General features: G+C 40.0%; 1 protein-coding gene and 1 pseudogene across 6 annotated transcripts; one reads left to right on the top strand and one right to left on the bottom strand.

Annotated features, from left to right (window-relative positions):
- The first annotated feature begins 9,865 nt into the window (after positions 1 to 9,865).
- Positions 9,866 to 38,714, top strand: LOC107793735 (uncharacterized). 6 transcript variants are annotated; one of them, XR_012701196.1, is made up of 10 exons: positions 9,866 to 10,370; positions 10,465 to 10,560; positions 11,417 to 11,531; positions 12,277 to 12,582; positions 13,595 to 13,685; positions 15,355 to 15,697; positions 16,021 to 16,169; positions 16,325 to 16,889; positions 31,624 to 31,745; positions 38,411 to 38,714. XR_012701196.1 is itself a non-coding variant. In XM_075234300.1 (9 exons), exons 1-8 carry the CDS (start codon positions 10,086 to 10,088, stop codon positions 16,854 to 16,856), a joined length of 1,917 nt encoding a protein of 638 aa, XP_075090401.1. In that variant the 5' UTR covers positions 9,866 to 10,085; the 3' UTR covers positions 16,857 to 16,889; positions 16,979 to 17,233. The 6 variants fall into 6 exon arrangements, 4 of the variants coding, with proteins under 4 accessions (XP_075090401.1, XP_075090403.1, XP_075090400.1 ...); XR_012701197.1 differs by having other exon boundaries at positions 11,417 to 11,527; positions 12,273 to 12,582; XM_075234300.1 differs by lacking the exons at positions 31,624 to 31,745; positions 38,411 to 38,714 and adding an exon at positions 16,979 to 17,233.
- Positions 38,715 to 41,483: 2,769 nt separating this feature from the next.
- On the bottom strand, positions 41,484 to 43,066 carry LOC107776396 (GATA transcription factor 19-like; annotated as a pseudogene).
- Positions 43,067 to 72,089: the final 29,023 nt, after the last annotated feature.

The raw sequence follows: 72,089 nt of genomic DNA on the forward strand, positions 1-72,089 counted from the left end.
AACACTCCGAAACCAAAAACAAGACCTCTCAGCAAGTCACATAAGCAGAAGCAGATACGGGGAAAACAGTAAATAGGGGAACGGGGCTAATACACTCAAAAAGATCGGCCGGGTCATTACATCATCCCCCTCTTACAACAATCGTTCATCCTCGGACAAGCATAGATACATACCTGAAGTGGTTCAAAGATGAGGATAATGGTTGCGCATATCATGCTCGGTCTCCTAAGTCGCCTCATCGACTGGCTGACCCCTCAACCGAACCTTCACAGAAAGAATATTCTTCGACCTCATCTTTCGAACCTGCCTTTCTAAGATCACCACCATCTCCTCAATATAAGATAAATCCTTGTCCAACTAGACTGAGCTGAAATCCAACACGTGAGACCGATCGCCGTGATACTTCCGGAGCATAGAAACATGGCATACTGGATGAACTCCTGCTAGACTGGGAGGCAAGGCAAGCTCATAAGAAACCTCCTCAACACGTCGCAATACCTCAAATGGATCGATAAACCTCGGGCTCAGCTTGCCCTTCTTTCCGAACCTCACAACACCCTTCATGGGTGACACCCGGAGCAAGACCCGCTCTCCAACCATGAATGCAACATCGCAAACCTTTTGATCTGCATAACTCTTCTGTCTCGACTGGGTTGTGCGTAGTCTATCCTGAATCACCGTAACCTTCTCCAGAGCATCCTGAACCAAGTCTGTACCCAACAATCTAGCCTCGCCCCGCTCGAACTAACCCACTGGAGACCTACACCGCCTACCATACAGAGCTTCATACGGTGTCATCTGGATGCTCGACTGGTAACTGTTGTTGTAAGCAAACTCCGCTAGAGGCAAGAAGTGATCCCACGAACCCCCAAACTCCATCACACGCACTGAGCATATCCTCTAATATCTGAATAGTGTGCTCGGACTGTCCGTCCGTCTGAGGGTGAAATGTTGTGATCAATTCCACTCGAGTGCCCAACTCATGTTGTACGACCCTCTAGAACTATGATGTAAACTGCATACCCCGATAAAAAATGATAGATACCGGTACGTCATGAAGCATGACAATCTCGCGGATATACACTCGAGCCAACTGCTCGGAAGAATATGTAGTCATCACAGGAATGAAATGAGCTAACTTGGTCAGCCGGTCCACAATCACCCAAACTGCATCAAACTTCTACTAAGTTCGTGGAAGCCCAACAACGAAATCCATAGTGCTCCGCTCCCATTTCCACTATGGAATCTCTAACTTCTGAAGTAACCCACCTGGTCGTTGATGCTCATACTTCACCTGCTCGCAATTTAAGCATCGAGCTATATACTCCACTATGTCTTTATTCATTCTCCTCTACCAGTAATGTTGTTTCAAGTCCTGATACATCTTCGCGGCACCCGGATGAATAGAATACCATAAATTGTGAGACTCATAGAGAATCAACTAACGCAAGCCATCTACATTGGGCACACATAACCTGCCATGCATCCTCAATGCACCATCATCCCCAATAGTGACCTTTCTAGCATCATCGTGCTGGACCGTGTCCTTAAGGATGAGTAGATGAGGGTCATCATACTGACACTCTTTGATACGATCATAAAGAGAAGACCGAGAGACCATATAATCCAATACTCGACTCGGTTCAGAAACATCCAATCTAACAAACTGGCTAGCTAAGGCCTGAACATCCAATGCCAATGGCCTCTCTACTGCTGGAAGATATGCTAAGCACCCCAAACTCTCCGTCCGGTGATCAAGGCATCGACCATCACATTGGCCTTACCGGGATGGTACAAAATGATGATATCATAGTCCTTAAGAAGCTCCAACCACCTCCGTTGATGCAAGTTAAGATCCTTATGTTTGAACATATGCTGCAAACTCCGATGATCATTGTAAATCTCACAATGGACCCCGTACAAATAGTGCTGCCAAATCTTTAAGGTGTGAACAATAGCTGCTAACTCAAGATCATGGACACGATAGTTATTCTCATTGGTCTTCAGCTGGCGCGAAGCATAAGCAATCACTATACCCTCCTACATCAGAACACATCCAATACTTATCTGCTTGGCATCACAATACACTGTGTAAGAACCAGAAGTTGATGGGTGAACTAGAACTGGGGTCGTGGTCAAAGCAGTTTTGAGCTTCTAAAAGATCTCCTCACACTCATCCGACCACCTGAATGGAGCACATTTTGGGATCAATTTGGTCAAGCGTGATGCAATAGATGAAAAACCCTCCACAAAATGTCGGTAATAGCCCGCCAAACCAAGAAAGCTCCTAATCTCCGTGGCTGAGGACGGTCTGGGCTAGCTCTGCACTGCCTCTATCGTTTTTGGATCCACTTGAATACCCTCGCTGGACACCACGTGCCCCAAGAACGCCACTAAACCGAGTCAAAACTCACACTTGGAGAACTTTGCATAAAGTTTCTCCTCCATCAATCTCTGTAACACAATCCTCAGATACTGGGCATGCTCTTCCTGGCTACGAGAGTACACCAGGATATCATCAATGAATACAATAACGAATGAGTCCAAATAAGGCTGAAACACACTGTTCATCAAATGCATGAACGTTGCTGGAGCGTTAGTCATCCCAAAAGACATCACAAGGAACTCATAATGGCCATGTCGGGGCCTGAAAGCTGTCTTAAGAATATCTGATTCTCGAATCTTCAACTGGTGATACCTTGACCTCAAATCAATCTTGGAGAACACCATCGCTCCCTGAATCTGGTAAAAGAAATCATCAATACGCGGCAAAGGATATTTGTTCTTGATTATGACCTTATTTAACTGTCTGTAATCAATGCACATTCTCATAGTACCATCCTTCTTCTTCACAAAATAGAATTGGTGCACCCCAAGGTGACACGCTAGGTCGAATAAACCTCTTATCAAGTAGTTCTTGAAGCTGCTCCTTCATATCCTTCAACTCAGCCGGTGCCATACAGTATGATGGAATAGAAATGGGCTGAGTGCCCAACACCAAATCAATACCGAAATTAATGTCCCTGTCAGGCGACATGTCTGACATGTCTGCAGGAAACACATCCGGGAAATCACACACCATAGGAACAAAATCAATAGCAGGGACCTCTGCACTAACATCCCTCACAAAAGCCAAATAGTATAGACAACCCTTCTCAACCATCTGCTGAACCTTCAAGTATGAAATCACTATGTTGGGAACATAGTCTATAGAACCGCTCCACTCAACCCTCGGCAACCCTGGCATCCCGAATATCGGCTTAGCATGACAGTCTAGAACATCATGACATGGAGATAACTAATCCATACCAAAAATCACGTCAAAATCGACCATACTAAGCAACAAGAGATCCACTCTAGTATCCAGACTCCCAATAGTCACCACACATGACTGATATACACGGTCCACAATAATAGTATCGCCCACAGGAGTAGATACATGAACAGAAGAAACTAGAGACTCACGGTGCATATCTAGAAAATGAGCGAAATACGATGATACATATGAATAAGTGGAACCATGGTCAAATAATACAGAGGTATCTCTGTGGAAAATTGAGACAATATCTGTAATCACAACATCTGAAGCAATGGCATCTGGTCTGACAGGAAGAGCATGGAAACAGGCTTTTCCACCCCCTGATCGGCCTCCCCTTCTCGGGTGACCCCTAGCTGACTGATCCCCACCTCGAGCTGACTGGACGGGTGGTGGAGTTGCTGGTACTAGTGACATTGACCGAGTACTTTGTTATGGAGCCTCACTCAACAACCTAGGGCAATCTCTCTTGATGTGACCAAAATCTCCGCACTCTAAACAAACCCGTGGCCAAAGGAACTACTCGTGGAAACCTGAGGTGACGAGGCATGGTGAGAACTCTACGCTGGTAGGGCACTGAATGACGACTGGCCCTGCTGATGACTATGTGACCCGTGGCCAGATGATGCACCATGGTGGACTGGGCAAGCCGTCTGAGCATGTCTGAAAGGACGACCCCTACCGTGGTGGAACTGCGCCTAGAAGGAACACCGCTAAATCCACCATGTCCACAAGGCCTCTTGGCATCCCTCTCAACCCGCTCCTGGCTATGAACCATCTCAAACTGACAAGCAATGTCGACAACCTCTTCAAAAGTAGCATTAGACACTCTCTCTCTAGTCATAAGCAATCGCAGCTAAAAAGTGAGGCCATCTATGAACCTCCTGATCCTCTCCCTGTCTGTGGAAACCAACTAGATAGCATGATGGGCTACCTCTAAAAATCTCATCTCATACTGCGTCACGGACATATAACCCTAACAAAGCTGCTTGAACTGCTTGTGCAGCTCCTCTCTGCGGGACTGTGGCACGAACTTCTCCAGGAATAGACTGGAGAACTACTGCCATGTAAGGGATATTGCGCCGACCGGCCTACACCTATCGTAAGCCTCCCACCAACTAAAGGCAGCCCCAGATAACTGAAAAGTAGTGAATGAGACCTCACTCGTCTCTAGAATACCTGTTGTACGGAGTATCCTCTGACACCTGTCCAAGAAGCCCTGTGTATCCTCTCCATCAGCACCACTGAAAGATAGAGGCTGGAGTCTCCCAAACCTCTCCAATCGATGTTGCTCATCATCAGGCATGACAAGTACCACATAGTCCTAAGCAGCTACAACCGACTGGGCTGGTGGTGCCCCTTGTGTCTGGAATCCCTGTACCACCTGCTCTGGTGTGCGGGCGGCGGGAGTCTAAGCACCTCCCCCGGCCTGAGAAGTGGTTGTTGCGCCGGAACAGAGACCGCATAAGCAAGACTGGTACACGTGGTCAGGATCTGAGCTAAGGCCTCCTAAAGGCCTGGAATCACCATGGGCACAGGTGGTGCCTGAGCTGGTCCCACCGGCTCAACCATAACTGGAGCCTGCTCCTGAATTGGGGCAACTGGTAGATCTGCAGGTGCTGCCCTAGCTGCGGTGCGAGCTGCACCTCTGCCCCTACCACGACCTCTGCCTCTCGCGGCCCTGACTGGTGGTACTGGTAGTTGTCCATCCTGCCCCGTAGTACGCGTCCTCACCATCTGTGAGAGAATGAAACAACATATGTTTAGTTACTAGAATCAGCAGATTTGCACGACACGAATTCAAAAATGTGGAGTTTCCTAAGGGTTCTGCAGCCTCTTGAAGATAAGTACAGACGTCACCGTACCGATGCGCAAGACTCTACTAAATCTGCTCATGAATCGTGAGACCAATGTAACCTAGGCTCTGATACCAACTTGTCACGACCCAAAACCTAACCAGTCGTGATGGCGCCTATTGCGATACTAGGCAAACCGAACTTTCCAAAAACACTTTCAAAATTTAACAGAAATGAATTAAGACATTTAAAATAGCCGGAGTTTTGCATAAAACGGGGGTAAAACCCCCCTAAAAAAAAGAAAACATAAGTGCGGAAAATTAGCCAGACATCGGGGTGTCACTGAATCATGAGTATCTAGATATCTAGTCTAATACAAACAGTGTCTAAGTATCAATACTGAAAAGAAAGAAAACATAGAAGGAGATACAAGGTCTGCGGACGTCGACAACTACCTCGTAGTCTTCGGTACTCGATCGCGCACGAACTCAACGACCTCCGTGAACAAATACACCTGGATCTGCACATGAAGTGCAGGGTGTAGCATGAGTACAACCAACTCAGAAAGTAACAGAAATAAATAAAGAACTGAGAAGTTAGTGACGAGCTATACAAATACAATTCATTTTCAATAATTCCAACAAAGAATAGACAGGTTTTCAAATTCGGCAGTTCAAATCAAATCAGTTCTTATACAGTTAAAGTGCAGGTAAATCTGGATATAGAATCTTTCAGAAATTTTACGACAATGACATATATAAACTAAGTGCATCAACAAATGAAAAGGCAAGTACAGCCTCTCAGGGCAACAATCACTCAACTCGTCACAACAACTCAATCACTCGGCTCTCAGCCCTCAGTACTCACACTCAATAGGTACATGTGCTCACTGGGGGTGTGCAGACTGCGGAGGGGCTCCTACAGCCCAAGCGCTATAATCCGCACGGATAACTCACGTGCTGCACGGACAACTCAGGTGCTATCGTATCATATCAAGATCTGCACGGACATCTCACGTGCTACAGTATCATATCAGAAATCCGCACAGACAACTCACGTTCTAAGTATAAACATTATGATTTGCACGGACAACTCACGTGCTACGGTATCTATACCTCACAACCAGGCCCTCGGCCTCACTTAGTTATGTACCTCTCTAGTCTCACGGCCCTCAGAAATCATAAAGATCAGCCCAAACAAAATGACATAGTGTATCAACAGAAATCAAGAAGAGATTGAGATATGATGCGCAAGTAAAATTATGACTGAGTACAAGACAACAATTAGCAAATAATTCACAGGTACGTGACCTCTACGGGTCCCAATCGTACTATCACATAGCCTAAGCATGATTTCTAATATGATTTGCAGTCAAATATCTATAACACAGGGAGAACATATAATTAACAATAGTCTATTCGACTTTACAGTCTCACGGGACGGACCAAGTCACAATCTCACACGGTGCATGCCCACACGCTAGTCACCTAGCATGTGCGCTACCTCCAAAATAGTCACATCATACCAAAATCCGGGCCTTCATACCCTCAGGACCAGATTTAAAACTGTTACTTACCTCAAACTGTGAAAAATCCTACTTCGCAATGCCTTTGTCCCTCGAATCAATCTCCAAATGTCCCGAATCTAGCCACAAATAGTACGATATAATTAATATAAGTTCATACTGGCCCCGGGCCCACGTCTCAAAATCCGATAAAAGTCACAAAATCCGAAAGCCCATTCACTCACGAATCCAACCATACTAAATTTATCAAAGTTCGATATCATTTGCTTCTCCAAAAACCCAAAATTCACTCTCCAATTCCCAAGCCCCAATCTCCCAAATCTCATATCAAAAACTCACCAACTAGGTGTAAAACCAGTGGGTAAACACCATTATTGAAGATGAATAGGCACAAGGAACTTACCTCAGCAAATACTTCAAAATCCTCCTAAATTCGAGTTTCAAAATGTGAAAATGGTAAAAAATCTCGAAGTCTTCTATTTAGAAGTGCTACCCAGCAAAACCGCACCTGCGGACCTCCTGTCGCATCTGCGACGCCGCACCTGCAGAAATTCCATCGCAGGTGCGGATCCCACTTAAGCTCCCAGATTCCGCATCTGCGGTCACATATTCACACCTGCGGGCCCTACTCACTTTTGAGATCCTTCCCACTCACGCCTTTTTCCGCATCTGCGCCTCCCCTTCCGCACCTGCGATTTCGCAGATGCGCTCCTAACCTCGCACCTCGCTTCCAGTCCAACCCAGCCTTGCCCTCATTTGCGTCCTCCTCTTCGCTTTTGCGGGGCTGCACCTGCGGGCTCCCACCGCTGGTGCGAAACACCAGAACACCACAAAAAACCAGCAATGCCTAAGTCTAAATTTCCTTCTGATGGGCATCCGAAACACCCCCGAGGCCCCCAGGACCTCAACCAAACATACCAACAAGTCATATAACCCATGCAAACTTAGTCGAACCTTCGATTCACTCAAAACAACATCAAAATACCAATTACACCTGAATTCAAGCCTAAAGAACTTCTAAATTTTCAAATTCCACAAACGACGCCGAAACCTATCAAACCACGTCCGATTGACCTCAAATTTTGAACAAAAGTCATATTCAACATTACGGACCTACTCCAACTTCCGAAATCGGAATCCGACCCTGATATCAAAAAGTCAAACCCCCGAATCAAACTTCCCAAAAATTCGACTTTCGCCATTTCAAGCCTAAATTAGCTACAGACCTCAAATTCACAGTCCGAACACGCACCTAAGTCCAAAATTACCCAACGGAGCTAACGAAACCGATAGAACTCCATTTCGGAGTCGTATTTACACACTTCAGACTACGGTCAAAATCCTGAGACTTAGAACCCGTTTGGACATAAAATTTGATGGAAGTTTTTTTCAATAAAATTTCACTTTTTTTCGAAATCAGCGTTTGTCATAAAATTTTCAATTTTCACTTGAAAATGCATTTTGAATTTTTTTGAAAATTTGAAAAACTGCTAAAAGCTGGTTTTCAACATTTTCACTCAAATCACTCACAAAAATTCAAAAACAACCCAAACTGAAATTTATGTCCAAACACAACTCTAAATTTCAAATACCATTTTCACTTGAAGAACGTTTTCACCATTTTTTTGAATTTTATAATTCTTATGTCCAAACGCCTACTTAAGCTTCTGTTTTTGGGACTAAGTGTCCCAAAATACTCCGAAACAAAAAACAAGACCTCCCGGCAAGTCACATAAGCAAAAACAGACACGGTGAAAACTGTAAATAGAGGATTAAGGCTAATACACTCAAAATGACCAGCCGAGTCGTTACATTGTATTATGTTTTCTTGTTCAGTGTAATTGATATTTATGTTTGCAAATTTCTAAATAATAAAATAAGTATTGTAAGACAATTAAAATTTTAAACTTTAAAGTGTTAAATTTGAAATTTGAATTTAAAATTTTAAAAATTGAAATTAAGTAGCTACATAAAATTATGTAATAAGACCAATATGTAAGGATCAAAGTTTAAAGTCTTTCATTTCATATTTTTATTGCATAATAATATTTCAAATACTTGCAAGTTCTATTTTTTTTTGTTTTTTTTTTTGAACTTTTAAATTAAAAGTTTTGAGCAATTAAAAGTTTAGTGTTTAATACTGTCAAATGCCAATAAGAGCAAATTGTTTATTAAACTAACACATTAAGCTTAAATAAGTCTAATAAATTTAAAATAACACAAATTGTCTCAAATCAACTTAAATACGAATTCCTGAAGGACGCTCAAGACAACCCTTGATATGCTTCCTTAAACCATATGTGCCCTCCCACATTCGATGGACATTTAAAGACTCGACCACAATTCTTGTACTTTACTTTCCGACCTTCTTCATTTTCTTCTACCACCTCAAAGTATTCCAAACACATGTGAGCGCACTCTAGAAGCACATGGCATGATTGAACTTGAACCTAACAAGAATGATAATCACACTTCACTTGATAATTATAATTTTATAGTGACTACCGTAAATAATTGATAAAATGTGAAATAATAATTAATTGAGAATTTAAGAGCAATAAGCAATTTAATAATCAAGAGGAAATTGTGAGAGAATTAGAGTAGAAGAAGAGAGCAAATCATGAGAAAAAACGAGGAAGAGGGGGGCTATTTATAGTTTTAAAATGCTAAAAATATAATTTATTAATTATTAGGGGTGAGGGACTATTTTAGTAAGGGGTAGGCCGAAATGGTTAAAAGTGCAAAAATGACCGTTGCCCAACGGTCATTTTTTATTTTGACCGGTGGCAACGATTAGGATTTAAAAAAAAATTACAACTTAAACCGGGCTCGATCAGGCTGGAATACAGTTAAAACCCTTGAACGGGTTACCGTGCTAGCCGGGTTCCGGTACATCGGTAGTCAAAAAAGGCCCGACCCCATCCGATACAACCCCCTACCCTAGCCAATCCGTCCCATCCCTTACCGGACGAGGTTGAACCGGGGCAAACCGTGTTATTAACACCTTTAGTTCAGACTCAACTTTGTAACCAACAATATGAGAATGATTCTGAAATGATTAAATTTAAAATTTATAAACTCGTTATACCTCAAATAGGGATCCCAAAATGGACTATATGTGTACTCGGCCCAACTGAAAGTCTGAAACTATTAGGTTGGGCTACATTCTATTTTGTTGGGCCAGGCTTTTCCTAGTATAACTCCGTTACAGACTGTTTCTACTCAAACATTAACCAATTGGACCAAACCCCTCCCCAAGAAATGTTCGACAAAAGGCGGCAATAAAATTACAACAACATCCCCAACAACATCGACGTGCTCAAATCTAACTGGTCAGCTAATCAATCCTCTTAAACCCTAGTTTCGAACACACGCCATAGTTGCAGGGTTTAAGCTCTCGTACCAGACATTACAGAACTCCGTCTCACTCCATTCCAATGTTGTAATAATGGTTGCTTCGAAGTTAACTTCAATGGCAGCAATGGTAGCTGCAGCTGCCGCAGCAGCTTCATGTTCCACTTTCCCCAACCGCGCGTACGCCGACGCTCCCTTTCGCTTCTCCCCCTTTTCTTCATCTCCATCTCCTCCACCACAGGCTCCTCATTCGGACTCTAAATCCGGGTCGGATTCAAATGATCCTCCTGAAGATTCAAGAGGCGGGTTCAATCCGGAATCATTAGAGAGAGGTGCAAAAGCTCTTAGAGAAATCAATAGCTCTCCCTATCACAAACATGTAATATTTTTTCTTAATTATCTCAAGTGTTTTTTTTTTGGTATGGTGAAAGAATTAATCTAATTTTGGGTTTATTTTTGGTTTTGGTTAAAAGGTGTTTGATGTGATGAGAAAGCAGGAAAAAAATCGGCTTGCGGATATTGCTGCAGAGAAAGTTCATTATGAGGCAATCCAGTCTCAGGCTGATATTGTGAGTCTTTAAACCATATCAATTTAATATTAGAAAAAAATGGATTGGAATGGTTTTCGGGGAGAAATGATGTAATTCTCATAGGATTTTATGGATAGCCAAAAAGAAGGATTCAAGAGAATATGAGGGAACATATTAGTGATCTTGTTTTTTTTTTTTTAGAACTTTGATAGAAGAAAAAAGACAATCCTTAACTGAAGCAATCTTTTTGCTACTTGGATGTGTTTGGTTTTAAAGTATTTAGGAAAACATTTTCAGAATGAGAAGCTAGTTTTTTTAAAACCACAAGGGGGAGGATGCGTTGCCCGTCATGGACACCGCATGGCTTACTTGGTTTTGGCCTCTTGGGCAAGGGGAGGTTGCCTTGCCCGCAGTCTTTTTGAATTAAAAACTGAACAATTTCTACGACGCCAAATTATTTGTTATTCAGGAAAAAGTAAACGAAGGGGAACTTAGTTTTGCAAAATCAAATTATTCTGGTTTCTGAAAACAATATAATCTAATCATTTCTTTTAGTAAAAATCACCTAACCCAACCATTTATTTTGAGTAACAAACCTTGTCAAAATTCATGCCCAAAGGCAAACATGTACCAGTCTAACCATAACCACATAGAGAATATTTTCTAACCATAACCACATTTCTACATCAATTCCTCCAAAAAATTCACCAAACCAAGTGCACCTAAGTGTGTATTGCGTCTTAAGACTATGATTGCTTTGATTCTCGTATAGTGCTTCAACCACATCATAATTCTTTTACTCTGCTAACACTTAAGCTGTCAATTTGTTTTGACATTTTGCTTAATTATTATTAGTTTTTTCTTACACTATACCAAATGCACTATCTAAATGCAGGATAAACAGCGAAAATGGGGAGAAGACCAGCGGAATCTATACCATCAACAATCACAGGCCAAAGCACAAATGCTAAGATACGAAGATGAATTGGCTAGAAAAAGAATGCAGGCATGTAGAGTTATTTGCTTGCTTAGTTTGAAATGATCCAGCTAAGGCATGGCATCTTGAGTGGCAAAGTACTTGAGGGAAAATATAGTTCATTATAAGATGTAACATAGAACTCAAGTTCTATACCTATGATTACATTCTCAATTTGTATACCTATGCATACAGTTCTGATATTTGTACTTAAGCTAAAAAGAAGACTCTATCAATGATAAAGAGCTAGAGAAGAGAGCAAGTTGGCCTAAGATAAACAGGGTTTCATCAATGTACATCCGAGGACTAGAGCTTTTCAAAGTCGATGGTCAGTTAAGCAGTAATCATTTTGAAAAAAGGAGGAATCCTTGCATCATCTCCGATCCCACTAGTTGATTCCTGAACTAATCCAACTTAAAAGTGTTCAAAAGGTTATTCTTTAATTAATACTCAATAGCACCACTGTTGAACCAACTCATTCTCTTTGTGGAAACTCAACAACTCTTGCTACAATTTAACTGCATTGTTTGACAGCTTAAACGTTGGGTGGACACGGGGTGAGAGAAGAAGAATTGAGTAGTCCATTTATATATGTGACCATTCTCTTCTAAAAAGTGAGATAGGACCTGTTTACTTTTCCAGGAAATTATGCACATTTAAAATCTGCATATATGTTAATTTTTTTTTTTATGAAATAAAAAGTGTACATTGTTCTTGAGTACTAAAATGATCTTACACATGACCTAGTTGACAGTTCTTTATATCATGATTTCAGACAGATCATGAAGCTCAAAGAAGACACAATACTGAACTGGTTAAAATGCAAGAGGAGTCATCAATAAGAAAAGAACAAGCAAGACGAGCAACAGAAGAGCAAATTCAAGCACAACAAAGACAAACTGAGAAAGAGAGAGCTGAAATAGAACGAGAAACAATAAGAGTGAAGGCCATGGCTGAGGCAGAAGGTAGGGCACATGAAGCTAAACTAACTGAAGATCATAAAAGGAGGATGCTGATCGAGAAAATAAATGGTGAAAGAGAGAAGTGGCTTGCAGCCATTAATACAACTTTCAGTCATGTTGAAGGTATTGTTAATGTTTCGCTCATGCTCAAAAATCTCACTGACATGGTGCATGGAAATAAAAATAGTAACTCCAGTGCTTCTTTTGGTAGAAACTCTTACCGCCTTGTACTTATCCCAAACACCCCCACCCCCCCACCCCCCCAAAAAATAAAAATAAAAAAATAAATAAAAGAAGGGGCAGAAAACTCTTATTAGTTCTCCAGTACTTGCTTTGTCATGGATCTTATTTGTTCTCTCTTGATTTTTGTAGTTGTAATCATCATATTAGCAAAGTTGTTCCTTATGCTAGACCAGGAAAAGAGTACGTAAAAAGAACAAAAAAGTGTGATTGCTTTTCAGAAAGGCAGTGGATGATGAACCACATAGAATGGGTTATTAAAAGCAGGGGCGGACCCACGTGGAGTCCCACTTCGTCAAAAAATAACACTCTATATATACGTATATCTTCTCTTTCTCCGAAGATATTCCGTTATAAAATTTATTTTGAACCCACATGGTTCAAGCAAAGTGTCCAGCCCAATGTTGAAGCGGGTTCAAATTTTTAGAAGGGTCTTTGAGTTCGAAACCTATCAGCAACATAATGCGCACATACTGTTCTTTTCCTATTTAGATACAACGACACAAATCCTTTTTTTCTCTACTTTTAGACTAGAAAAGCTTTTTTTATATACTAGTTTTAGTGAGTTTGACGAGATTAGAAGAGCATACCTCCGAAAAAGTCCTTACCAATCCCGAGACCATAAAAATTTTCCCAAAGAAAATAGTTTTAATAATGTATTTTAATTTTTAATATTAATAACAATTTATTTTGTTGAGTTCTTAGTACATTTCTTCTTCACATGTTGAACCCGCTTGATGAAAATCCTGGGTCCGCCACTGATTAAAAGTATACTGCTATTTTGAGAAAGGGAAAAATTATTCTGCTATTTCTACAGTATTATTGCATTTTTTAATAATACTCTTTACATATTAGAGCAAGAGTTGATCGAATTGTTTCTAAATGCAATTTGCAGAGGGTTTCCGGATTCTATTGACTGATAGGAGTAAATTGGTAATGACTGTTGGCGGAGTCACTGCATTGGCTGCTGGAGTTTATACCACCAGGTTCTTTGTTCTACTCCTTAATTGCCTCAGCCCTTCATGAAAGTCAAACTTATGGCAGTGATTGGGATACACAAAGTGTGCCATTATTTCATTCTTATCCAAGATCTATACTTGTCATTTGGTAACAAATGATGTTTGACAGCCGCAAGTTCTATAATAGCTGTAGTACCATGATGCAAAATTGTGATGGAACGATGCGATATGTGACCTTTTACATTATGTTTGTCTTTGTCTCTTGATATATATTTTCCTTGGGCAGCTCTGACCATATTTCTTAAAGACGTTTAGTAGTGGGAAGGGTTACTGTAAGCTTTAAACAAGTGAAGCTTGTCCATACTAGATTATTTTTGATAAGTATGCCCATACTACAATAAAAAACAAACTATGCCTCAATCCTAAGTTCTTGGCAGGACACTTTTTTTCTTCTAATTGATCATTCATGCTGCTTGTATTTTCTTTTTGTCTTTGTTTTATTTTAGAAGAAGGATAGTGGTGGATAAAAAGAGCTTATATGTGGGATTTCTAAAATGAAAGAAATTTCTAGGTCTTTTCTATTCAAGTGATGGATTTAGAGAATAAGACATTAACTTACATGTGTCCAAGCCTAGGTGATTTCTTCTCATCTGTCTACGCCTTGGTGGATAGAGTTATTGGGTACCTATTGTTGGTGAGAGGTGGCATGTATCCCTGGAATTAGTTGAGATACGCGCAAGCTGGCCCGAACACCACGGTTATAAAAAAAAAGACATTAACTTACATGTGTTTGAACTCATTCAATTAGATGTGAAGAAAAAGTTTCATTTATTAAAATTAATTAGAGAAAATAAGGAAACAAATGGAAAGCTTTGTTCTCTATATGGAAAAAAGAGGAAGAAGGCATCATTCATTATTTGCCGTGTGATCAACTTAGCTGGAGTTTGTTAATAATTATATATAACTAGTTAATTAACTATGTTACATTCACATATTTCCCTTATTTTATCACCGTAGTTTGTTACTATAATTCCTGGAACATTTAGCTGTTCAACATGTCCATTTCTATCCCGCTTGATAGACAGTTCCAACATTTGTTGCCCATTAGCAAGAGGGAAAAGGCTTGTTTTTCACATTGATCACTAATCTTGGCGTCATTCTGCCCTGGAATTCTGGTTGTTTTCTTGTTCGCGTTCTGTTTACTCAATCATATAAGCAAGTAAATGAAATTTAACTTGAGAACATTATATTAATGCAGCACTGTTCTCTTTTAGGGTTTCATAGGGGGAAGTTTAAACTGTTGAGATCTGGTTGTTGCTTTGAATTGGTATTTATGTGAGAATTTTGTAGACAAGTTACATATTTTCTAACTTTAGCAAGTATTTGTTTCTTGATTATTTGAAATATGGTCATTATTTAAACATTGAAAGCACCTTACAACACAGTTAGTCTTGCTTATGGACTAAAATTAGAAGTTAGGAAATACTTGCACAGGTAATCGCTGTTGGAATAACAATGTTGCCAACAATCACATAATCATCATTTTGCTAGTCTTGAGAGGATCTGACTGTGGGTCTTTTCTGCTGATCAGTTCGTGTTTTGTGTCCTATTTTAATTATATCTCCTTGCAACATCGGTATTTTGTATTTAGAGTAGTAATTTTAGGCATTTGTTCTTATCTTTATAATTCATACAGGGAAGGTGCCAGAGTTACCTGGGGATATATTAACAGAATTCTTGGACAACCATCATTAATTCGGGAATCATCTATGTCAAGATTTCCTTGGTCAGGGATGATTTCTCGAGTAGCTGACAAAGGACTCAAGTTTGGTACAGCTGCTGGATTGGCAGCACCTGGACAAAATAAATCTGCTTTTGGAAACATTGTGTTGCATCCTTCTCTTCAGAGGAGAATAGAACACCTCGCTAGGGCCACAGCAAACACCAAGTCTCACCAGGCACCATTTCGCAATATGCTCTTTTATGGTCCTCCTGGCACTGGGAAAACAATGGTTGCTAGGGAGATCGCAAGAAAATCGGTACACTTCTCTCGCATTTTTCCTTGTTTTATTTGTGCCATTAAGAATGCTGCTTTTTTTGTGCTGTTAATACTGAATTCTTGGGCAACCATCATTAATTGCTCCCTCCTTATATTTCTGAATCTAAATACGCTTTCATCTATTGAGCAGTATAAATAACTGATTATGGCAGTAAATGGACTAACACCTACATCTATGAGTTATAGCCAGAAATTAAATGCTTTCCCCTCTCCCCACAAAAATTTAAGAAAATGAAGAAAACTCCAGCTCCTGCTGCTTGCATTTTTGAAGGGATAAATGAAAATTGTGTGTGAATTTTACAGGGTTTGGACTATGCCATGATGACTGGAGGGGATGTTGCACCCCTTGGTGCACAGGCTGTCACCAAAATTCACGAGATATTCGATTGGGCCAAAAAATCAAATAAAGGCCTACTGCTTTTCATTGACGAGGCTGATGCATTTTTGTGCGAGTAAGTTAAATTTACGTTCAGCTGCTTCCTATTAGAATGCTACTTATTAACTGGTTAATGATAATGATGTGTTGCAGTTTTTGAGTTATTTTTCTAGATGTAGCACCAACTACAAGAAATACAAATTAAAGGACAATGCACTTCTTTGATCGCAGGCGGAATAGTACATACATGAGTGAAGCTCAGCGAAGTGCTTTAAATGCTTTACTCTTTCGAACAGGGGACCAGTCCCGAGACGTAGTTCTTGTCCTTGCGACCAACAGGCCAGGAGATCTAGACAGTGCTGTCACTGACCGTATAGACGAAGTTATCGAATTCCCTCTCCCTCAAGAAGAAGAGCGTTTCAAATTGCTGAAGCTCTATTTGAACAAGTACCTTGCTGGTGAAGGAGACAGTGACAGCAATTCTAAGTGGGGGCACCTCTTCAAGAAGAACCAACAAAAGAGGATAACCATACAAGATTTGTCTGATGATGTGATTAGAGAGGCTGCTAAGAAGATAGAAGGATTCTCTGGCCGTGAGATTGCAAAACTTATGGCAAGTGTTCAAGCAACTGTATATGGGAGCCCAGATTGTGTTCTTGATTCTCAACTGTTCAAGGAAATCGTAGATTACAAGGTCGCTGAGCATCACCAACGAATAAAACTAGCTGCTGAAGGTATGGAGCCAACTTACCAGGGGAATTAACTGACACCACAAAGATACTAGTGTCTTTCACTGGTACGAATTGTTGAAAATTTGTTTATTATCTCTTTGGTAGTATTGCATGCAAAATTCATTTTTTCCAAACTTAAGATATTGTAGTTTAGGTGTACTATTCATGCTTGGGGAATGAGCGCCGGATGGTGGACGTGTTTCAGGGTTTAATGGGACGTTACAATTTGATGGGTACATAGCTCACTTGGGCTGTAATTGTATTGATTCTGTGGATCGCAGGAAAATAAATCCATTGAATAGATAAATAGTAGGCAAAACATGAAGTCTCTTTGAAATAGGTCTCTGTTATCAAATATCAACTAACCTATCTTTTGATTACCTTCTATTTTAAAGAATTAATTATAGAAGAGGTTTATTCAGTTAGATGCTTTAGCTTTTTATGGAAAACTCTTATCCAAATGTTCAGGTCTTCATAGACTGTTGGACTAATACTTGGAACAGCTGGTATCATTGTAACACCAATTTAGTTAAGGAAGAGATATGATAGGGGAGCTTGTTCCTTCTATAGTATTTGTGGCAAGGTAAGATATTAGCCATAATGCCCTTTCATGCTCTTTGTGTTTCCGGTTACCGATCTATCTATCTATACTATATTAAAAGTGATAAATTCTTAAGTTAAAAGTTAAAATACTAAATAATCCTTTTAAATAATTAATTTAATTTTTCCCTTAGAGATTAATTAAATGGTGTCGACTAGAATATAAGTAATATAACCCACCTGTTTCCACCTGTTGCTAAATAAAGTGACGCTTCAAAGGCCACTTTAAAAGCCATCGTTTGGACAATTGTCTTCTTGTCCAAGGTTCTTATTTCTAATAATAAGAAAAGACGGCAAATGAAATATTTTGACACAAAATTAAGTTCTTGATGGCTTTCATTGTCCTTAGGATCAAAATAGTGAGGCTGATGCCCTCGCTAACCTAGGGTCATCGGTCGAGGACGACGAGTTCAACTTGGGGGTAATTGTACAACTTATGAGATCGGTAGTGGAAGAAGAACATGCCGAGATTAACTCAACGAGCGTAACTTGGGACTGGAGAAATAAATATATAGAATATCTGAAGACCAGAAAACTGACGTCGAATCAAAAGGAATCGAGGGCTTTCCGTACAACGGCATCCCGGTTTAGCCTGTCCGAAGACGGAACCCACTCGCGATTTGTCTAGGACCAGGGGACACCGAGTACGTTTTAAGGGAAATCCACGAAGGCACTTGTGCAAATCATTCAGGCACTGAATCGTTGGTTCGAAAAGTGATCAGATCCGGCTACTACTGAATTGATATCGAAAAGTACGCGAAGGAGTTCGTACAAAAAAGTGATAAATGTCAAAGACATGCTCCGATGATTCATCAGTTCGGGGAGTTGTTGAATTCGGTATTGTCGCCTTGGTCGTTCATGAAGTGGGGAATGGATATCATTGACCCCCTTCCGTGGTCACCCGGTAAGGCTCAATTTATATTATTTATGATTGACTATTTTTCTAAGTGGGTAGAAGACGAGGCATACGAAAAGGTGAGGGAGAAAGAAGTCATCGATTTCATTTGGGACCACATTATATGTCGGTTCGGAAATTCCGACCGAGATCGTGTGCGACAACGGGAAACAATTCATCGGCAGCAAAGTTAGCAAGTTTCTCGAAGGTCATAAGATCAAAAGGATCCGATCGACACCCTACCACCCCATGGGAACGTTGAAGCATAATCGACCAATAAAACCATACCCCAAAACCTCAAGAAGAGACTCACCAACGCCAAAGGAAAATGAAAGGAAATCCTGCCCGAAATCTTATGGGCATACCGTATGACCTCGAAATCCAGTACCGGGGCCACACCATTCTCACTGGTTTACGACGCCGAAGCTCTAATACGAGTCGAAGTCAGAGAACCAAGTCTTAGGTTTCGATATGCAACCAAGGAATCGAACGACGAGGCTATGAACACGAGCCTAGATCTATTGGATGAAAGGCGCGAAACAGCTCTTGTCCGGCTGGCTGCCCAAAAATAGCGGATCAAGAGATATTATAATCGAAGGGCAACCTTCGACACTTCAATGTCGGGGACTTAGTGTTAAGAAAGGTCACACTAAACACCCGGAATCCAAATGAAGGAAAGATAGGGCCGAACTGGGAAGGACCTTATCAAATTATTGAGATCACCGGTAAGGGATCGTACAAGCTCGAAACAATGAACGGTGACCAAGTACCGAACAAATGGAACATAACTCACTTGAAATGATACTACTGTTAAGGTACGATCCCATTCATTTCCTTTTATTTATTTACATTACGAACTAACACTTGCATGAAATCATCAAAGAACGATACAATCTTTAGGCCTAAAAGTACATGTTGCACTCTTTTTTGCCCTCGAACTGGTTTTGTCCCACCGACAAGGTTTTTAACGAGGCAACAGTAAATCGTGCTAACTTAGAATTGAAGGCCGGTTATGAACCGATATCAAAAATCACGACAACAGTATTCGAGGCCTCTTTACTCTTGGCCCCTAAAATTGGGGGGCATCACCCTCGGATAAAGACTTTTAAAAGGAAGAAAACTTTGTGATTGAATGGTCTGAGCTCGATCGATAGGATTTACTGTAAGGGCCAAACGGTCAAATAAACCGTGCCCGAATAGACTGCTCGAGTCCTGACACAAAATTTGTACACATGTGTAGCTATTACGCACAAGAATAAAAAGAAGTTTCTACCTTGCGGATAAATATCTTGTCTCTTAAGAAATTCTCTTTTTTTCTTTTTTCTCTTAAGGAATTTTCTACATCCTGTGAGGACCCAAAATGTTATCTTTAAATTTAATAATTAATTCTGTATTCTAAGACCTCGAAAAGAACTATTTATCATTCCTCGACTTGCGTGCGCAATTAATATCATTTTTCGGAAAGCTTTTGTGTGAAAAATAGATTAAAATGTGAAATAGGGCCTTAAAATTAAACTGAGTTGACTTTGGTCAATATTTTAAATAAATGAACCCCGGATCAGTGTTTTGATAGTTCTGCTAGGTCCGTATCATGATTTGGGACTTGGGATCGTGCCCGGAATTTAATTTGGAGGTCCCTAACTCAAGTTATGGCAATTTAACGAAAATTAGAAATTTAAAGGCTAAAGATTTTCATGTTTGTCCACGGAGTTGACTTTTTGATATCGGAGCTAGAATCCAATTCTGAAAATTTTAATAGCTCCGTTATGTTATGTCATTTATGACTTGTGTGCCAAATTTGAAGTCATTCCGGATTCATTTAACATGTTTCGACACAAATTTTGTAAATTAAAAAGTTTGAAACTCAAAAGTTCGAATCGAGGTGTGAACTGTAATTTCAATGTTGTTTAATGTGATTTGAGACCCCGAGTATGTCCGTTCTGTGTGAGGTCGCTTCTGTGGCTGAGAGGCCACAAATGCGGAGGTCTCGCTTCTGCGGCTTCCTTCGTGCTTCTGTGCAGTGGCATCTGCGACGTGAAGGTTCACAGATGCGGTCCTTTGCTGGGCAATCTTGCTTTTCAAATGCGAGCTTTGTCTAGCAAATGTGAGGCAACATGTGCGAAAATATAGCCCGCATATGCGAAAATGCTGGGCAGAATACATAAAATCGAGTTTTAGATATTTTTACTCATTTTTGAGTTTTGAATCTCAGATTTAGGTGATTCCAAGGGGATTTTTCACGTCTTTGAATTGTGTAAGTGTTATATAACCAAGAGTGATTATATTTCATAAATCCATATTTATATTTATCGTTTATTTCAGATTTAGATGGGAGAAATTGGAATTTTTGTAAAATGCTCGAAAGAAAAAAAATAATTCAATGTGCAGTCCGAAGATTTCTTCAGCTGGCAGGAAGGTGAGTTTTGCAGCTGCACATTTTTGGATTGCGGATGCGAAGCAACTTTTGTGGCCGCACAAATTTTGTACGGTTCACAAAGGGGTCAGGACTTGGTCTTTTTTGCATATTCTCTGAACTTTGAATCTTCGTGAGTGAAAGCCCAGTTCTGCGGTCGCACATTGCTGAAATTCCTATTGGGTTCTGCTACTTAGTTTGCGGCCGCAGATGGAATTCTGCGGTCCGCAATTTATTCTGTAGACGACACATCTTTGCTTATGCACCCTTTATTGCCTTGTGCTTCGGAACACTCCTTTTTTATCCGGATTTTATCATGGGAGACCAAACTTCCAGTATTCCTTCAATTTGCATAATTTCATTAGTTTCGGGAATACAATTCAATACTTTTGGACTAAAATAAAAGTTAAAAGGTGTTAATAAGCAGTCAAAATCTCCACTTATCAACTCCCCCAAACTTAAGTCTTTGTTTGTCCTCAAGCAAATAAATTAGCTCCCACCTCCAAAAGTTATGGGTCATTTCAGCGAGTCAAAGTTGAGCTATTCACACATCTGTTGGGACCAATAATTACCTAACACTACTCATGCATTATCAACAAGATGACAAGTTAAGCATTCATGCACATATGGTTTTACTGTGACATTTGAGTTTCAAGAATTGACTATACTCATCAAGGACTCTTACTCTATCATGTAGGCCATGGTAGACTCCAAACTCTTCCTTCTCTACTTTCCATTTGCCAAGCTCACTTAAGAAATTTAGCACTCAATCCAAAGATTTATGAAAGGTTCACTCATCTCTCTCAAGAGAATGTCTCAAGTACGGCTTCAAGTACCATAGGCTTTTCCCGTATGTAGATCGCCACTAATGTAATCTCACTCGATTTGAAATCAAGTAGTACTTATTTGGGTATGTAATGAAGGCTTTTGGTTAGGGTAGGACACCGTATGGGTAAGTGGTTCCACCTTTCCTTAAGCACTCCATCTTTCAATTTTCAGCTGGCATTTTGCCAATTCTTAGAGGCATTTTCTTTTCATTGGGGACTAGCGAGACTTAGCATCACTCTTTCTTGATCATTTCATTCTTTTTCTATCTTTTTTATTTCTCCATGTTTGGGATCATTCCTCATTTTGAATCCATTCAACCCTTCCACTTATTCACTTTTTGCATTTTTATTTTTGTTCATTTCTTTTCTTGTCTTCTCTTCTCATAGAGATCATTTCTTTTCTCTTTTTGTGCCTTGATACCTTTTTCAAATTCCTCATATCTCCCCCAAACTTATATTTTAAGCCATTTGTTTCACAAGAGTGTTAAGGAAAGCTCGGGTACCAAGAGAGGGTCACGACAAAACGGGTAAAGGCTTGTAACATGGTTATCAAATGAGAAATGCTAGAGGCTCAAATGGGTTGACTAGGGATAATGACATTGGCTGGCAATAGAAAACTCAAACGGGCCAGGGAGAGCTTACAATCACTTCTTAAACCAAGAAAAACTTAGGACTTCATTTTTAAACACATTCGGGGCAAGTTCTAGACCCTTAGCACGGATACTTGGACTAGCAATAATTCATCTCACCCCTCATGCAACCAGATTGTAAAGGAGGACAGAGTCGAGGGCCCACAACAACCATATTCAAGTTTAAAGATCACTATGGTCCAACTAAACCACTCAATAATTGCCAAAGTCAACACAAGAGTCACAAAGTCACTACTAGAGCTATTTCTTTCAAAAACCTTGTCTCTAACCATAAGCACATAGTTAAGTGTGTTGGTGCCAATTGAAGCATGGTTGACTCTTCGAGCATGAATTAATTAGGTCTTAAGGGGAAGAAGGTTAAGTGCGGCCGCATATTTTCATGTGCGGTCCGTACTCTGTAACATGGGGGCCTCATCTCAGCTTTCCATCTGCGGTCCACACAATTTTGTGTGCGGCCACAGATTTCATATGCGGTCTGTACATTTCCTGTGCGGTCGCACATCGACCGTTTCTCTGACAAGATAAAACTCCAGAGAGTTGGTATTTTTCATCCTCTCATTTGTGCAGTACGTAAGCTAATTGTGTGGCCGTATTGCTCTTTTGCTACAACACCCATAATTGTACGGTCTGCACAAATCAACTACGGTCCGCAATTCTTAGAGCACTTAGCCAAATTTTTGGTCCACAATTCCTGTAAGTCACACTCAGGCGTGTAGCACACTTCAAATCAAGTTAGAACAAAAATAACGCCTAACTACAAAAGAAAAAAAGGAAAGAAACATGGGTTGCCTCCCAATAAGTGCCTGATATAACATCGCGGCACGACACAGAATACCATCAATTGAAATGAATGACTGCCACGACGTGGCTATCTCCAACCTTTCCCAAATAGTGCTTCACCCGGTGACCATTGACTCGGAATACTTCATTATTTTTGTTCTTCAAGTCTAATGCACCAAAAGGTGTTACACCCATAATTTCAAAAGGACCACTCCATTTAGACTTTAGCTTCCCGGGACACAACCTCAACCTTGAGTTAAACAATAATACAAGATCTCTCACCTTGAACTCTTGTTACAAATGCATTTGTCATGAAGATATTTTATCTTTTCTTTGTACAAGGACAAACTTGCATAAGCATGGTACCGGAATTCACCCAATTTATTCAAATGTGCAACCCTCAAGTTAGCGGCTACATCCCAATCAAGATTCAACTTCTTTAGAGCCCACACGGCCTTGTGTTCTAGTTCCACCGGAAGATGACAAGCTTTTTCGAACACCAACCGGTATGGCGATATTCTGGTAGGTGTTTTGTAAGCCGTCCGATAGGCCCATAATGCATCATTAAGCTTCTTGGACCAATCCGTCCGATTAGCATTCACCAATTTGGACAAGATACTCTTTATCTCCCGATTGGAGACTTCCACTTGCCCATTAGCTTGTGGGTGATAAGGAGTCATGACTTTATGAGTAACACCATACTTGCTAAGCAAAGTGTCAAAAGCCTTGTTACAAAACTATGACTCCCTCATTGCTTATAATAGTACGTGGACTACCAAACCTTGTGAAAATATTCTTCTTCAAGAAAGCCACCACATTTTTCGCCTCATTGTTGGGTAAAGAAACGGCCTCAACCCATTTGGACACATAATCAACCGTAACCAAGATGTAGGTGTTTCCACAAGAACTCACAAAAGGGCCAATGAAGTCAATACCCCACACATCAAAAATATCAACCTCCAAACTGGTTGTGAGAGGTATTTCATTCTTCTTTGAGATTCCACCGGCCCATTGACATTCATCACATCTTTTTACTAGCTCACTAGCATCCTTGTAAAGAGTGGGCCAATAGAAGCCGCAACTAAGACCTTTGGTCACCATTCTTGCTCCACCATGATGACCACCATATGGTGAAGAATGACAAGCCCCAAGAATTTCACCTTGCTCTTCTTCCGGTACATATCTTCTAATCACCCCATATGTACAAATCCGGAAAAGGTATCGTTCGTCCCAATAATAATCTTGACAATCCCGTTTGATCTTCTTCCTTTGGTTTGAAGAGAACTCATCCAGAATAATTCCACACACAAGAAAATTTGCTAGATCTATGAACCATGGCAAATCTTTCATTGAAATAGCCAAGAGTTGCTCATCGGTGAATGAGTCATTGATTTTAAGTCTATCATGCGGCCTCCCCTCCTCCTCCAAACGAGACAAGTGGTCCGCCACTTGATTTTCACTCCCTTTTTTCTATATTGGATGTCAATATCAAACTCTTGCAACAAAAGCACCCATCTCATCAACCGAGATTTGGAGTCCTTCTTGCTCATAAGATACCAAAGCGCCGCATGATCCATGTACACAATGACTTTTGCACCCATCAAGTACGGGCGGAACTTCTCAATTGCAAACACAATGGCAAAGAGATCTTTCTCCGTATGGTATAGGTGACTTGGGAACTATTCATAGTCTTACTAGCATAGTAAAATAGATGAATTTTTTTGTTGATGCGTTGCCCCAAAATAGCTTCAACCGCTACGTCACTTGCATCACACATGAGTTCAAAAGGGACACTCCAATTTGGAGCGGTGATGATGGGAGTAGTAGTCAACTTGAACTTCAAAAATTCAAAAGCACTCATGTAATCATCATTGAATTTAAACTTAGCATCCTTCTCAAGAAACTTTCACAACGGATTCACCACCTTAGAGAAATCTTTGATGAAGCGCCAGTAAAAACTCGTGTGGCCTAAGAAACTCCGCACACCCCTCACCGAAGTTGGAGGTGGAAGTTTAGAAATCACCTCAATATTTTCTTTTTCAACTTCAATTCCATTCTTTGAGATTTCGTGGCCCAGGACAATGCCTTCCTCGACCATAAAATGACATTTCTCCTAATTATGCACCAAATTTGTTTCTTCACATCTAGCCAACACTTTATCTAAATTTGCGAGACAATAATCAAAAGAATCTCCAACCACTGAGAAGTCATCCATGAAAACTTCAAGGTAGTCCTCCACCATGTCCGGGAATATAGTCATCATACACCTTTGAAAAGTTGCAGGTGCATTGCACAAACCAAATGGCATCCGCTTGAAGGATCAGCCTCCAATTGGATCTTATGCATGCAAAAGGCGGGGCTTATCCCCCGAATATCCACCAAAGTCCATCCAATAGCCTTCTTCCTCTTTTGTAGCACCGCCAAAGTGGAATCTACCTGCACGTTAGTCAAACAAGAGGAAAGAATAACCGGTAAAGTAGAACAAGGACCAAGAAATTCATACCAAAGATGTGGAGGCAATGGATTCAACTCCAAGGTAGGAGGCTCTTCAATAGAAGGCTTTGTAGGAGGAGTTGTCCTATTTTCAAGATCCAAAGATAATTTTTGAGGTGCATAGTTGTACGACCCCATTCTTTGCAAAGAGTTCACACATTCCATGAAGCCATCCATCTCGTCATCATTAAAGTTGAGCAAGACGGCCTCCAATATATCACCAACATTTATTGTAGAACGTGTATCATTAACAATAACATCGGTCACCAAGTCCACAAAAGAGCACACCTCATTGCTATTTGGTTGCCGCATGGACCTGCACACATGGAATACCACTTTTTCATCACCAACCTGCAATGTAAGTTCTCCGGCTTCAACATCACAAAGAGCCTTCCCTGTAGCAAGGAAAGGTCTCCCAAGAATAATCGGCACTTCATAATCAACCTCACAGTCTAGAATGACAAAATTCTCTGGAAGAATAAATTTATCAACATGAACCAAGACATCTTCAATCATTCCCAAAGGCTTCTTCATAGTACGATCGGCCATTTGCAATCTCATAGAGTTGGGTCTTGGTTACCCAATCCCCAAAGTCTTGAAAACCAAATAGGGCATCAAATTGATACTTGCCCCAGGATCACAAAGAGATTTAGCAAACTTGGCACTTCCAATTGTACAAGGAATCGTGAAAGCACCGAGATCCTCCGGCTTTTGAGCCATTGAATGTACAATTTCCCTCACGTGATGAGTGACTTTGATAGTTGTAAAATTCATTGACCGCTTCTTTGTCATGAGATCATTCATAAACTTGTCATAACCGGGCATTTGTTCCAAAGCTTCGACTAATCGAACATTGATTGAGAGACTCTTTGTCATTTGAATGAACTTCTTGAATTAATTCTCACCATTTTGGTTGTCAAGTCTTTGAGGGTATGTAGGAGGAGGCTTAGGCAATGGTTCCTTAGCCTTTTGCACTACCGACTCCGGTATGTTAATAATGTGATCCCTAGACGGGTTCACCTCCTCTTGAGTCTCTTCCACACTATCATCAATATCAATACGAACTTCATCATTAAGTTGCACCACATTGTTCGGGATCTCTTCTTCTTGCACCACTTGCTTATCATCCACAAGTTTTCTTTGACTTGAGGTGGGTGCATTCCCATCTTTTCCACTTCATGTAGTAACGGCCATGGCATGCCTCGTGTTGTTTTCACCATTTGGGTTTACTACCATGTCACTTGGCATTGCCCCCTTAGGACGAGAATTTAGAGCTTGAGAGATTTGCCCTATTTGAACTTCTAAGTTGCGGATTGATGTGTTGTGTGAGGCAAGTTGGCCATCCGAATCGGCATTCTTTTCCATCATTTGCTTGAACATATTTTCAATACGCCCCATCTTGTTGTTTGAAGAACGTGAACTATGGGGAGAATAAGGGGGCGGGTTGCTCGATTGTTGATACATCGGGGGCCTTTGAAAACCTCACCCCCGGTTGCCTTGATTGTTGTTCCATCCACCTTGATTATTACCCCCCCCCCCCATTTCCTTGATTATTTCCATTCCAGTTTCCTTGATTGTTGTTGTTATGCCAATTCCCTTGATTGTTGTTCTTATGCCAACTGCCTTGATTGTTAGAATTTCAATTGCCTTGATCTTTTTCAGTTCTCTATTGTTGTTGGTTTGGGCCTTGGAAATTGTTTCTTTGCCCTTGAAAATTATTCACATATTGCACCTCCTCTTCTTGTTCATTATAGGAATCATCTTGCTTAAAATCACTATCTTCTTGCATATAATTCTCCACTCGATTTTGCACTTGTGGACCTTTGGTCATCCTCTTGTTCACCATCATGTTCACTTCCTCCATGGAATTGACTTGCTTGGGATTTTTCACTTGATTTAGTTGGGCCTTTGCTAGTTGCATCATGGTGGTTGTCAATTAGGCAATGACTTGCCCATGATCTTGTAATTCTTTGTGAAGGTGGATCATGTTTGGATCACCTTGTGGAACATTGACCCGGGATTTCCAAGCCGATGACGTTTCTACCATCTCATCCAAAATCTCACACGCCTCCACATAAGGCGTAGTCATGAAGTTCCCACCGGAAAGTTGATTCACTGCATATTGGTTGGTTGTGTTAATCCCACGATAGAAAGTTTGTTGAATCATGTTCTCCGTCATATAGTTGTTGGGACATTCCTTAATCATTATTCTATAGCGTTCCCATATCTCGTGTAGTAGTTCATTCGGCTCTTGCTTGAATGCCAAAATCTCATCTCGAAGTGTAACCATGTGCCCCGGAGAGAAGAACTTAGAAATGAACTTTTCCGCCAACTCATCCCAGGTGTGAATGGAATGGTTCGACAATCGTTCCAACTAATCTAAAATTTTTCCCCGTAGAGAGAAGGGAGAAAGCCTTAGCCTCAATGCATACTCGGAGATATTTTTCTGTTTTCTCCCCCAACAAATGTCCACAAATCCCTTCAAATGTTTGTACGCATTTTGGGTTGGAGAACCGATGAAGAAACCCCGTTGCTCACGCAAAGTGAGCATCACATTGGAGATTTGGAAGTTGCCGGCCCTAATACAGGGAGGGACTATTGCACTTGCATATCCTTTATTGGGTAATATCCGGTGTTGAGCCGCTCGTGGTGGAGGTAGGGGTGGAGCGGGGACATTGTCATGAGGCCCTCAACCTCTTCTATTGGCTTGAGGTTCAAGAGGAACCTCCTCAACTTGCTCATCCTCGACGTCCACATCCCCTAAAGGCAAATTTACGAGCTCATTGTTTGCCATGGTTATACCTACGATTTCTCACACACGTTAGTAACATGGAAGGAAAATAAGATATTCCAAAAACAAACCCAAATATATAGCTAACACCGTTTTAACTCCCCGATAACGACGCCAAAAACTGATGACGTCCACAACACACCTTAATAAGAGATATGATACGGTCGTATGCAATAATAATTACCCAACTATGAGTCGGGATCGAATCCACTTGGAGTTATATGGGGTGTCAGGAGTATTTATTTGAAGCAAGCGAATGGTCTACCTAAAATTGCACTTCCACAACAGAGTTTTGATTTCTTCTACTACTATTACTCTAATGATTGCAAGCTAAGGTAAATAGACTAGAGATGAATTCTTTTGATGTTTTACCAAATAGTTTAAAGTCCTAGGGATGTGACCATAACCTAGGTGTTTGCCTAATGGGATAAAGACGTTAACACTTGTTTTGTTGATAGGGGTGTATTATAGCTCTCAACTCTACGTTACCCACTCAATACGTCTCGGTCAAAGAGCGATTTTGCCCAATTTGGATTTCTCAAGTCCAAATGGGTATCAAGAAAAATAGTTGATATGAGCTCAAGTCGGGTTCCTACTATCTCTACTTTGAACCCTTTAATTAGGCTAATCAATCTCTTAATTAACCCAATATCTTGTTAGCCAAGTTATCCTAGACTAGGTCCCTCTTTCTCAAGTAGAGACTAAGTCAAATAGGCATGAATCAATGTTTACAACCATTAATTCTAAAATAGAAGATTTAAATAAGTTAAATAATGAACACCCAATCATAAATAATCATTAAATTAAATACCCATAAGGTTTACGCACTAGGGTTGGGTCACAACCCTAGTAATAATCTAGCTACTCATAATGGGAATTAAAGAAAATAAAGAAGAAAGGCTAATTAAACTCATAATGAAAGATTAAAATGATGAAATCTAATGTTTAAATACTAAAATAATGTCAAACTTCCTAAAGTAGTAAAAAGAAACGGCTACAGCAGCTTTTAATGTTCAAACTTGACCTAAATTTGTAAAACTCGTCTATTTATATTGGGCCAAAAATCATGTGCGGTCCGCAGATTTCTTTAGCTGACATGAAGGTGAGTTTTGCAGCTGCACATTTTTGGATTGCGGCTGCGAAGCAACTTCTGCGGCCACACAATTCTTGTGCAGTTCACAAAGGCATTAGGACTTGGTCTTTTTTGCATATTCTTTGAACTTTGAATCTTTATCAGTGAAAGCCCATGTCTACGGCCGCACAATTCATGTGTGGTCCGAACATTGCTCAAAATCCTATTGGGTTTTGCTGCTTGGTATGTGGCCGCAGATGAAATTCTGCGGTCTGTAATTTCTTCTGCGGCCGCAGAATTCCTTCTTCGGACTGCAGAATTCCTTCTGCGGACCGCACATCTTTACTTCTGCGCCCTTTATTGCCTTGTGTTTCGGAACACTCCTTTTTGAGTTGGATTTCATCATGGGTGACCAAACTTCTAGCATTCTTGTAATTTGCACAATTTTATTAGTTTCAGGAACACAATTCAATACTTTCGAACTAAAACAAAAGCTAAAAGGTGCTAATAAGCAGTCAAAATCCCCACTTATCAAGATGCTGTTGAATTTGCGTCAACGAGCTAATAGCTTAAGTTACCAACTTAGCCTTTACTCGGAATCTCCTTATGCTATGGTAGATTAAGTTGAGTTGTTTGAAGAGTTGCTTGGAAGGTATTAAGAACTGAAAGGGGTTAAGGTATGTTAAGGCTATCCCTTCTTTCCTTTTGGCATGATCCATATGATACAACGAAACGAGCAAATACGCAGTTTTCGCAAATGACTCTATTCTTAGAAGTACTAGGGTTGCCTATGTTCTTGATTCCCCATATGTCCTATTATTATATCGTCTGTTCATGGGTCTCAGAAAATACATAAGTTGATAAAGTTTATTTCGTGATATTAACCGAAGGCATATTGATCTTATGATATCCCAATAGATCTTATTGACTTACTTCTTATGCATTACATTCATTTATATATGTACATTGACCCATGAATAGATAGTGTTATATACACATATATTATATGTATATTGGCTATAGGGAAAGGTTACGGCGTTGTATACATAGTACCACCTGATCAGTTGGTATACGATGATGATTTTGCCTACAAAGGATGAGATGATATGATGGGATGCCCTCAGAGGCTTGATGATGTTATGTACGCATATAACTCTGCATGATATGACATTTATACGCACATGCATGACATTATAAATGTTTCATGACTCACAGAGTTATTCTGACTTACAGGTTGAGTTCCTTACTCCATGTTGTTTTCATGTCTTTTATATACTGCTTTTCATTCCTTACGTACTCGGTACTTTATTTGTACTAATGTCCCTCTTTCCTGGGGACGTCGTGTTTCATGCCCGTAGGTCCCGATAGATAGGTTGACAGTCCTCCTAGTAGGCTATCAGCTCAGCGAAAGGTATTGGTGCACTCCACTTGCTTCAGAGTTGCTTATCTGGTCAGTATGATTTGGACATGTATTGATTGGAATAGTAGGGCCCTGTCCCGACCTTTACGACGTTTATATACCCTTAGAGACTTGTAGACATGTGTCATGTACATGGATACTTGTATGTCACATATATAAGTTTCTATATCATGTTGGGTCGTCTTATATCTAGTATTCCCTTATGTTTTATTCTAGTTATCTCATGACGGCCCTTCTAGACCATTTGCCCATGATGGTGTGATAAGAAAGATACGTTACGTTGGTACTCAGTTGAGTAAGGCACCGGGTGCCCGTCGCGGCTCTCCGATTTGGGTTGTGACAAAAGTATAACCACCCGATATGTCGTTTTGAGTTTTTGCTTTCCATTTCATGCTTTAAAAGTTTGAATGGCCTAATTTAATGATTTATGACTTGTATGCCTAGTCCGTTTTGATCTTTTGAAAGTTTAAATGTGTTTTTACAAAGAAAACCTAACTTTTGAACTTTAAAGTTGACCGCTGTCAGCATTCATGGTAAACGACCTCAGTTCGGTATTCATGGTAAACGACCTCAGTTCGGTATTTTGATAATTCGACACGTCCGTATGATGATTTTGGATTTGTGTGCATGTTTGGTTTGGGACCCGGGTTACCCAGGCCGTTTTGGCGCTTATTGTAGAAAGTTGGAAAAATGAGTTTATGAACTTTGAAATCTTTGAATTTTCATGCGTGATTCTTAGTTCTTATTGTTCTTTTGATATTTGAGTTTATGAGCGAGTTTGTATGAGGTTATTATACTTGTGTGGATGTTTTGAGTGTTGGGACATTACCATATAATTTGCATTTTATTGGACTGAAGGGACACAATGTCGAGCAACTTTGGAGATGGATATGCGACGAGATCTGATGAAGAAGGTTTTGGATGCATATGTGGAGGAAACAAAGAGGATGAGGAAAAGACAATCCATGGAAAAGCCCCTGGTAAATTACTTAAATGGTTTACGTTCTTGTATACGGTCGAAACTGATTTCGTCCTTCGTACGACTGATCGAGATGGGAACATAATGGACCGAAGAAAGTCTTCATAATATCAGGTTGAGGTCCGAAGTCAGGTCATCAAGCTTTGAGCCTTACGGACTGATCAATGTCGAGCTCGATATCATTATCGAGCTCGAATCCAAATCTAACTATGATGTAAAGTGAAGTTATCGAGCTTATGAGGCAGAGATCGACCAACACTGACCCCGAATCAATACAAGGCTCCGAGTCAGAATCGAGCTCGAGTCAAGATCGAGAGCTCGAGTCGATATCAAGCTTGAGTCAATATCGAGCTCATAGACAAGAGCCATTGCAACAACATTATAGGGGAGAATCCTGGCAAAAATTATGGAAAAGTTGATTTATCATGGGTCTCCCACTATGTATTTTTAATTATATCTAAAGTAGGATCCCTCCACTATAAAAGGGATGGTTATTATTTCTAGAAGGGATCAATTTTGGCATACATTGTAATTGAGACATCATACACTCATATATTGAAGAGTTATCCTTTTTTAGCTTCATATATTGATTCATCTTGCTTAATCCATAAATCATCTTCTTTTCAACTTTTCTTATTTTTCGTTCTCTACAGTCAACACTCGATATTTCTATTTACTCTTAAGATTTGTGTCAAGTTATACCACATACCCTTAGAACTATGCACAAATTCAACTCTATTTGTTTTTCGGGTAAACAGTTTGGCGCCCACGAAGTCGAAGTCGGAGAACCCAGTGCCAGGTTACGATATACAACGGAAGAGTCAAATCACAAGGATATGAATACTAGCCTCGAATTATTGGATGAAAAATGAGAAGCTGCTCTCGTCCAATTGGCCGCCCAAAAGCAGTGGATCGAAAGATACTATAATCGAAGAACCAATCTTCGCCATTTTAAAATCGGGGACTTAGTGCTAAGGAAAGTCACCCTCAACACCCGAAATCCAAATGAAGGAAAACTGCGTCCGAATCGGGAAGGACCGTATCAGGTACTCAAAATCATCGATAAATGATCCTACAAGCTCGGTGTTATAAACGGCAAACAACTACCAAGCAATTGGAACGTGTCACACCTAAAATGATATTACTCTAAGGTACAACCCTCCCATGTTCATTTATATTTCGAAACTAACCCCTGTAGGAGTTCGATCGTCAACAAGGATGGATTATTCAACACAAAGCCTTGGGCCTGAAAGCACGCGTTGCACTCTTTTTTCCTTAGACCGGTTTTGTCCCAAATGGATTTTTCGGCAAGGTTTTTAATGAGGAAACCATTGATCGTGCTAACTTAGAATAATTCAACAGTATCTGAGGCTTACTTACAATCAACCTCGAATACTGGAGGGCATTACCCTCAAATATATCAAGTTCGATGCAAGAAAGTTATTTCATAACAACAGGGTTCCGATAGGAAATATTGTAAGAGCCAAATGGTCAAAACGAACCATGGTCGTTTAGATTGCTCGATCCCTGGTACAAAATATAAACACATGTATAACGACATGAAAAGAAACTTCTTTGTCCATAGCTCATGTCTCACAACCCATCCTTTGTTTCATGATCTATTACGCAAACAGGCTCAAGGACCGATGATTACCCCACAAATCAGGGACTGCCACTCTACCATTAAGCCTACGGGCTACAATACTTCGAGTTTGAGCAAGCACTCACTCGACTACTAAGCCTATGGGCTACTCCTATTTCAAGTTCGAGCAAATACTCACTCGACTAATAAGCCTACGGGCTACATTACTTCGAGTTCGAGCAAACACTCACTCGACTACTAAGCCTACGGGCTAAATCACTTCGAGTTCGAGCAGATACTCACTCGACCATTAAGCCTATGGACTACTCTTATTTTGAGTTCGAGTAGATACTCACTCGACCATTAAGCCTACGGGCTACATCACTTCGAGTCCGAGAAAGCACTCACTCGACTACTAAGCCTACGGGCTACTCTTATTTCGAGTTCGAGCAAATACTCACTCGACCACTAAGCATACATGCTACATCACTTCGAGTTCGAGAAAGAACTCACTCGACTACTAAGCCTACGGGCTACTCTTATTTCGCGTTCGAGCAAATACTCACTCGACCATTAAGCCTACGGGCTACATTACTTTGAGTTTTAATCACTCACTCGACTAATAAGCCCACAATCTACATCACTTCGAGTTCGAGCAAGCACTCACTCGACTACTAAGCCTACGGGTTACCTTTCTTCGAGTTCGAGCAAAGCACCCACTCGACTATAAAGCCTACGGGCTACCTTTCTTCGAGTTCAAGCAAAGCACTCACTCGACTACAAAGCCTACGAGCTACCTTACTTCGGGTTCAAGCAAATCACGCCACGAGCGTTCGGCAAATCACTCACTCGATTACTAAACCTACATGCTACCTTACTTCGAGTTCGAGCAAAGCACTCACTCGATTATTAAGCCTACGGGCTACCTCACTTTGAGTTCGAACAAATCACTCACTCGACTACAAAGCCTATGGGATATCTATTCTTTGAGTTCGAGCAAATCACTCACTCGACTATTAAGCCCATGGGCTACCGTACTTCAAGTTCGAGCAAAGCACTCACTCAACTACAAAGCCTACAAGCTACCTTACTTCGAGTTTGAGCTATCACTCACTCGACTACTAAGCCTATGAACTATCTTATTTCGAGTTTAGGCAAACACCCACTTAGTTATAAAGGCTACAAGGTCCGAATTCGATCAAATTGCCTAAAGCTTTATGAAAACCTTCATCAGGCATGAATGAAACAAAATCTTCACAAGGCAGAGAATAAAACAGAGGCAAATCGGGAAAAGAAAAGATCTCTAGTATATATATACAAGTGTTTACAACGTCCAAACAGGACCCTACACAAAAATGGAAATTAAGGGCTAAGTTTCTTGGTTATCTCCCGGGGCGGTCTCTTCTCCAACGGGCTCCTCTCCACTATCGCTCCCACCATCATCATCTTCGTCATCATCGGAAGACAAGGCTTCAGCATCAGCTTTGAGCTCTTTATCCTTTCTTATCTCTTCAATAAGATCGAACCCCCGAGCATGGATATCCTCGAGGGTTACCCTCCGAGATTGGCATTTGGCAAGTTCAGCAACCCAATGTGCTCAAATTTTAGCGGTCTCGACTGTCTCTCTTGCTTGTACCTGAGCAGCTTCAGCATCGGCCCGATAGACGACCAAGAATGCATCTGCATTGGCCTTTGCTTTTCAGCGTTAAATTTGGCCTTAGAAAGTTCAGAGGCCAACCGAGCCTCAAGCTCCTCTATTTTCCTTGCTTGGGCCGAGTTCTTCTCCTTCATGCCTCGAAGTTGGTTTTCGGGCGATGATAATTGGGCTCGAGCAGTTTTTTTTCCACAGTGAGACGGTCCATACCATCTTTCCATTCCAAGGTCTCCGCCCTTATCATATTAACTTCCTCACGAAGCTTGCCGATCACCTCTAGCTTTCTGTTGCAGGTGTGAGATCGAAATATTAGCCACCGTTCCAGGATCGAACCCATGGGTTTTTAAGATTATCATTACCTGCTCGGTCAGGTCGGCCTGGTCTTGATGCGCCTTGGCCAATTTAGCTCGGAGGTCCTTGATTTCTTCTTCCCTTTGCCCCAAGAGGTGTCTAAGGGCGTTCCTCTTCTCTGTAACCCGTCGAAGGTTGGCCTCGTACCGACGTAGCTCATCTCGAGATCGGGAACATGATTCTCGATGGACCGTTGTGGCCTACGAAGAAAGGAGAAAAGAAGTTAGAAAAGAATAACAAACATAAAAATGGCATCAAGAAAGGGAGTCATAGCTTACCTAATTCATAGCTTACCTAATTCATAGCTTGTTGCACTTCACAAAAAAGGCCCGACACATCACTAGGGCCAGCAACATCCTCGACACCAGTAAACAAATCATAGAAGGGGTCCTCCCTTTCATGAAACCGGTTTATCTCGAGGGCCCCCAAAGCTTGGGCTTCCCAAATCTCCCCTTCGGAAAAGCAGGGAGAGTGGGAGAATCTCTGATTGCTATTGCCCCAAGCGATTCTCTTGGGGCATCCTTGGTTCGGAAATTTTCAGGACCGGCCCCTTCAGATATACCCACCGTTTGTCGACTCCGGTGGGAAGCATCCATGATGTCTAATGATTCGGGGACTCGGCCCGAATATTTCTCCGATACCACCTCAGTTCGAGGTAGAGACACACAAACCACCATTGATCCAACTGCCTTTGAGGCATCGATGGTTTTCTTCACTTGGGCCACCAGTATGGACCTGTCATCTTCTTTTTCCTCGTCTTCCTCCCTTAGATGCTGAACTGATTCTTCGGTCAAAGGGATGGTATTCTTCCTCGGCTTACGAGCTATCCTCGTCTTCGATTTTGGATCTTCGGAAGTAGAGGCCCTTTTTCCCTTATTATCCTTTACCGGTTTTGGAATAAAGGCCGAAGTCTCTTTCTTACCGGACGGGGAGCCTCAAAACCGCGTCTTTGCCCAGGCCTACACACGAAAAAATTGATTTTAGTATATGGAAAACGCTTCGTTCGGGCTATCGAAGACACGAGGAAGAGGCTTACCATAATATTTTGCCTCCCATCGTCCCTTTGACAAATCACGCCATGAGCGCTCAGCGTATGATGAGGTCGAAGCCAGGGCCCGTACCCAGTTCTTGAGGTCAGGAACTGCACCGGGCATCCAAGGAACCGCTGCATCACAAAAAGGGACACCAATGAGAAAGAAACGAAGGAACAAAACAATAGGAGATAACAGCAGAGCTACACATACGCTTCATATTCCACTCCTCGGGAAATGGCATCTTCTTGGCCGGTATCAGTCCAAAGTTTTCACTCGAACGAATCTACCCATCCAACCTCAATCCTTGTCCTCGTCTATGCTCGAGAACAGAACCTTGATAGCCCGACGCTGAAGTTTTATTAACCCGCCTCGAAAGAGGCGAGGGCAGTACAATCGAATGAGATGGTCGAGGGTGAAAGGAATCCCCTCGATTTTGTTCATGAAGTAACGGATCAAAATAACGATACGCCAAGAAGAAGGATGGATCCGACCTAGGATTATTTGGTATTAACGGCAGAAATCGATAATAACAGGGTCGGGGGGACCTAACATGAAAGGGTAAGTATACACACTCAAAAACCCTTTTCACGTAAGTGGTGATATCTTCCTCAGAAGACGGGATTACTATTTATTTGTTCTCCCAATTGCAATCTTTCCTTATCTGTTCGAGATGCCGCTCGGTTATCGAACACATATACCTAGATACTAGCTCACATCGGCCGGGAACCGATGAGCCTTTGTCGACCTTAAAATCAGAGGTAAGAACACAACGCCCCAGGAACGCACTCCTCAGGCCGTGGTTCCACCGGTGTTTTGTAGGCGGCAAGCTGTGAGAAAGAAGTTCTCTCTTTTTGAGGAACGGTTTTTGATGTTTTTGTCATTTTTGTTTTGGGAATTTTTTGTTTTAGGAATCGAGAATAGAAGGAGATGGCAAAGATTTGGTGTTTTTGAAGAAAGATTTTGCAGTAAAAAATCACAGATTTACAGATGAACTCAGAAGAAAAACTTGGAAAATTTGGAGATTAAAAATTTAAAAGTAATAAATGGTAAAAGGAGAGGTTATTTATAGATTGAACAATGGCGGTTCAACATCAGCGGTGGTCGACCACCGTCTGACACGCATTACATGTCTTGGTAAACTGAACCGACGGGACAGCCATCACGTACGTCATAGTCGGGCTCGATGCAAACGTCAGCGCATATCCAATCGAGCTGTTGGGAAATCATATCGTTTCTCGTCACACCTTTCCCGAGAAACGAGGGGACTATATGTATACGGTCGAAACTGATTTTGGCCTTCGTACGACTGATCGAGATGGGAACATAATGGACCGAAGAAACTCTTCATAATACCAGGTTGAGGTACGAAGTCAGGTCATCAAGCTTCGAGCCCTAGGTACCGATCAATGTCGAGCTCGATATCATTATCGAGCTCAAATCCAAATCGAACTATGATGCGAAGTGAATTTATCGAGCTTATGAGGCAGAGACCGACCCACACTGACCCCGAATCAATACAAGGCTTCGAGTCAGAATCGAGCTCGAGTCAAGATCGAGAGCTCGAGTCGATATCAAGCTCGAGTCAATATAGAGCTCATAGACAAGAGCCATTGCAACCGCACTAGAGGGGAGAATTCTGGCAGAAATTATGAAAAAGTTGATTTATCATGGGTCTCTCACTATGTATTTTTAATTATATCTAAAGTAGGATCCCTCCACTATAAAGGGGGTGGTTATTATTTCTGGAAGGGATCAAGTTTGGCATACATTGTAATTGAGACATCATACACTCCTATATTGAAGAGTTATCCTTTTTTAGCTTCATGATTTTGAATACAGATTACCAACACTTCTTTCCAACTTTGCTTATTTTTTGTTCTCTACGGCTAACACTCGATATTTCTATTTACTCTTAAGATTTGTGTCAAGTTATACCACATACCTTTAGAACTACGTACAAATTCAATTCTATCCGTTTTTCGGGTAAACGGTTCTATATTATTCTTCTTGCTCTTAATATTCTTCTATTTTTATTGATAAAATAGAGTATGATACTAATCAAGGAGTGAAGTCAAAGAGAAGGAGAAGGCACGTAATCAGCGTCAAGCAGCATGAAGACTGTTGCCAATTACACTTCTAGTTGGTGATGTAGAAAATTGCCCTGCCTACTTTACTTGTGGTTGGTGAGTTATCAGCAATGCTATATATCCTCTTTCCCTTTTCCCTAATATGAAGCTTCAGTATGTAAATTGCATCCCTGTTTGGGAGTATGAATGTTAGAGGTTTTGTACCCGAATCATGCAATAAATTGTTCCCACTAATCTAAAATGTTGTACAATTCAGATGGAACTCATGTTGCCGAGCAGTTTAATCCGCTAAATAAGTTCTGAACATTGTTAGGAGATAGATGTAGAGTTAACTCGTTTGTTTACTTAACCATGAAGTATGTTTTTATAATTAGTCAAGCCGGTGGTTGAGTTGCGTAATAGCAGATTCGTAGGTCAATAAATCCTTGGATTTGAAAGGATCACTAGCTATAAGTAAACCATGCTAAATTAAATGCCTATTCAAAACCAGACGACTAAATTAGCAGTAAAACATTTCCATGTTAGCAGGCAGCTAACCCCGTTTAGCAATTTATTTTATTGTAAATCTGATAAGCTATATATGAAATAAAAGTAGAGAGTAAGCCCCACTGACCTAATGTATTATCTAAGATATAGTATTACTTTTACTTATAAGCCGGATTGACACGTTTAACATCACAATATTTAAGACACCACAATAACAAACATTGCAATATGTGAGACACCGCAATAACAAACATTGCAATATGCAAGACACCTCAATATTTAAAGGGTAGTTTTTAGTATGTTACACGTGGTTTTAGTTTATTCATTAGTAATATTGTAATTTTTTTGCATTCTTAAATTTATACAGTAAAGTTAACAAATTAAGATACATAAAATGAAATAAAGGGACTAATGAGCAACCGAACTTTTATAGTACGCTTAGCAAGCCACTAATTTAATACGTCGAGCACAAACTCTTATTACTTTGTCTTTCCTCCTAATCTTTTGTATTGATGCATTTATTCGTCAACTATACTAGTCACAAAACGTAGACATTGATCTATGAACAAAAAAAAAAGGAAATAATTATAAGCAGAACGCACGCTTAGATAAAACTGGAGTTACAGTTTATTAGTTGAAATTTTCACTCTACCATCTTCTAACTTTGCACCATTCAGATGCAGGACTAATCTCATGATCAAGTTTTTCCTCTTTTTCCAATCATTTCTGTTTATTTAGAAGCAACCATTTGCTAACCCCCTCTCCCTCTCAAAAAGTAGACGTCTGAGCAAGTAATTGGGCTTTTAATTGTTTGGGCCTGCTAAAGAAAGAGTGAAAGAATTTGAACCTTCAATAGAAAACGTGGGGTCATCGCAAGTTTCTTTGACACAAAGTTTACGATACTATTTGAATGTGATATGTAAAATTTTCAACTCGAGAGATTGAGGCAAATAAATGAAATAATCCTGAATCCTTATTTGAGTTCACCAACTTTTTAATAATCAAGAAATTCCTTAAGATGCATAATTAAGTACTCCCTCCGGTTCACAATAATTGACTTTTTAGCCTTTGGCGTACCCCTTAAGAAAATACACACTCCTAGAGAAAAAAAAATGTATTTACTAAATTTTCCTTAATTAATTGTTACTTTGACACGTTGAGATATGTGAATTAGAACAACTTTTGGAAAAATAAAATTAATTTCTTCTTGATTATGTAAAAGAACACTTATTTTGGACCGACATAAAAAGACCAAAAGATCGTTTATTATGGACCGGAGAGAGTAGATAATAGTGTTATGATCCCTAATTTTGGATCGAATTGCTAGACGGTTAACAGGAAAATCAGGCCATGAAGGTCTAAGCCTTTGTTCTTGTTCCTTGACTTGCCGATAATTGTTGAATTTCGATTCAATCAAGAAACTACAGACCTAGACCTGGGAACTTGTTTGCTAAAAGTTCCAAATCTCTGTAACTTGAGAAGTTCAGCAACTTTATTGTTAAGCATCGGTTCTCTTATACAGAGGATTACAATAGTAAGAAGAACAACAACCCAGTATAATTTCACTAGTGGGTCTGGTGAGGATAGTATGTACGCAGACCTTACCCCTGCTAGAAAGACTGTTTCCGATAGACCCTCGACTCCGTACCTCCAAGAACTCAACTCACTCTTGTCTAATTACAATAGTAAGAGTCATAACAAATACTAAGAAATAGCAAGAGTCCTAACTCATAAAAGAGTCCCAAGTGTTATACGAGGGAAACAAAATAATCAGAAAATATCAATCATGACCTGTCTTAGTACGAGGCCACTAGTTTTTTTGTCACATCTGAACAGAACGATTTTCATATCCACCATACCATGCTGAGTACAGTGTTCTGTTCATCTATTAACATCTAATGAACTGTCAGTTATGGCCCAGAGTGAAATGAAATTAAGCAAGCTGATAATAACTGATCAACGATGCAGCGGTTTAGGCAATAATTTGATCATTCATACATAGAAAACGAAGAATTGTACAGTAACTGTTTCAGTCTTTAGTACTAGCGTAAACAACAGTAAACTTTCAGTTGATAAAGTGAAGTGGCCGATCATCATATTCAAGAAAGTACTCCACTTGTGAAGCAGAGCAACTATTTAGTCTATATGTTTGACTGATCATCAAAGTGAAAAGTTAAAGTAACTACGTACAATTCTGTTACTAAAAGAAGGAAAAGCCACTAAACAAAATATAGAATTAACTCAAAAGATATATGGACTAAAAAGAAAACCAACTGATAGGAAAAGAATTTATCTTGAACCATAGCTATCATGTCAGAACTATAACATCATCTTGACAAGATGCTGGGGACGCCATTATTTTTTGAGATAATTATATTTTTGTCTCTCTATAAATTCTAGTTTTGGTTCTTGTAACCGGTGGATATGTTTAAACTATAGTTGACATTATAATTGTGATATTGGCCGTTGATATAGGAAATATTTTGTCTTTAAACTATTTCAAGAAATACATTACGCTGACAAACAATTTAAGATAACATATCTGTGAATTAAAAATTTACTCACTTAATTTAAGATGATCAAAAGTGCACATCTCAATCAACTGAAAGTTAAATGTGCTTTAACTATATATCATAACGACAAAAATAAGAATATGTTAATATTTGAGGGACCAAAAAGGCAAATTTTGCTTTGCTCGAAGTTTAAACTTTGCTAAATGCTGCGTTTTTTCCGTCTTCTTCTTGTTGATAGGTTTGTAAGCTGATCAGCAACGTTGAGACGCCATAAAAGGCCAGAAGGGAATGGTAGTATCGGAATCAGGATCATCGTCTTCTATGAACCTGAATTCATGATTTCCATAGGTGGCTGAAGAATAACAAGGCATTTTCTGTGCTTGTGAATGATGAACCCATGAACCACCGTTTATCATATGATCCATTCCGCCACCGTTTGCGGTGGCCGCCGCCGCACTGGCTCTTCTCTCTTCTTTCTTGAAACGGATTCCGCACGCATTGCAAAGTGACTGCACATTTTTCAATATTATACTCCGATCCATTAGAGAATGAAAACATGTGTTCGCTAATAATAACTAACGATAGAAATTCTTTTTTCATTGATAATATATTTTTATATTTGCAACCAATGGTGAAATCAGAAATTATTAAAAGGAAATTCAAGAAATACAAAAATGCCAAAATTTAAATTCAAACTAATGACTTAAAGTAAATTTTGAGCCACATTGCTAGAAAGTTTCCTTATTATATTGAGGTGATTCGATATATTTATTTATATATAAATAATTTATATTTACATTATTTGCTCAAGAGAATTTTCTAATAAAAGGGGATTCAATTGAACCCTTCACTGAATGCATATAGGCTCTTCTCCTGATTGCAATCATTAATTTACCATCTTTTGGAAATTACCAAAACATTTTTAATACTTATAGTTACCTCCAATTGATTTTCAAATGACTTGATCGTATAAAAAATTTTAATAGCTAAGCTTAAAATATATACCTTAGGGCCTCTAGGACCATTTCTCCACAAAGGTGTTGAAGTGGTGTCACAATTAGCACATCGGCGAGCAACAAGAGGATCAGCGCCGCCTGAGTTAGTGTTGCCATTGCTGCTGCCGCGACTGGACTTATGATTTTTGGACTGTAAAATATTCCAGCATTTGGACATGTAAGAATTAGAGCGACGTTCATTAGACTGAAGTCGCTTTTCATTATTGTCATTGCTGGTACTAAGACGAGTGGAAGGTGTCCCTAATGAAAGTGTACAATCCACTGAATTAGATGATGTAGAAGAAGCAAAAGAATACATGTTTTGATCAGAATAATTTTCTTCAAAAGGAGTTGTCTGATACTGGTTATAGAGCATCGAGTAGGCAGAAGCAGTACTACTATTGTTTTGATTGTAAAACATACCACAAGTGCAATGACCCCCATGACAATAAGTGCTACTGCAACTATTCATCGTGTTAGTTTTCTCAGCTCTATGAAATTAATGAACTAATAGAGTTTTAGAAGAAGAGTGAAAGAAAGTGATTGATGGGATGAAATGAATTTAGGGGAGAGAGCTTAGGCTATTTGTAGAGAACGAAAGAGAGAAATATATGATGGAGTTGGGGTAGTTTGTTAGCTTTATAAGCTTAGTATTAAATTGGAGAAATAACCAGTCAGCAGGTGCAAGAATCCACGTTGTCGTCAAATGTTTTTAAATTTTTGTTTTTGGATTATTCTTTGTTTGCAGATGAAGAGAGGGCCCCAGATTTATGTATTAGTTAGTGAATATGTCAGAAAGAGAACAAAGAGAGGGGAAGAAGCTAAAGCAAAAGACTCAAAGTGATCGACTGGAGAAGAGTAAAGAAACGACTTAAAGTCCTAGTAGTTCTTTAGTAGGAGTATATGATTTCTTAATACCTGAGTAATACTGGCAGTTCTATGATAGTTGAACTTTGATAATTTAAATTATTGTTGGGTTTAAATTTAGCACACTGATTATAATGTAAATAATAATACTATCAGTGATACATGTGAACCAACACCCTTAAGCAAAATAGGTGCAAGGAAAAAGCAATAAACCATATCAACCTACAAAAACGAAACAGTCCCTTAATTTAAGTATAATAGATTGTTTGTCTTATTGATTAGATAATTAGTTTTATATATTATAATCAATTACTTGTAATTATCTTTGTGATATTCTGATATGGTAATTAAATATGATGTTGCACTTCAGTTAATATAAGTTACACTTCATGTAAATTTTTTGGAATAAACAAAAAAAGATAAAATTAATTGGGCAACCTACTATCAAGATTTAAATAATTATAGTAATAATGTTTAAAAAATAAATTACATGGCACTGTATATAATGCATACTCCCTCCGTTTCAGTTTTGGGTGATCCTATTTTTTTTTTTCCGTTAAAAAAAGAATGACCTTTTTCTGAATTTGAAAATAATTTTGTTTAAATTTATAATTCTGCTCTTAATGAAAAACTTTTATAACCACACAAATACTATGACTCATTTTTGACTTGTTTAGGATCACAAATTTTAAAAATCTTATTTTTTTTTAAATTTCGTTTCCAGTCAAACAAATTCATATAAATTGAAATGGAGGAGTAGTGAGAGTAGTATTTTGGAGAGGAGATCTGAGAAAGATAAATTAATTGGTCAAAAGAAATACACGTGACTAGGAGGAACAGTCTTCAATGTATCTGCCTTCTCCGATCACGAGGCCACAATTCTCAAACCCAATATTGCATCCAAACTTGTGTCGGTATCCGTATATCGATCTGCCCCGACCCTTTCCCCAACTTTTTTCCACTATCACTGCCACTCCCAAGGAAAATGGAATTGCAACACTATGACTGCATTTTAATCGTTTCATGGCACAATATTTTTTTTGTTTTCCCTTAAATGTTCGATATTTGATTGGGAACTTGGGACTAATTCGAATTTAAAGGAAAAACATCTCCCTATTAGAATATTTCTGGCACAATCAGTTGTGCGAATGATGCCTCACATAACTGCAAGTCGATGTAGAAATACTGTTAATAACTAGACACCCGTTGAAAAAATGGATTTAACTTAGAACTGATATATAGTTAGAGTGTTCTTGAACCGTCTTATTCCAAACATTGTCACGTGTAAACATTGTCATTTTGCCTTAGTCCTTTAATCACTTGGATGCATGCCAATGATATTAGCTTATCGAAATCTAAACCGTTCCCAAGCCAAATAATTAATTACACATTCCAATCTAAGTGCAAACATCTCATGATTCCTTCATTCGTAACATCCTTAGATCATGTTATACGTGTGTGCTCTCTTACTGAACTTTGCTTCTCTATGATTTAATCAGATCAAATTCGAATCAGGTATCCATTCCGAGGTAGGTAATTCAACAAATCCATCGAAGTAGCTAGATACGAAGTGATAATGATAAGAGTAAGTGTTCCTATTTACTCTGATTTACACCATTCCTCCAGCTTTCATATCTAATTAGGTACACATCACAAGAACAAACAGTTTCAGGCATTGCATGTCCATAGTATATCAGTAGTCAGTAGCCGTACCCTGGATTCACGTGAACGGATTAAATCTATCTATATATGTGCAGCTAGCTAATCTGATTCTTTCGTCATTGTTCTGACTCCAAGTTCCGACATTGATTTAATTTTACACAAGCCAGTATTTTGTCAAATCAAATCATCACAAGAATATCCAAAAAATTAATACGTGACCGACCATAATAATATAACCAACATTTGAATATGTAAATTTGGAAACTTTGATTAAGTAGTGATACAATGGTACGTTGTGAGTTAAACAACAATAGTAATGTTTCAAGCAAATTAGAATCAGCTATAAATTAATAATAGTACGTCGCCTTCATTTAGTTAAAATATTAAATTTGGATATGGTGGATGGTAGACAAAAAGCGATCGAGTAAATGGGAATAGGAATAGGAATCATGAAAATGGGATACTCTGAAGGCAATCATCAAAGCAACAATGTTCTTTCATCAGAAGTTAAGAGAGCAAATCTTTGACTCGGGAAGATGCAAACTTAGAATGGTAAAAAAGGGAAGAAAACAAAAAAGAAAAGGTGTTCAATCGTACTAAATCTCCTTTTTTTATTCTTTAAAAAAAATATCGAACTATATGCAGATTTGGTGAGTATAGGGAACAGGAAAGAACAAAGGGGAGCCCACGAGTCTTATGTACTCAATGATGATATATATGAATGATGATGGGGTCCAAAGCCGAAACCAAACAAACAAAAACTCCCACTGGATTCGATTACAAGATTCAAAAAAGAGAATAATAAGATGATCTTGAGATTGGCGTCCCCCTTTTGTTCGACAAACGGGAAGACCAGACCAGACTTGGCGATTCGCTTTCCAAAATATGCTCTTTAAACCCCCCCATTTCTTTCTTTGATTTACCCGATATTGTAATCACTATAAACGTTGCATTGCATAAATTACATCTAGAATACATACTCTATCCCCAATTCCTATTCCGTACTAAAAACTTACCCGCACTGCTTATTTATATCAAGTATTAAATCTTTACCAAAATAATTAAGTGAACAATGAGATATATATATATATATATATTAATTAATTATAATTAGATTTAGATTGCATTCATATACATATCATATATTTATTGAGTTGATATATGCAATACTTAGAGAGGTCACCGCCACCCGTGAAGTTCGGCAAAAAATTCATATGTACATTTATATGTCTCTAGAAAATAGTGATATATTAACAATATGCACATTATATACAAAACAGATTTTGGTTTAATCAAAAAGTGTACTCGCGACCTTCAAATTCTGGGTCCTCCTCCGAGATTGCTATAGATTTTTACCTTCCCACTCCCTTCAATCTTCATATCGCTACTTCACCACGAGTTAAATTTTATATATTAACCATGTGACAGAATTTGTATTAATTTTGTCACATAAAAATAATAATAATAAGTAAAACTAGTAGTTTATAATTCAAGACAAGATATGTTCGACGTACGTTAAGAGATTAAAATACAGTATAATTTTAGTTATTTTATTATGTTACTATTATATACATAGTTAAGTTAAATTAATCCTCTAACGATATACCGACGCCCTTCTTTAATTAGGTATGGGATAAGGATGGGGTCTGTTCAAATGCTTATAAAAGTACGTAGTATACCAGTATTAGCAGTAACGTAATTGCAATCTACTGATACCCTTTTAAATGAAACTCAGGGATTTGCTTAATCATGCAAGCCACGAACACCACCCATAATTCTCATTCTTCACACTTGTAATAGTAGCGGGGTCAGAATTTTCGTTAACGAGTGTCAAAATATATAAAAGTAAACATTATTCTTTTGATTTTTTAAATAAAATCATACAAAACACCACTCGGTCTTATAGTTCCACTTTTAGTTTTTACTTTTTTTTTTTTTTTAATAAAACATAATAAATTACTAAAGTCAAACTAAAAAGAGAACCAAATCTCAATTTTCCAAATCAAACATTGAAACAAAAAGGGTGAGAAATAAGAAGAGGTTAGGGTTTTAAAAGCCTTGCTGCGCTAGTTTAAATTGTAAGACAAAATTCTTTCACAAGAAAATAAAACAAAACGGGAGCCAATTTTCGACTTTTGTAACTGCCACTTAAAGCTAGCCATTGCCAGGTCCTTCACCTTCCCTCCTTCATCTTTTTTTCTTCTTCTTTTCATTTGTTTGCCTCTTATATTACATTTGTTATTTTTTAAATATGTGTTGAATCGGTACTTGTTACTTAGTCAAATTATCATGATGTATTAATTTGGGGTTGCCGTAGGAACCCCTAAACTTTTAATTATGGAACCGTCTCTGTCGGTGGCTCCTCTGATTTTGTGGATCCCAGCTGTCTTCAGTCCAATTTTTCAATTATTTCCCGAATTATAATTGTATCTCATCCAACTTTGATGTTCTACTATATCACTAAAGATCGATCATCCTATTTAACTTCTCATTCTATATAGTAGTAGCACTATTTCGGAGTCCGAGAGATTTTTGTTTGACCACAACTTTTAAATTTTTATAAATATTTTAAATTATTAATTATTGTAATTTTTTAATAAATATATTAATGATATACTTTTCAAATACATAATCTTATTCAAGAAATCTATGTCTAAATTCATATTAAAAATTAAATAATTCCATTTTCATATTCCAAACATGAAACATTGGCACATGAAATGTAATAGAGGGAGTATATCTATAAAAATATCAAAGTTTATATTATCAAATATAATTTAACGTGTTAATAGATTGACTACTTTATTTTTAATATAACTAGTTCCAATTGATATGCTAAATACTTAAATATTTATCTTTCACGTTAATTTGTTGTGCGAAAAAGTTTTTAACTAATCATCATCCTTATACATTATCACGTGCCATGCGTGCCAATTATAGTTCCAATATATATAGTAGTATAATTGATGATAACGTGCCATGCGTAAATTGTTTGAATGCAGTTTTGAATCCCCCGTCGCCCTTTGATTTGCATGCATGCACTTGTCCAACTATCCATGCAAATAATCTAAGCAAAAGCGCACACACAAAATCTGTATATTATAAAGATTTTGAATACCAAGATTCAAATCTTCTATTGAATACTACCACTTTATGCTACATACGACGAAAAGCTAAGAACAGTGTCGAACTTCTAAAAAAGAAGAGAAGTATATTTGAAAAACAATTAAAACTAAAACAAAAGGAAAAGAAAACATTCCTCAAAAGCAACGAGATACAACTGGAATGAATCTCACTTACTCCAGTTTGCAGTCTCTCTTTTTAGCTTTTTCTGTATAATTGGACTAAGTTTTGGATTGGTCTATGGATGGAGTAAAGAAAAAGAAAGTGATCAAATAGGCACCCAAAAGAAGCAAAAGAGAGAGGAGCCCTTGATAAGCCAACCTATGGAAAGTTAAGTTTTCTGGTCAACATTGTGTGAGTTGTTATGTTCATTCTTTCCTCTAAAGAATAAATACTGTAGCCTCTTATTGTCTCCTATGAGGGGGTCTAGCCTTGTAGCCAAAGAATGCTTGGATTTCTCCAATTTACCTTTTTATTTCCCTGTCAATAATCGATATTTGCATTGGAACCTTAATTAATTTAAATTTGCATTATTTAAATGTGAATCCGAATTCGGACCTTGTTTAAAGACGGAGTATCCTATCTATCCCACAATATTTCTTAGTAGTCCCCCAACCTTTTTCGATTCCTCTCTTTGTATATACGTCAAAGGGCCAAATATAACTCTGTACTTTCAAAAATGGTCTAAGAATACCCCTCGTTATACTATTGGGCTATATATACCTTTCTCGTCATAATTTGGAACAAATATACCCTTATTTTGGATGGAGTGTCATGTGTCAGCACCAGATGAAAACGACCTATTTTATTTTTTTACCCGATCCGTTTTAAAAACCCACAACCCGACCCGTTTTAAAATTCAGTTTTTTTAAAGCATATATTTTGTAAAAACTGGAATTTTTTTTTTGTAAAAACTGGAAGAAAAAAAAAAGAAATTTGCAAAATATATATTTTTAAGTCTTTTCAGTTTTTTAAAAGTATTTGTTTTTTGTAAAAACTGAAAAAAATAATAATTTAAAAATGCTTTTAAAAACAGAAAAATATATATTCTGTAAAAACTGGAAAAAAAAAGAAATTTAAAAAAAATATATTTTTAAGTCTTTTCAGTTTTTTTAAAGTATTCTTTTTTAGGTGGACTAAAGCAGTGGACTACATATGCATTAGTTTTAAAAAAAATAAAAATATGTTGCAAAATCTTTTTTTTTTCAATTTTTACAAAAAACAAACTTTAAAAAACTGAAAAATATATATTTTGCAAATTTCTTTTTTTTTTTCCAATTTTTACAGAATATATATTTTTTAGTTTTTAAAACATTTTTAAAAAATATATTTTTTCTTCAGTTTTTACAAAAACAATACTTTAAAAACACTGAAAACACTTAAAAATATATATTTTGTCTGCCTCGCTAGCTAGTCCTGATATATACTAAGTACTCTTTTTCCTGGCAATTTGTATTTTTATTAGATTAAAAATGAAAGTGGTGTATCGTCTAGGTTGGGAAGTTATATAGTAGTAGTATTACAATATTGCTATAGTTACAAGACAGTGGTACTTTTTAAATAATAGTTAGAACTATTTATAAAGAATAGAACAGTATTATTCATGTATATGGGTCAAAAATTACATTTGACATGATTAAATCGTATTAGCATTAAGAAGGCCTTCATGGGCTGCCACGCGTCACTAGTACGACTTCGACAAAGATCTGCCCGAGGTCGAGCACTCATCGTAGAGAGAATGAATAACGGTTAGTTTTAGGATGAGACATCAAAAGAGAATATTCTAGTGGATATTCTCTATGCATGTACTATTAGAGTTTTTTTAGGTATATGTTTCCTATAAATAGAAAGAGACACAATGATAGAGATGAGAAGATATTCACTTGTAAGAAAACACATTGACTTTCTATACAGAATCTCGCTTTATTTCAAACATACAATAAATACCTTTATCCTAAGATTCTTTCCTAATTGTTCCACTTGATCCAAGAACAACATGAACTTTCGGAGGCTCATCATTCATTCATCATTGTCACAAGGAATATCCATAGATCTCACCCTTTTTCGGGTGACTCACACGTTCTTATTTACCCAAATGTCATTCATCGATGTTTATTGTTACTTAATGTTATTCCCTTCTTTTGGGTCATTGAATATTATTAGTGTTGTCAACATTTCTTGCCATTTGGATAATATACATATTATCTTATTACAAAATCAACCAGCATATCTTTGGATATTAATATTGGCTAAGATTGACTCTATTTTATTAAATCTAATTGGTTAAGCCGAGGTCTGAATTTTGAGTCAAATAATTTGGCGCCGTCTGTGGGAATTTCTTAGCTAATCTTTTAGTTTCATTTAGATCTACAACTCACGTGAGTTTCTAACCTAACAAACCACAAGGTTTTTCTCTTTCTCTGCACGTACAGAATTTTACATGGCAGGTAACCAAGGAGACGGGACTAAAGTGATGGGTGATATCCCCGGAAACCTCATGAACACTATCAACGAGGGCTATGAACGCTGGGCAATGACATGACACACACTGCCTCCCCCAGGCGCGAGAGGTCGCCTCCCTCCCATTGTAGCACAGCAAAGCCAAATGGAAAAGAGGTTTCCACGTCCACAGGAGAAAGGACGCCACCACCCATGAAAAATCTCCTCGAAACGTGGTTGACAGATACATTAGTTAGCGTGCTCAACAAACAAGCTCCATGCACGAAAATAGAGACCGCAAGAGCCCATACGGTACAACAAGGAGACTAGCAGGGCAATCAACCAGACCATTCAATGCCAGGTATAACTCGTAATGTTACTAACATTGCAGGTGATGACGTCCTCGCCATTGTTCTGAAGAGAATGGAAGAAATGGAGAATGAGAACAAAACGCTCATTATGGATTTGGGACTAAATCCATAATGCTTATTGTGCCGAAGTCCGAGCAGATGATGGCGACCTTAACGGACTAACTCGACAGCTCATCTCGGTACAAGCCGAGTTTAGGAAATAATGAAGAGATAACACGAGGAGAGATCATCCAGTCTGACGGCCAAACATGGAACGACATCAGCCTTACATTAAGGCCCACGCCCCTCCTTCCTTCCACTATGATGATGGCCCATCTAGGCTGAGGACGGGTACCCACAGGAACGAGAGAGGTATGCCCTCTTTTTATATGCTCACAAATTTTGTGTTTCGCCTATAGAAATAGTCTACGCCTGGGAGAAACTCGAAACGAAGGTGAAGTGGCCGCCAAAGATGAGGTCTCACATAAGTACCAGAAAATCTGATGCCCTATGCGAATTCCACTAGGAACGCGGGCAGAAGATAGAAGATTGCATCGCCCTAAGGCAAGAGGTTGTGAATATGTTGCAGCAAGGACACCTCAAAGAGCTGCTGAGCAACAAGGGAAGGAACACCTTCGCTAGGGGTCGATAGCATCAAGGCCCTCCAAAGTCGCTCTCACTGGCTCGCACCATCAATATGATTATTAGCGGCAACGATGATGCCTCCATCAACGGTATCAAGTTCTCCGCCACTCACAAGCTCAAAAAATTGACCACCTACGAACGGTATGATGGACTCGAAGAAATTTTCATCTTGTTAGACGAGTCAGATGCAGACGGTTTCACTTTCCCTCACAACGATGCTCTTGTCATTATTTTATGAATTTTAGATATTGATATTGAGTGTATCATGGTAGATGATGGGAGTGTGGATTCCATTATCCATTCACGAGTCCTTGCCCAAATGAGACTCGAGGACATGATAGTGCCACAATACATCACATTAATTGGTTTTAACAATGCAGTTCAATGGACCTAGGGAGAAATTACACTTCTCATCCTCGCCGATGTCATAACTCTGGAAACAACGTTCCACATCATAGACCAGGCCACCACATACAATTCTATTGTATCGCCATGGATGGCTCGATGACCCAACAAAAGAAAGAGAAGAAAAAAAAAGCATAACAATTAGCAGGGTCGAGGTTGACACAAGAAGAGACCAAGGATGTCATCACGGACCATGAAACGGTCGAAGTCGCGGACTCAACTATAGAAAACGTCGACCCCATTCAATTAGATCCCAACGACCCTGGTAAAAAAGCATACATCGGCTACAAACTCCGAGAATTAGGTAAGTTTAATCAATTTTTAATAACTAACGCAGATTTGTTTACCTTCAGCCATGCAGATATGCCGGGCATCCCTAAGAAGACTGCCACACATAAATTGAATGTCGACCCAATCTAGCCCCCCGTAAGTCTGGTCAGACAAAAGTTTAACCCACCATCAATGATGCCGTCTATGAGGAGGTAGAAAAGCTATTAGAAAATGGCTCCATCAAAGAGTCAAAATATCTCAAGTGGATAGCCAACATGGTGATGGTCAAAAAGAAAAATAGGAAATGGAGGACGTGCGTAAATTTCACAGACTTAAACAAAGCATGCCCGAAAGATTAATTCCCATTGTCACATATCGACCAACTCATCGATGCAACGGTCGAGCACGAGCTGCTGTGTTTTTTGGACGCATACTCGGGCTATAACCAGATACTCATGGAAGAAGAGGACCAGGGGAAAACCACATTCATCACCCACCGAGGAACATATTGTTATAGGGTCATGCCGTTTAGGTTGAAGAACGCAGGAGCCACCTATCAAAGATTGGTCACAAGAATGTTCAAAGACCAACTTCGCAAGACCATAGAGAGATATATCGATGACATGCTGGTCAAATCCGTAAGGCCAGAAGACCATATCGACCACTTGAGGGAAGCTTTCGACATACTAAGACGATACGAGATGAAACTAAACCCAGAGAAATGCCCATTTGGTATAGCCTCGGGGACATTTTTGGGTTTCTTAGTGTCACAACGAGGGATCGAAATCAAACCAGACCAGATCAAAGTTATCGAAGGGATACCTGAGCAAATGACTACTAAGAAGCAGGTCCAAAGGTTGATTGGTCGAATCGCCGCCCTATCGAGATTTATCTCACGATCATCTGATAGATGTCACAAATTTTTGGGCGTACTCAAAAAGGATAACGGTCTCGAGTGGACGCCCGATTGAGTACAACCTCTACGAGAACTAAAGGCATTTCACCACCTTTGCTCTCGAAGCCCAAACCCATGGAACATCTCCTCATCTACCTCACCATCTCCGAAATGGCAGTAAGTGTGGTCCTGGTCCAAGAAAGTAATGGTACGCAATCTCCTATTTATTACATAAGTAAAACACTCATCAACACCGAGACAAGGTACCCACACCTCGAGAAACTGGCCCTGGCACTGGTCATAGCTTCACGAAAGCTTAGACCCTATTTCCAGTTCCACCCTATCTCGGTCGTCACCACATATCCTTTAAGAAGCATTCTACATAGACCCGAATTGTTAGGGAGGCTGGCCAAGTGGTCCATTGAGCTAAGAAAAGCACGATATCACATATCAGCCTCGAACAAGGATAAAGCCGCAAGTGCTCGTCTACTTCGTCACAGACTTCAGCACAAAGATAATGCCTGAGGTCGAGAAGGAAGTCGCCCAATTTTCTCTTTAAACACAATCCCTATAGCACTTAAATATGGGGCGAAGCGGTTGAAACTCCATTGTGATTCACAGCTCGTAGTCAGCCAAGTCATAGGTACTTTCCAAATCAAAGAACAAAGGTTGCAAAAATATCAAACCGACATCTGTAAGCTACTGCCTAATTTTGACGAATGCCAGCTCGAGCAGATCCCTCGAGCCCAGAATGTCGAAATGAACGGCCTTGCCAAATTGGCCGCAGCCACCAAAAACATCACATTCGGGGATAAAAATATAGTCCACCTCCTCAACTCGTCGTTAGACCAAATCGAGGTAAGATATGTAAGTTTAACTTGGGATTGGCACAATTGTTTTATCACTTACTTGCAGGACGGTACACTCCCAAATGACAAAAAGAAAGCCCAGAAACAAAGAATACTAACAACCACATATAACCTCATTCATAACGACCTATACAATAGAACATATGGAGGCCCTATAGTGAAGTGTTTGGGACCAAACCAAACCCAGCGCGTTCTCGAAGAAGTCTACGAAGGCAATTGCGGTGCTCATTCTGGTGATCGAGCACTCATTAGGTTCTTCATACGGGCAGGATGCTACTAGACCGTCATGAAAAGAGACTCCTAAGAATTTGTGAACATCTTCACTCAATTACCTTTCCTTGGTCGTTCATCAAGTGGGGAATGGACATCGTGGGCCTCCTCCTGGCAGGGTGGGTAATATGCGATTTCTTTTGGTTTTAACTGACTATTTCTCTAAATGGGTGGAAGCATGAGCATTCGCCCAAATACGCGAGCAAGAGGCAATCTCCTTCATATGGAAAAATATTATTTGCCGATTCGGCCTACCTAAGGAGATCAGCTACGACAACGGACCCCAGTTCCCGGGAAAGAAATCACTGAATTCCTAGATAAATAGCACATTAAGAGGATACTTTCAACTCCTTATCACCCGGCAGGCAACGTGCAGGCAGAATCCTCCAATAAGTCCATATTGAATATAATGAAGAAAAAACTTGAATAAGCCAAGGGACTGTGGCCGGAAATACTCGCAAAAGTATTGTGGGCGAATAGAACCAACCCAAAGACAAGAGCAGGAGAGACACCCTATTCTCTGGTCTGCGGAACTAAAGCAGTTATACCAGTCAAGGTCGGAGAGCCCAGCCTAAAGTACACTCATGAAAGCGACACTAACAATGATGAGAGTAAAAGGCAAGAGCTCGATGAGATCGACGAACGAAGAGACATGGCATACATAAGAATGGTCGCCCCAAAGCAGCAAGCGGAACATTACTACAACAAAAAGGCAAAGGTCCGGCTGCTCAAAATTGGGGACTACGTACTCAAATTAATAATCCAAGCAAGCAAAGATCCACGAGAAGGCGAACTGGGACGGTCCGTACAAAATTATAGCCAAAGCAAACAAGGGTTCATTCCAACTAGAGACAATGGAAGGAAAACACTTACCAAACAATTGGAACATCAGCCACCTCAAATACTTCAGCTTCTAAAAGGAAGAAACGCCCCCTAAATCGTGCTTTTTTTCCCTCACTTGAGTTTTGTTCCATTAGGATTTTCTCAGGGAGGTTTTTAATGAGGCGACCGAAGGGACGCTTCGAGTCGAAGTATGCGAAGAACGGATTGATTTCTCTTTCACTGCCCGACTCCTCAAGACTTTCCAAGTCGAATAGTGAATGGAATAGATAGACCGGGACTAGGACTGAAACGTCGGTCGATACCCAAAGTTTGTATCTTTCTCCAATCATGTAATCAGAACAACAACATCAAAGTAATAGAAACTTACATTTATCAAAATCGTCTTAACAAAAGGTTAAGTTCGACCAAGGTCGAACAACACCTACCGGCCCTCGTCCACGATTTAACAAAAGGTTAAGTTCGACCAAGTTCGAATAACACCTACAGGACCTCGATCGAGATTTAACAAAAGGTTAAGTTCGACCAAGTTCAAATAACACCTACTAGCCCTCAGTCGCAATTTAACAAAAGGTTAAGTTCTACCACTGTCGAACAACACATACTAGCCCTCGTTCGCGATTTAACAAAAGGTTAAGTTCGACCAAGGTCGAACAACACCTACCGGCCCTCGACCGCAATTTAACAAAAGTTGAAGTTCGACCAAGGTCGAACAATACCTACTGACCCTGGGTCGCAATCTAACAAAATGTCAAGTTCAACTAAGCTCGAACAAACACCTATCGGACCTCGGCCATAACATAACGAAAGGACAAAGTTAGTAAGCTCGAATAAACATATATCGGTCCTCAGCCATGCCTCAATAAAAGGTTAAATTCAACCAAACAAAGGTTAAGTTCGACCAAGTTTGAACAAAGACCCACCAGCACCTGGCCACGATTTAAGAATAGGATAATATCGACCAAGTTCAAAACAACACCTATCGGTTCTTGACCATATCTCAACTAAGGAGGAATACTCAATATATGTATACAAAGGGACGATTCGTCCTATGGCTATTCAGCCCAATGACTATGATCAGCTAGAGGACGATAAGAAAAAGTATGAAGAAGCAAAACGTGCAAGTATATAAACAAACCACGGAAAATAAGAAAGGCACAAGTGAAAGTAAAAACCAACTTTTATATTCATAGATAAAAGTTTGTTACAAAGGCTCTTGGAGATGCCAAACAAAAACACACAAAAAGGGTAAAAAAGAACTATTGGCCATTGCCATCACGACCCTCACCATCCCCATCAGCCCAACCAATAGAAACATCATCACCCTGACCATCGACTCCATCACCATCCCGGCCTCTAGCATCCTCTCCATCCTCGCCCTGAGGGTAAATAGACTCATACCAGGCGTCCTCCTCAAGAATATCTATGGCATCCTACTCCTTATCATCCTCCTCGCCAGGATGAGGCGTGGCAGGGTCATAACCACAAGCAAGCCGAGCCTCGCGAGCCTTGACTCGATCATCCTCAAAGGCCACCTCAAAAACGGAGCTTGTCATATGTAATTCACGAAACACATCCAGTCGGGCCTCGATATGAACCCACTCTTTATAAAGCTCACATTAGATGTTTGGGAAGCCAGAAGCATTAGATAAATAAGGCCGCGCGAGCAGTTGGGCCTTCTTGTCCTCCAAAGTAGTAACTCGATCATAAAGATTAGAGGTTTCCTTTTCTAAGTCCCTAATCCTCTCCTCAAGGCAATCATCCTAAGCTCGCACTGTTGACAGGTCATCCTTCCGCTCGCAAACGACGGGTTTGGTTCACCTATTCAAGAAACTCAACTATCCTTTAAGACTCCAATAGAGAAGACTCTACCTTATCGAGCTCCTCCTACTTCTCGGAAATCTCACACTTGAGAGCCTCCTTCGGAAATTAGCATTCATCTAACTGGCCTTATATCTGGGAAACTTGAGCCTGAAGGTCGCTACATTGGGCCTCCACGCCTTTGCTAAGTTCCAGCTCCTCCTCCTTGGCTCTTAACGTCCCCTGAAGAACGCTAAAATGCTCCACAGCCGCCATTAGCTCTTCATCTTTTCTTTTCAAATCCTTTCTCAAAGCCAGCACGTTTCCTCCTTCACGAAACCGATCCCGGAGCTCCCGGTACTTTCCACGGCACATTCTATACTTATTTTTTAACTTGAAATAAATTTCTTTACGCCTCTTCTCCCGTCGAGCACACTCAATCTCCAAAATAACTGTCTACAAAACAAAGAAGAGATGTTAGAACCTAAAAGAAAACTAAGGCATAAGGAAGAGGACAGATGATAGTCAGTCTTACCCTGAGAGAAAGACCGGCAATGTTCTTAGACAAGGTACAGTCATTTGGCTTCTCGAGGGTCACGCCCTCAACTTCATAATAGAGAGAGTCGAGGGTAGGATTACCTCATCGGTATTCACAAGCAAGTTACGATCTATTGGGATCGTAATAGTCCTTGAGCCCCCCTCCAACCTCACCTCGAGATGGGTGAGCCCCTAATCAATTATTCTCAGCAAGTCGAGATCCATGTTGGAATCAGATCTGGCATCCTCCTCAGTAACATTTTCCTCTGTCATCAGCGGACTGATAAGTGGGAAATTTGACTACTTATTAGCGCCTTTTAGCTTTTATTTTAGTCTAAAAGTAGTTAATTGCATTCCCAAAACTAATGAAATGTGCAAAATTGTATGAATGTTGGAAGTTGGACTCCCGAGATGAAAACCTGCTCAAAGAGGAGTAATCCGAGCACAAGGCAACAAAAGGGCACATAAGTATACAAAGTGCGGTCTGCAGAATAAATTGTGGTCCGCAGAATTCCATTTGCGGCCGCAACCAAAGATGAAAAACCCATCAGACTTTCGTGCAAATTGCAGACCGCACAGGAATTGTGCGACCGCAAAAAAGGGCTCAAGACCAAGATCAGAGAGATGACAAAACAGCCAAGTCTAGAGCTTCATTGAATTGTGGTCCGCATAAGAATTGTGCGGCCGTAGAAGATTGTCTTGCGGACGCAGTACAAAATTTATGGATAGCAGAAGAGGGCCTTGTGGCCCGCATTACTAAATCTACGGACCGCAGAAATGTTGTCTCACAGCCGCAAAATACTAACTCCTGCAGGATGAAGAATTCTGTGGACCGCACTTGGAATTGTGCGGCCGCAGACCCTCCCGAGGGGCATTTTTGTATGAAATTTCTAGTCTTGTATAAATAGATGAGTTTTATAAAATTAGGTTAAGTTTTGACATCAGCAAGTTTGTAGCCGTTTTTCTTTGCCTCTTTTGGAAGTTTTCTATATTTTGGTGTATTTTACTATTGATTTTATCATTTTAACTTTACATTACTAGTTTAATTAGTATTTCTTCTCTTTCTTCAATTTCAAATATGAGTAGCTAGATTTTTACTAGGGTTCCTAGTTCATGCTTTAATTTGTGGAATTAATGATTGCAAACATTAGTTCATGCCTATTTGACTTAGTCTGTACTTGACAAAAAAAGACTTGGTCTAGGTAAACTTGGCTAACAAGAAATTGGGTCAATCGATAAATTGATTAACCCAATTAAAGGGTTCAACCTAGAGATAGTAATTACCCGACTTGAGCTTTTATCAATTGTATTGTGTGATACCCAGTTGGTCTTGAGAAAGCCAAATTGGGCAAAACCATTCTCTGACCGAGATGTATTGAGTGGGTAATTGAGAGTTGATAGCTATAATATACCCCGATCAACAAACACAAGCAATGAGGTTTTTATCACATTAGGCAAACACCTAGGTAATGGTCACACCCCTAGGCTTTTACCTATTTGAAAAACATCAAAAACAATTATCTTAGTCTTATTTCTCTATTTTGAAATCTTTAGTTTTAAACTAGAAATAGAAACAAAACCCCTTTCTTGTGGAAGCGCAAATTGAGATAATTCAATTTCACGCACTAGAATATATACTCCTTACTCCCATCTAGCTCCTTGTGGATTCGATCCCGACTCTTCATTGGGTTACTATAATTGCAATCGACTGTTTCATACCTTGTTTTGAGTTGTGCATGTGAGCGCGATTCAATTTTTGGCATAATTACTGGGGAGATAAAAATAGTGTTAGATATATTTTTGGGTGTGTTTTTGGAATATCTTCTTTTCCTTTCGTGTTACTAACGTGTTTGAGAAATTGTAGGTGGAACCATGGCAAATAATGAGCTCGAAAATATTTTTTGGGGGGATGTGGACATTGACGATGATCAAGTGGATGAGGTTCCTCTTACCTCAAGCCAATAGAAGAGGTCGAGTGCCTCATGACAATGTGCATGTTCCACCCCCACCTCCACCACGAGCGGCTCCACACTGGGTGTTGCCCAATGATGGATATGCAAGCGCAATAGTCCCTCCCCATATTAGGGCGGGCAACTTTCAAATAAACAATCTGATGCTCACTTTGCTAGAGCAATGAGGCTTCTTCACCAGTGCTCCATGTCAAAATGCATACAAACATTTGAAGGGGTTTGTGGACACGTGTTGGGGGAGTAAACAAACAAATGTCTCCGAGGATGCTTTGAGGCTAAGGCTTTCTCCCTTCTCTTTACAGGGGAAAGTTTTAGATTGGTTGGAATATTTGTCGAACCATTCCATTCACACTTGGGATGAATTGGCGGAAAAGTTTATTTCTAAGTACTTCTCTCCGGAGCACATGGCTACACTTAGGGATGAGATTCTAGCATTCAAGCAAGAGCCCAATGAACCACTACACGAGATGTGGGAGCGATATAGAACAATGGTTAAAGAATGTCCCAATAACGATATGACGGAGAACTTGATTCAACAAACTTTTTATCGTGGGATCAACACAACCAACCAATGTGTAGTGAATCAACTTGTTGGTGGGAACTTCATGACTACGCCTTATGCGGAGGTGTGTGAGATCTTAGATGAAATGGCGGACACATCATCGGCATGGCAATCTCGGGCTAATGTTCCCCAAGGTGATCCCTACGTGATTCACCGCCACAAAGAGTTGCATGACCATGGGCAATCCACAGTCGAATTGACTACCACCATGAATCAACTAGCAAAGGCTCAACTTCAACAAGTGCAAAATCCTAGGCAAGTCAATGCCCTGGAGGGAGTAAACATGATAGTGAACAAATTAAAAACCAAGGGTCCACAAGTGCAACAACGAGTGAACAATTTTGTGCAAGAAGATAATGGGTTTGATCAGGATGATTCTTACAATGACCAAGAAGATGAGGTGCAATATGTGAACAACTTTCAAGGGCAACAAAACATTTTCCAAGGCCCAAATCAACAACAATGGCGACATCAAAACAATCAAGGAAATTGGAATTCTAACAACCAAGGTAATTGGAGTGGTGGAAACAATCAAGGGTATTGGAATGGAAATAATCAAGGTAATTGGGGAGGTAACAATCAAGGTGGATGGAACAATAATCAAGGCAACCGGGGGTCAGGTTTTCAAAGTACCCCGATGTACATCAATCCGCAACTTAGAAGTTCAAATGGGGAAAATCTCTCAAGCTCTAAATTCTCGTCCTAAGGGGGAACTACCAAGTGACACGGTGGTAAACCCAAAGGATGGGAACAACACGGGGCATGCAATGGCTGTTACTACAAGAAATGAAAGATGGGGGAATGCACCCACCTCAAGTCAAAGGAAACTTGTGGATGATGAGCAGGTGGTACAAGAACAAGACGTCCCGAGCAATGTGATACAATCAAATAATGAAGTTCAGATTGATATTGATGACAATGTGGAAGAGACTCAAGAGAAAGTGAACCCGTCTAGGAATCACGTTATTGACATACCGGAACCGGTCGTGCAAAAGTCTAAGGCACCATTGCCTAAGCCTCCTCCTCCATATCCTCAAAGGCTTGCCAAGAAAAATGGCGAGAATCAATTCAAAAAGTTCATTGACATGATAAAGAGTCTCTCGATCAATGTGCCATTCGTTGAAGCTTTGGAACAAATACCCGGTTATGCAAAGTTTATGAAGGATTTGGTGACAAAGAAGTTGTCAATGAATTTTGAAACTATCAAAGTCACTCATCAAGTGAGTGCAATTGTGCATTCCATGGCTCCTAAATTGGAAGATCCCGGTGCTTTCACAATCCCTTGTACCATTGGAAGTACCGAGTTTGCTAAAGCTCTTTGTCATCTTAGGGCAAGTATCAATTTTATGACCTATTCAGTTTTCAAGACTTTGGGAATTGGGAAACCAAGACCCACATCTATGAGATTACAAATGGCCAATCGCACCATGAAGAGACCATTAGGAGTGATTGAAGATGTATTGGTTCGTGTTGATAAATTCATTCTTCCAACGGATTTTGTCGTTCTTGATTGTGAAGTGGACTATAAGGTACCGATTATTATTGGAAGACCTTTCCTTGCTACGGGGAAGGCTCTTGTTGATGTGGAAGCCAGAGAACTCACCTTCCGGGTGGGTGATGAAAAGGTGGCATTTCACATGTGCAAATCTATGCGGCAACCAAATAGCAATGAAGTGTGTTCTTTTGTGGACTTGGTGACCGATGTGATTGTTGATGATACAAGTGACACGATCAATGTAGGTGATATATTGGATGTTGTCTTGCTCAACTTTGATGATGGCGAGATGGATAGCTTCATGGAATTCATGAACTCTTTGCAAGGAATGGGGTCGTACAACTATGCACCCCAAAAACTCTCCTTGGATCTTGAAAATAGAAAAACTCCTCCTACAAAGCCTTCAATTTAAGAGCCTCCGAACTTGGAGTTGAAGCCATTGCCTCCACATCTTCGATATGAATTTCTTGGCCCTTGTTCTACTTTACCGGTTATTCTTTCCTCTTGTTTGACTAACATATAGGTTGACTCTACATTGGCGGTGATACATAAGAGGAAGAAGACTATTGGATGGACATTGGCGGATATTCGGGGAATAAGCCCCTCATTTTGCATGCAAAAGATCAACTTGGAGGAAGACTCCAAATCATTTATTGAACATAAACGAAGACTCAATGAGGCTATGCAAGAAGTGGTCAAAAAGGAGATTATCAAGTGGTTGGATGTCAGGGTTGTCTACCCTATTTCCGATAGTTCGTGGACTTCTCTGGTGCAATGTGTCCCAAAGAAAGAGGGCATGACGGTGGTAACCAACGACAAGAATGAGTTTATTCCCACAAGAACGGTGACCGGGTGAAGAGTGTGTATGGACTATCGCAATCTCAACAAAGTCATAAGGAAGGATCATTTCCCACTTCCCTTCCTCGTCCAAATACTTGATAGGTTGGACGGCCGTACTTTCTAGATGGATATTCGGGCTTCAACCAAATCCTTATTGCTCCGGAAGATCAAGAGAAAATAACTTTTACATGTCCCTATGGTACTTTCTCATTCAAGCGGATGCCATTTGGTTTATGTAATGCACCGGCAACTTTTCAAAGGTGTATGATGGCTATCTTCACAGACATGATAGAGGACTACCTTGAATTGTTCATGGATGACTTCTCGCTGGTTGAGGATTCCTTTGATGATTGCTTGGTAAATTTGGATAAAGTATTGGCAAGATGAGAAGAAACGGATTTGGTACTAAATTGGGAGAAATGTCATTTCATGGTCGAGGAAGGCATTGTCCTTGGCCACAAGATCTCAAAGAATGGAATTGAAGTCGACAAGGCAAAAATTTAGGTGATTTCTAAGCTTTCACCTCCAATTTCGGTGAAAGGCGGGCAGAGTTTCTTAGGCCACGCGGGGTTTTATCGGCGTTTCATCAAGGATTTCTCTAAAGTGGTGAACCCATTGTGCAAGCTTTTAGAGAAAGATGCTAAATTTCACTTTAATGATGATTGCATGAGAGCCTTTGAATTGTTAAAGTTCAAGTTGACAACCACTCCCACTATCACCGCTTCTAATTGGAGTATCTCTTTTGAGCTCATGTGTGATGCTAGTGACGTAGCGGTTGGAGCTGTTTTGGGGCAACACATTAACAAGATCTTTCATCTGGTGTACTATACTAGTAAGACCATGAATGGTGGCCAAGTCAACTACACTGTTACGGAGAAAGAGCTCCTTGACATTGTGTTTGCAATTGAGAAGTTCCGCATGTACTTGATGGGTGCGAAATTTATTATCCACACAGATCATGCGGCACTTCGCTATCTTATGAGAAAGAAATATTCCAAATCTCGGTTGATGAGATAGGTGCTTTTGTTGCAAGAGTTTGATATTGACATCTAAGATCGAAGAGGGAGTGAAAATTAAGTGGTGGACCACTTGTCTCGTTTGTAGGAGGAGGGGAGGCCGCATGATGGCCTTGAAATCAATGAATCTTTCCCCGATGAGCTACGCTTGGCTATTTCAATGAAGTAGATGCCATGGTTCGCGGATGTAGCAAATTTACTTGTGTGTGGAATTATCCAAGGTGAATTCTCTTCAGACCAAAGGAAGAAGCTCAAATGGGATTGTCATGATTATTATTGGGATGAGTCATACCTTTTCCGGATTTGTACGGATCGGGTAATTAGAATATGTGTATCGGAAGAAGAGCAAAGAAATATTCTTGGGGCTTGTCATTCTTAGCCATATGGTGGTCACCTTGGTAAAGCAAGAACGGCGGCCAAAGTGCTAAGTTGCAGTTTCTATTGGCTCACTCTTTATAAGGATGCAAGAGATTTAGTGAAAACATATGATGAATGTCAAAGGGCCGGTGGAATCTAGAAGAAGAATGAAATGCCTCTCACTACTATTTTAAGGATTGATATCTTTGAAGTGCGGGGTATTGACTTCATGGGCCCTTTTGTGAGTTCTTGTGGAAACACCTATATCTTGGTCACGGTTGATTATGTGTCTAAATGGATTGAGGTCGTTGCCCTAACCAACAACAAAGCGAGGAGTGTGGTGGCATTCTTGAAGAAGAATATTTTCACAAGGTTTGGTACTCTGCGGGCTATCATAAGCGATGAGGGGTCATATTTTTGCAACATGGCTTTTGACACTTTACTTAGCAAGTATGGTGTTACTCATAAAGTTTCGACTCCCTATCATCCACAAGTTAGCGATCAAGTGGAAGTCTCCAACCGGGAGATAAAGAGTATCTTGTCCAAAACAGTGAATGCTAACTGGACTGATTTGTCCAAGAATCTTGATGATGCGCTGTGGGCTTATCGGACTGGTTTCAAAACTTCTATCGGAATGTCTCCATACATGTTGGTGTTCGGCAAAGCTTGTCATCTTTCGGTGGAACTTGAGCACAAAGCCATGTGGGCTCTAAAGAAGTTTAATCTTGATTGGGATGTAACTGCTAACTTGAGGGTTGCACATTTGAATGAATTGGATGAGTTTCGGTACCATGCTTATTCTAGTTCGTCCTTGTACAAAGAAAATAAGAAATATCTTCATGATAAATGCATTTGGAACAAAGAGTTCAAGGTGGGTGATCTTGTATTGTTGTTCAACTCATGATTGAGGATATTTCCCGGAAAGCTAAAGTCTAAATAGAGTGGTCCCTTTGAAATTATGGGGGTGACACATTTTGGTGCATTGGACTTGAAGAACAAAAACAATGAGGTATTCCGAGTCAATGATCGCCGGGTGAAGCACTATTTGGGAAAGGTTGGTGATGGACACGTTGTGGCGGTGATTCATTTCAAATGATGGTAATATGTGTTGTGTCGCGACGTTAAATCAGGCGCTTCTTGGGAGGCAACCCATGTTTCTTTTTTTTTCCTTTTCATCTTTCATAGTTGTTATTTTTGTGCTAACTAGACTTGAAGTGTGTTGCAGGGATGAGTGTGCTTTACAGGAATTGTGCGAGAAATTTGGTTAACTATGGAAAGAATTGTGGACTGCAATTATATTGTGCGTACCGTATAATTATGGTTGCTGCAGCAAAAGGCGCTCTGTGGACGCACAATTACATCGCGGGCCGCACAAACTGAAGGTGGAAAGTAACAACTCTCTGAAGTTGGTCCGTAGGAAAAATGGCTGATCTGCGGCCGCAACACAAATTTTGCGGTCTGCAACAAAATCTGCGGCCGTACACCAAATTCTGCGAACCGCAAAACAAAAGGGCAACTGGCCCCCCAGGTAATAGAATGCGGTCTGCAAAAGGAATTTTGGCGGCCGCACTCACTTCCCCTTCCCTTGGCAAACATCGAACAATATAAATAGAGAGGCTAGGGCATCGTTCCTCTTTTCCCTCTCTAAGCTCACAACTTTCACAAAATTTGAAATTTCATCTTAAATTGTCTGCCTGCACGCCTAGCATCTATTGATCACTCATCTCATGCACTCATTCATATCTGGTATGCTTCATCAACTTTTTAATTTCTTTTAATTTTTAGATTTTTTTAGTAGAAATTTAGACCATTTGTTTGTTGAATCTATTTGAACAACCATGTGGGGTAAATCTATAGTGAGTAGACTGGAAAATGCTCTAGGGGGAATGGGTAAATAGATTTCCATGCTTAGATGTTGTTTCCATGTCAAAATTATGCAAAAATTAAAATCCCTAGGTAAAACTGATTGTATGTTCGTAATTGGTTGAAATCTGCGGCCACACAAGAAATTGTGTAGTCCGCATAAGCTAAGTCTAGGGTACTTTAGTAAGGTATGGTTTTGCGGCCGCAATGAAGAACCTATTTCCTGTGATCAGAGAGTTGTCAAACAAGTGACTCTCATGTGCGGCCGCAAGACAATTTGTGCGGACCGCAGAAAACATGTTGCGACCGCAAAAGAGCCAATTCTCTGTTATCAGAGAGTTGACATGTTGGTGGTATATGAGTTGCGACCGCAATGAGAATTTTGTGGTCCGTAAGTCCCATTCTGTGGCCGCAATGAAAAATCTGCGAACCGCAAATTCCCTACCCTGCAAACATATTTCAACTGTGTTCCTCACTGTATCTTCTAGTGTGTCCTTACATTCATTGTATGTCTGAACTTGAATTGCATCTAATAATTGCCTTTGCTTCGTATAGAAAATGGCTTGATCTAGAGGCAAAGACGTCACTTCAAAAGGAAGAGGTGACCCTTCTCGAGGATGAGGAAAGAAAACAGCGGCCGACAGAGGGAGAGGTGCAGACCCTTCGGAGACCAGTTCTTATGTCCTGTCTAGGGACATATCAGAGGGCAACTCAGCCTATGTACATGAGCAGTCGGCCGTCCAATCAAGGCCTCCAGGTAGGTATCAACTCATGGATGAGCCATCATCATCACACATCACTTCTGAGAGTTCGGAGAGTACCAGTCAGGCTTCTGAGCCTTCCACTACACCCGTCCCCCAGGAACTAGACACATCAGTTCGGTACATCCTAGATGATGGCAGATGGGGAGATGCTACAATTGTCGGCCTTGAGCGGTTGAAGAATAAAGAGGTGTGGGAGGACCGGTTTGTCAGTCTGGCTGCTTTCTCTAGCTTCCGTGAGTGGTGGCCAGTGAGGTTGCTTACTCTTTAGAGAGAGTTCTAGTTGAAAGCTCTAGAGAAGTATAACTACAGTATTGAGGCAGTTTCGAGAATACAAAGGGTGGATGTGGTTTACCCGGAGCATGGTGGATGCGAAGGAGTACCTTGTCCGGTAATTCTACGCCGATGTGGCGCACATCAAGAAAGGGACAAAGGTGACTAAAGTGAGGAACCTCAAAGTGCATTTTGATCAACACACATTGAACACTTACTTGGTGTTTGATGATTTCGAGCCCACGGAGTACTTAGAGAAATGTGCACTTGGGGATCCAACTCGTCCTTGGCTAGCAGAGATTCTAGTAGCTCATGGGCCACTACCACCATGGATCACAACAGGGGTTGCTATTCATAGGAATACTCTGAGATTTGAGGCAAATGGGTGGCAAACCTTTGTATGCATCCGACTATACCCGTGCCAAAATGAGACATATCTTTCTATCCCGCGGGAAGTTCTAGTGGCTTCCATCATGGTTGGGTACCTCATCAATGTGGGTGTCGTGATGTTGGCCAATATCTCTGTGGTCGCTCGGCAAGCTAACACATCCTACCCATATCCCAACACCATTATAGAGTATCTCACGGATGCGAGGGTAGAGCCGAAGTACTTTGATACAAATGTGCGGCCGAAGAAGCCTTTCTCATGGTACTCACTGATAGATGCACACAACCCTAAGAAAAAAGGGTCAACCGTCTGCCACCACATGCTAGTCTAATGAGCCATCAGTGGTAGTTGCAGAGGCAGTTGATATTCCATCCACCTCGGCCGAACCTTCAGTTAGTGACACAGCTATGCCTCCACCACCATCCTCAGTTCCTACTGCAGTCCCTGTCACAGGTTCCACCTCGGCTTTGAAGCTAGTGCCCATGCCTACTGCTTCACTCTCTGCACAGCGAGTCTCCCAGACATTGGCGAGCCTCAACAAATAGATGAAGACAGCCATTGCAAAGTTGTCTAACTTATCCAGTACTGTTGCAGCACAGTCTTCTATATCGGCGCCTCAGATGCCCCCATTAGTGGAAGACACTCTGAAGAAGCTCCTAGACAACCAGAACACTATCATGGATACATTGGTACAGTATGGGTCAGTGATTGAAGAGCTGGAAAAAGAAGTTTAAAAAATGAGAAAGTCCCAGGCTTCCCAGAAGTCAGTGGATAAGCTCCGAAGACAGGTTACCAAGCTTGCTGCAACCGGAGATATTCCATTTGATATGTTGATTGACCCACACCATCCAGGCCCAGATCCTACAATACCTACAACACCAATTGGCCAGTTTGAGGAGTCAGACCTTGCTGCAGACACTGTAGAGGCAGTGTGTCAGATGTTCACCAACCCAGTCATGCCCAGAGTTGAGGATGATGAGATCCAGTTGGATGAGACTAAGGTCGGTGACGTTGCTGTGGACACAGAGATGGCCAAAGAGCCATAAGAAGTTTTCTTCACTCTTACCCTTCCTTTAATCTTATTTTGTTAAGCATTGGGGACAATGCTTATTTTATTCGGGGGGGGGGGGGGAGGGGGAGTTTATTTGATTTGATTATTCTGAGACAATTAGTTTGTAATAACTTGACTGTATTTTTCTTCTCTTTCCTTATTATGTATATATTCTCTCTTCTTTTCTCATTATGTATATATCTTCTCATTCTCCCTCATTATGTATATTCATTATGCTTTCAATAGTTTTTGCTTTGTAGCTTCTTTATGTTTGTTTTCTTATTAGTTAGTGTTTAAGTGAGTAGCTTCTTTTTGAATTAATAGCTTCTTCTTGATTTAGTAGCTTCTTTTTATTTTTTAGTAGATAATAAGTCTTTGGTTTTCTTAATGTCACGGTTCTTTCCAATGGTAGTTTTTGTGTGAATCGAGTGACTTTTTCCAACGATGGATGGAATGACAACCTTCTTAAAGGACTAAGTCCGTTTTTTTGGTGTTTAGGTAATAATAGTAGTAGTAATGAATAAAAAGGCCTAATTAAGTCATGCTCGAAGAGTCAAACGTGCTTCACTTTGTACCAACACACTTAACTGTGTGCTTATGGTTAGAAATAAGGTTTTTGAAAGAAATAGCTCTAGTTAGTGACTTTGTAACTCTTGTGTTGACTTAGGCAACCATCGAGTGGTTTAATAGAACCATAATGATTTTAAATCTTGAATCTGGTTGTTGTGGTCCCTCAGCTCTTTCCTCTTTAATAATCCAGTTGCGTGAGGGGTGAGATTCTTTGTTGTTAGTCTAAGTACCCGTGTAAAAGGTCTAGGACTTGTCCCGAATATGTTTCAAGGCAAAATACTAAGTTTTTCTTGGCTTGAAAAGTGATTGTAGGCTTTCCTTGGCCCGTTTGAGTTCTCTATTTCCTACCAATGATATCATCCCTAGTCAACCTCTTTGAGCCTTTAGCCTTTCTCATTTGAAAACCATGTTACAAGTCTTTACTCATTCTATTGTGACCCTTTCTTGGCACTCGAGCTTTTCTTAACACTCATGTGAAACAAATTGCTAAAACAAGTATGTTTGGGGGGGGGGAGAAACAAGGACATTGAAAAGGGGTATCAAGATGCAAAAAGAGAACGGAAATGATGAGAAGAAAAGGCAAAAAAAGAAAAGAACAAAAAAAAAATTGCATAAAAAATGAATAAGTAGAAGAGTTGAAGGGATTCAAAGAAAGGAAATGAGCTCAAACATGGAGAAATATGAGTGTAATGATCAAGAAAGAGTAATGTTTAGTATCTCTAGTCCCCCAAGGAAAAGAAAAAGCCTCAAAGAACTAGCAAGGTGTGAGCCGAGAATAAAAAGATGGAGTGCTTAAGGAGAGGTGTAACCACTCAACCATATTGTATACAACCTTAACCCAGAAGCCATCATTACATCCCAAAAGAAGTCTTATCTGATTTCAAGCTGAGTAAGCTTACATTAGTGGCGATCGACATGAGGGACAAGCCTATGGTACTTGAAATCGTACTTGCGATATTCTCTTGAGAGTGATGAGTGAACCTTTCATAAACCTTTGGACTGAGTTCTAAAATTCTTAAGTGAGCTAGGCAACAAATAGTAGAGGAGGAGGAGTTTGGGATCCACAATGACCTACATGAGAGAGCGAGCTTCCTTGATGAGTAAAGTCAACTCTTGATGCTCAAGTGTCATACTAGAACTATATGTGCATAAATGTTTAACTTGTCGCCTTGTTGATAATACATAAGTAGTGTGGGTAATTGTTGGTCCCAACTGATGTGTGAATGGCTCACCTTTGACTGGCTGAAATGACCCTTAACTTGTGGAGATGGGAACTATTTTTTTTTCTTGAGGACAAGCAAAGACTTAAGTTTGGCAAAGTTGATAAGGGGGAATTTTGACTACTTATTAGTGCCTTTTAGCTTTTGTTTTAGTCTAAAAGCAGTGAATTGCGTTCCCGAAACTAATGAAAAGTGTAAAATTGCAAGAATGTTGGAAGTTGGACTCCTGAGATGAAATCCGGCTCAAATAGGAGTAGCCCGAGCACAAGGAAACAAAAGGGCACAGAAGCATACAAAGTGCGGTCCGCAGAATTTCATATATGGCCGCAACCAAAGAAGAAAAACCCACCAGATTTTCGTGCAAATTGCGGACCGCACAGGAATTGTGTGGCCGCAAAAAAAGGGCTCAAGACCAAGATCAGGAAGATGACAAAACATCCAAGTTCAGCGCTTCATTGAATTGCAATCCGTATAAGAATTGTGTGGCCACAGAAGATTATCTTGCGGACGCAGTGCTAAATCTGTGGACTGCAAAAAAAGGCCTTGCGGCTGCAATATTAAATATGTGAACCTCAGAAATGTTGTCTCGCGGCCGCAGAATACCAGCTCCTGCCAGATGAAGAATTGGGCGGCCGCAGAACCTCCCAAGGGGCATTTTTGTCTGAAATTTTCAGCCTTGTATAAATAGACGAGTTTCACAAAATTAGGTTAAGTTTTGACATCAACAAGTTCTGTAGCCATTTTTCTTTGCCTCTTTTGGAAGTCTTTTCATATTTTGGTGTATTTTACTATAGATTTTATCATTTTACCTTTACATTATGAGTTTAATTAATATTTATTCTCTTTCTTCAATTTCAAGCATGAGTAGCTAGGTTTTTACTAGGGTTATGACCCACCCCTAATGTGTTCACCTTATGGATAATTAAATTAGTGCTTGTTTATGATCAGGTGCTTATTATTTAGCCTAGTTCATGCTTTAATTTGTGAAATTAATGGTTGCAAACATTAATTCATACCTATTTGACTTAGTCTCTACTTGAGAAAGAAAGACTTAGTCTAGGAAAACTTGGCTAACAAGAAATTGGATCAATCGAGAGATTGATTAACCCAATTAAAGGGTTCAACCTAGAGATAGTAATTACACGACTTGAGCTTTTATCAAATGTATTGTGTGATACCCAGTTAGTCTTGAGAAAGCCAAATTGGGCAAAATCATTCTCTGATCGAGAGGTATTGAGTGGGTGATTGAGAGTTGATAGCTATAATACACCCCGATCAACAAAACAAGCATTAAGATTTTTATCCCATTAGGCAAACACCTAGGTAATGGTCACATCCTTAGGCTTTTACCTATTTGAAAAATATTAAAAACAATTATCTTAGTCTTATTTCTCTATTTTGCAATCTTTAGTTTTAAAATAGAAATAGAAACAAAAACCCTTTCTTGTGGAAGCGCAAATTGAGATAATTCAATTTCACACATTAGAATATATACTCCTAACTCTCATCTAGCTCCATGTGGATTTGAGCCCGACTCTTCGTTGGGTTACTATAACTGCAATCGACCATTTCATACCTTGTTTTGAGGTGTGCATTTGAGTGAGATTCACGGACGAGGAGACATCTACTGCATCCCTAGAGGACGAAGCCTCTTCTTGCCTCGGAGGTGTGAGGCCATCATCAAGCGTTCCTTCCACGATCGCTTCCCCCTCAGGATGCATCAGTACTTCCACATTCATCTCATTTATTTGTGGAGCCTCAGAATCCACCCCAGTACTTTCTCTAACGTGTATTACGGTCGTCTCTCGAAGAACGAAGTTGCCCTCCTCTAAGTTGATGGCCATTGGCATTTCTCCCTCCTTACGAGGCCTTAAACCCCTATCATCAAGGGAGACATCGTCATCCTCGTCAACCAGCAAGAAACGTTGAGGAGCAGAAGCAGTTGACGGGATGGAGACAGACTATTGGACCGCAGTAACCAAGGTGGGGACATGTACAAAAGGTATAACAGTTGCAACAAGGGCAGAAGCTGAATGCGCAACAGCCTTCTTCCAAAAAGAAGGCATAGACGTCCGGATCCTTCGAGAAGACTCTCTGCCTAGGAAAGAAACAAACGTAGAAGGTAGAATAACGAATCGACATACAACAAAATGAGGGACAACCACGGCCAGAGAAAAGAAGCTACATGTCAAAGGAAGAGTCGTCATGAACTTCTTAAAAATGCTCGGCCAGTCATTGATCCCTACGACATGGGGGAAAACTTGCTCGACCCAATCGTAAATGCGCGCGACTAAAAGGGGAGGCT

This window comes from Nicotiana tabacum, chromosome 17 (genome assembly GCF_000715075.1).
Source record: "Nicotiana tabacum cultivar K326 chromosome 17, ASM71507v2, whole genome shotgun sequence".
NCBI lineage: Eukaryota > Viridiplantae > Streptophyta > Magnoliopsida > Solanales > Solanaceae > Nicotiana > Nicotiana tabacum.

What these genes read in the sequence shown, in the direction of transcription:
- LOC107793735 (XM_075234299.1), top strand. Translation starts at nt 10,086, where the DNA reads ATGGTTGCTTCGAAGTTAACTTCAATGGCAGCAATGGTAGCTGCAGCT. An exon ending in AACTTTCAGTCATGTTGAAG is followed by an intron (nt 12,583 to 13,594) that starts GTATTGTTAATG and finishes TGCAATTTGCAG; the next exon opens with AGGGTTTCCGGATTCTATTG. An exon ending in GCTGATGCATTTTTGTGCGA is followed by an intron (nt 16,170 to 16,324) that starts GTAAGTTAAATT and finishes CTTTGATCGCAG; the next exon opens with GCGGAATAGTACATACATGA.